The 72,089-nt window shown below is 35.6% G+C and overlaps 3 protein-coding genes and 1 long non-coding RNA gene across 4 annotated transcripts; 1 reads left to right on the top strand and 3 right to left on the bottom strand.

The window, feature by feature from the left end:
* Positions 1-1,223: 1,223 nt before the first annotated feature.
* On the bottom strand, positions 1,224-3,924 carry LOC116402628. Its single transcript, XR_004215077.1, has 6 exons — positions 3,629-3,924; positions 3,358-3,453; positions 2,387-2,451; positions 2,222-2,294; positions 1,932-2,036; positions 1,224-1,278 (listed from the first exon to the last, which is right to left on the bottom strand). It is a non-coding gene; the product is annotated as an uncharacterized LOC116402628 (long non-coding RNA).
* An 11,484-nt stretch (positions 3,925-15,408) lies between these two features.
* Positions 15,409-24,747, bottom strand: LOC101208029 (peroxisome biogenesis protein 2). The gene is made up of 8 exons (XM_031883270.1): positions 24,195-24,747; positions 23,761-23,874; positions 23,509-23,662; positions 23,181-23,317; positions 22,461-22,561; positions 18,162-18,279; positions 17,734-17,900; positions 15,409-15,836 (listed from the first exon to the last, which is right to left on the bottom strand). Exons 1-8 carry the CDS (start codon positions 24,351-24,353, stop codon positions 15,704-15,706), a joined length of 1,083 nt encoding a protein of 360 aa, XP_031739130.1. The 5' UTR covers positions 24,354-24,747; the 3' UTR covers positions 15,409-15,703.
* Positions 24,748-51,703: 26,956 nt separating this feature from the next.
* On the top strand, positions 51,704-55,158 carry LOC101210391 (bet1-like SNARE 1-2). Its single transcript, XM_004151349.3, has 6 exons — positions 51,704-51,833; positions 52,483-52,624; positions 53,522-53,578; positions 53,668-53,727; positions 54,279-54,364; positions 54,708-55,158. Exons 1-6 carry the CDS (start codon positions 51,820-51,822, stop codon positions 54,733-54,735), a joined length of 387 nt encoding a protein of 128 aa, XP_004151397.1. The 5' UTR covers positions 51,704-51,819; the 3' UTR covers positions 54,736-55,158.
* A 9,478-nt stretch (positions 55,159-64,636) lies between these two features.
* On the bottom strand, positions 64,637-67,208 carry LOC101206567. The gene is made up of 4 exons (XM_004151177.3): positions 66,696-67,208; positions 65,750-66,194; positions 65,540-65,655; positions 64,637-65,278 (listed from the first exon to the last, which is right to left on the bottom strand). Exons 1-4 carry the CDS (start codon positions 67,150-67,152, stop codon positions 64,863-64,865), a joined length of 1,434 nt encoding a protein of 477 aa, XP_004151225.1. The 5' UTR covers positions 67,153-67,208; the 3' UTR covers positions 64,637-64,862.
* Between the last annotated feature and the right edge of the window lie 4,881 nt (positions 67,209-72,089).

Here is a 72,089-nt window from a genome sequence, read left to right as displayed (position 1 = left end):
AAAGCGGAGAGGATCCCCACGAAAATTCTGAACCGGGGATCTCGGCGCGCATTTTACTTGACCTAAGCAGCTGGCCTTGCTCCCTCTTTTTTTCTCTCTACCTCTCTAGGCGGATCGGGTTTTGCTTAGGCAAGAAAAGCGCAGAGGATCCCCACGAAAATTCTGAACCGGGGGATCTCGGCGCGCATTTTACTTGACCTAAGCGGCTGGCCTTGCTCCCTCTTTTTTTTCTCTCTACCTCTCTAGGCGGGGATCGGGTTTTGCTTAGGCAAGAAAAGCGGAGAGGATCCCCACGAAAATTCTGAAACCGGGGGATCTCGGCGCGCATTTTACTTGACCTAAGCAGCTGGCCTTGCTCCCTCTTTTTTTCTCTCTACCTCTCTAGGCGGGATCGGGTTTTGCTTAGGCAAGAAAAGCGGAGAGGATCCCCACGAAAATTCTGAAACCGGGGGATCTCGGCGCGCGTTTTACTTGACCTAAGCGGCTGGCTTGGCTCCCTCTTTTTTCTCGCTCCCTCTCACAGGTGCCATGTTGGGTGAAAAAACTCTAAGGACCTACTAGGCAGGTGGGGTTTTGCAACCCTTAGCAGCTTGGTCGTATTGTTTTGTTTTTATCGGCTTATGTTGGGTGAAGAACTCTAAAGATCTTGCCGACTTTGCTTTCTACCTGACCTAACAATCATATTTTGCTTTCAAACAATCTTATACAAATGTTTATGGCCAAAAGAGGGATTTAAAATTAATATAAAAAAGGCATTAGAATATGGCAAAAAAGGGGATTAAAAGTGAGATAAAAAAGACAACCGCCACATATTATTATGTACATAATTCACAATATTCAGAAAATGAACCAAGTGTTCTACTCATTTCTAAGCTATCAATATATGCATTTTCAACATATGTAACATATTCAAATAACAAATACAATCACAAATCGAGCTCCGTTCTCATGGGTTAGGCATACATGCTTTTTTATCTAAAAATCGAAGTAGACATGGTACTTATTCTAAGCATAGAGCATTGCAAAAGTTTCTAAATTTTGATATTTTTAGCAAAATTGCAAAATGAAAATTTCCCAAAGGACATGGAATGTGCAAGGCTACAACCCCACCCCCCACTTAAAAATTTGCATTGTCCTCAAAGCATTTTAAGCAAGATTCTACGGATGGAAAAAAAAAAGAAAAAGGAGAACAGAAGACCTCCCCTTGTAACCTAGTTTCTTCATGGAAGCTTGCTTGCAAAGATCCCAAGTTTGGTTATATTTCATTTTCCTTTATTCCTACAAAAAGAAAACAAGAATTTCCATCGAATTTTATTAAAAAGGTTAAACTAAAAATTTTAGTAAAATGTGCAGAATTGTTTAAGCTCGGTTGCATTTTCTAAGCATCACTTGAATTATTAAAACGACCTAACAAATATTCAATACAAGTTCGTAATTCATAACCTACCAAAAAGTTCAAAAAGATTGTTGTAGGTGTTCCACCAAACCTTTTGTAAATTACATACATCAATAAACTTACTTCTTATGGGGGGGGGAAGAAACTATGTTTTAGGGACAGATGGCTCTAAAGCACACAAACACTCTCCATCTCACTCTCTATCTGCCCTGTATCTAATTTAATCCAGCATTCATTTGGGGTATTGTAGGTTCATATTAAAAAATAGTCATTCATGTCGTGATGCAAAGGCCCTTTTTATGTATCTAGAACTAAAATCACGAAAATCATCGTGGACATGCAGCACAACAAACTGAATATCCATGGGAAGCCTTTGCTAACAAAATGGTTGACAATAATTACTCAGACAAGAGAGGATGACTATAATTAATTAACAGAAGTACAAATCAATATAGGTGCACAACCACCAAGCCCCCAACAAAAGGAACAATAAACTTCAATAACAAAAGAAAGGTAGTATCAAGACTATCCTTACCTTGTTATCGAAGAAGATACCTTGGCTCTAGTAAGCCCGATGCTCTGCCTTACAACATTCAATTACCTCAGTACTGTAGTGTTTCTTCAAAGTTTGGGAATCTACCTAAAACATAAAAATATATATTACAACTTGAAAACCTCCATGTCAGAAACTTTACTTTAATTATCAAACCAGATGCTATGCAAGAATTAGTTAGCAGAAACACAACATAAATAGTAATGATATTCTTTGGGGAGGGGATAAAAGCATCTTTCATCTTAGAAATAAGCTTAGCAGTTAGCACTAACCTTTATATAAGAAGTTAACACCGGTTTGATTACTTCATAAACTTCAGCTACGAAATCTGGTAAAGAGAAAGACCTAATCCATAATGTTAAAGAGGAAAAGACCAAGTCAGATTCTTTTATTCAAACAGGTTAGTATCACATCTCCAAAGGAAAAAACTTACGGACCTCTACGACGAATTTCCTTGAATGATGTAGCAGCACCTTGTTCTTGAAACACAGTTTCATTTATGCTGTGAAAAATAAGATTGATAAATAAAACTTTCGGCTACAATTAGCCACATAAACATAAAGTTGTGACAGGAAAACAAAAGCTAACAGATAATTAACTATACAGTTTGTAGGCAAAATACCAAATAGCCCATAATCAAGATCACAACTGAAGCAAACAATAATGTGTAGTTTATCATTTCCAACCAAATAAGGTCAAATGGCCAAATAATATGTCCTTTCACATAAATATTTACTCCTGAATTTTTGGAAGGATAATGTTATCGCTTCTCCCACGTTTCACAAAAGTTCTTTTACATATTCCTATTGAAGAATCTCATTTGAGCATTTTATGGTCAATTTGACTTGAAAGAAACGGCAGAACTTTCAATAAGAAAGAAGCAAGATGCCCAGTTTTTTTTAGCTGCTGTTTTTCTCTTCTTTTTTTTTCTTTAACTTGCTGTAAATTGGAGATGTTTTCCATAACTACTGTGGCTTATAATATGTCCTTTCACATAAATATTTACTACTCCTGAATTTTTTGAAGGATAATGTTATCGCTTCTCTCCCACGTTTCACAAAAATTCTTTTACATATTATATTTTTTTTTACATATTCCTATTGAAAAATCTCATTTGAGCATTTTATGGTCAATTTGACTTGAAAGAAACGGCAGAACTTTCAATAAGAAAGAAGCAAGATGCCCAGTTTTTTTTAACTGCTGTTTTTCTCTTCTTTTTTTTTCTTTAACTTGCTGTAAATTGGAGATTTTTTCCATAACTACTGTGGCTTATGTAATTTACCTTCTCCCTAAATGCAACCATAAATCAAACAAACTAGATGAATAAATTTACACCACAGAAATCCATCCTATGAAGACTACAGCGGAGAAAGATGCGATAAGGATAAAGCATAGGAAGAGCAAATACCCCATGGGAAGTAAACTGATAAAAAATACTTTGTCTTGAGAGTAATATATCCCGAACCAATTTTCTGCCAGCCATTAAGATTTACCCACTGCAACTCTGCACACAAATATTTTCTTATAAACAATAATTAACACAATCTAATTGGTATCTTATGGATATAAAAGACAGCATGGATCCATATTGGAAGGATTTCAAATTAGTCTACGAACAAAGAATTTGGAAGGATTTGTGATCAACTAAGGAGCTCTCGACTTTCTCCGCTGGAATTTACCTTCCTTGGGTACTTATCGACCAGAGACTGGAAGTAGTTGTGCTCTTCGTCCATAGTAGTCATCCAACCAGCAAGGGAAAGACCACGACGTGCAGTGGAATAGGAAAAAGAGCGTTGAGCACAGCTTTCGTGTCACCAGCAATCGTTTTTCCTTTATTGGTAGACCGAAAAGGCTTTGTCAAGCAGGCAGGCACGATTGTCACTCGATCGACAGTTGAGAAATCCGGCGCTGTTAGGGATAGGAGAAGAAGATGGCCGTGAATCGGCGATTTTGAGGAAGACGAAGAAGATGAGAGAAGGGAGAGGACGAGAAAGCAGAGAGAGAGAGATAGCCGTTAGAGAAGAAGTAGGGGAAGAACTTTGAAACGTGAGTGAGAGAGAAGGGGAGATGAGGGATTAAAATATATTTGAATTATTTGTGATAAAACCCATTTAAAATCCAAAACAATTTCTTTATAACTAAAACAAATATTTTGTTTTTAAAATTTAGACTAAAAAATCAAATTTTACTGCAAAAATTGAGATAAAATTTTCAGTAACGATAAAGCAAAAATATATATTTTGTTTTTCAAATAATTATAATCCAAAATTTTCAAGAAATGTGAAATTTCATTTAATAAGATAAAAAAATTGTGAACATTAGTTTCCAACTTTGGCAATGGATGAAAGTATTAGAAATTGAAAATAATTGTTAGACATGCATGTTAGCCGTCACCACAAACCAATCCAATTTTTCATTCAAAAATGTTGAATTTATAATTAATGGTTCTCGAAACATTCATACAATTTTTTTTTTAATTTAACTTACTTAATTTGAGTTTTCTTACGATGTTCATGTCGATATTATACGAAAAATTGTCTTAAATGATAAAATTGCTGAAGATATTCACAAATATAACAAAGTTTTACCGTCGGTTAGTTAGTGATAGAACATGTACTAATGGTCTATCAATTATCCTCTATGGTTTTAGTTTAGTGGTTATTTATCAAGCTCTTAATAAACTAAATAGTGATTTAACAAATATAATGTAAAAGAATATTCCAAGAATAACCTTGGAGTATCACTTGAATTTTCAAAACGACCTAACACGACTAAACTATAAGCTCATAACTCATAACCTATCAAAAAAAGTACAGATAAAACAAAAAAAACTATTTAAATCTTGAAAAATGAAATATGAGAAAAAAAATGAAAAGAGAAGAAATAAATTTTAAAGTATATGTAAATTTTAGATATCAAGTAAAAAAGAAATATGTAAGTTGAATTTTAATCGGTAAGAATATGGATGTCTAGAAACAATTTTTAATTTTTTAAAAGTTGATTTATAATCATTTGATTTCTTTAAATTCAACGACATAAACATAAAATGATTTGATTTTGAATTTATCACACCTTACAAATATTTTTCAAATTTCAAATCAAGAGATACTAAGTTTGTTGACCTTACCCACTTGATTGCCATTTTGGGACTTGTTTAAGACTAAGTTTGTTTCACTTGCATACTTGGTTGTCATTTTAGGTCTCAAAGTGCATTTTTCATGCATTTTGAACTTTTTTTTTTTTAATGGGCTTTATCAAAAATAATTCAAATGGAACTGGCAGATGGCTGAGGGCCTTCGTGAAACGTGGGAGAGAAGCGATAAGAATATGGATGTCTTAATGGTCATAGAAATTTATTATGCTTGGTTTTTGTTTGAAAAATTTTCTATTATTTACTTTATTGAACACACACGAGCACCCGTACATCTGGATTTGTAAAAATATGTATCATTATAAGGTTTCCATCCATCTTTCTTAACACAGTCTTTTTTCCATTTTTTCCCTTCTAATATTTTTATTTGATATATAATGTGCATAAAGAGAAAGTAGTTAATGTGTTTTACATTGTTGTGTTGTGCAAAGTTGGTGCAGTTGGTTCAAATATTTAAGATTTGGTGAAGCACTTGGAATAGTCTAAGTCAAACTTTTAATCGTAGGATAATTTACTTTATAAGAATCACACATTTACCTTTTTTTTTTTTTTTTAAATAGGAAAGGAGCCTCTTCATGAAGCTGAAAATGAGTAGACAAGACAAAAGATAATACAAAGAAGCCCTAGGATCAGCTAGTGCACTCGGACATCTCATCTAGGTTGACACCCACTTAGCGTTCTCACCATATCGAGACTTAAACCAAAAGACTAAACCAACGACAAGGTTTAGAATAGATCATACAAACTGCCAATAACTATACAACATAGATTTAAGACCACTAGAAATCCAAAAGAAATAAAATAAGAGTACAGTAGTGGACTAAGAATTAAAAATGAAAGTCGGCCAGTTATGACTTATATCTTGTATGGAGAAATCTTTGAAGTCTTTTGAAAGAGAGCATCAAGTAGAAGCATTGATTCTAGCCATTTCGACTCGAGTTGTCCAAGAGGAAGCTTTATTTTGAAATGTTAGTTGATTATGTTCAAACCAAATTTATGGTAAAATGGCCTTTACTGCATTTAACCAAATCAATCTTGGTTTCTTCTTGAGAATGGGACATGAAATAAGCTGGACCGCGTTCTCCTAAATCTATAGTCGAAAACCCAATTCAAATGAAGATAGCCAAGTAAGCCAAACCAACACTTCTTTGCATGTAAGCAGGAGAAGAAAATATGATGTAAATCTTCTAAAGCATGCAAACACAAGGGACAAACATGAGGAGATAAACTGAGAAAGGGAGGTTTCATTTGCAAAACTTCTGCACAGTTCATAGTCCATTTCGCATTCTCCAAAGCGTGATATTCACTCTTTTAGGGATTTCTGTCTTCCAAATTGTCGAGTACTTTGTTTTCAAGACTGTGTTAGAACCTGTTTTCTGTAAATGTTTGGCTGATTAATAAATTAGTAGAACACACTATTTGGTGTTCTATCATTTTGGTATCGGAGAAATCGAATCTGTGAAGTTCTATATCATGGCTCAAAAGCGAATTGAGGAAAAGTTGGAAATGGTAGATCAAGAAATATCCGGCATTCGAGCAGAATTACATGATCTGCCAACAATCAAGGAAAACATGTCATCTTTGGCGAAGAGTATTGAGAGGTTAGGAGTACAGGCTGAGAAGCAACAACAGCAACCAGAAACACTGTTGAAATATATTGAAGGAATGATCAAAGGGAAGACAACGATGGAAGAAGTACTAGAAGGATCATCAAGTGAGTTGACAGCATGGTTGATGTCAGTGATTGGACGATGATGGGAGGAAAATCTGAGGAAAAACATACCAAGTTGGAGGGTGAAGATTCTGCGGGCGACCGAAGCAAATTTAAAAAAATTGAAATGCCAGTTTTTGTGGGAAATGATCACGATTCTTGGTTGTTTAGGGCTGAGAGATACTTTCAGATACACAAACTGAGTGAGTCAGAGAAAATGATTGTGTCCATTCTTAGTTTTGATGGAGCAGCTTTGAATTGGTATAGATCTCATGAAGATCGTGAACCGTTTGTTAATTGGGACGATTTAAAGAAGAGACTTATTGTTTGATTTCGATCGAGTCGTGAGGGATCAATTCTGGGAAGATTTTTAAAGATCAAGCAAGATATTACAGTGGAAGAATATTGGAATTTATTTGATAAATCAGTAGCACCATTGCCTTTTCTACAAAAGGCTGTCTTAGAAGAAACATTTATGAATGGTTTGAAACCATGGATTAAGGCAGACATGGAATGTTGGGAACCTATGGGGCTTGCTCAAATGATGAAGTTGGCCCAAAAGATTGAGAACCGAGAAGTGATAATGGGAGAATCAAGTTTCAAACGTGCAGCGGATGGAAAATTCCAGGTTTCTGCTTCCTTTAAACCTCAAATTCCTGTGATTTCTAATGATAATAAGTCAGGAGGGATTGTTCGAATGCGGATGATTACAATTCGAGGAGTGGCTGGTGAACCTAATCGACGAGAAGGACCACTAAAACGACTTTCTGATGCTGAATTTCAGGCTAGACGTGAGAAAGGTCTCTGTTTTCGCTGTGAGGAATGATTTTTTGTGGGCCATAAGTGTAACGTGAAAGATCATAAGGAACTTAGAGTTTTAGTTGTTGGGGCAAATGGGGAAGAACTAGAGTAGTTGAAGAAGAGGATTCAAAAGTGGAAACTGAAATACAGGAGACTGAAGTTGTTAAACCAGAAGAACCCGTGATCGAATTGTCAATAAATTCGGTGGTGGGATTAACAAACCCTGGAACTATGAAAATTAAAGGTATGATTAGAGAAAGGTCAGTAGTAGTATCGATAGATTGCGGCGCGACCAATAATTTTATATATGAAAAGTTAGTAACTCAATTGTTGTTGCAGTTGCAGGAAACTTCTGATTATGGGGTTATTTTGGGGTCTGAATCTGCTGTAAAAGGGAAGGGAATTTGTAAACAAGTGGAACTGCTATTGGGTGAATGGAAGGTTGTGGATAATTTTCTGCCATTGGAATTGGGGGGGAGTGGATGTCATTCTTGGTATGCAATGGCTACATACATTAGGAGTAACCGAAGTAGATTGGTGAAAACTTACTTTGACATTCATACAAAATGGGAAGAAGGTTGTATTGAGGGGAGATCCGAGTCATACGAAGGCTAGGGTGAGTTTGAAGCACATGATGAAGACATGGACAGAACTTGATCAGGGATTTCTGATTGAGTGTAGATCTTTGGAAGGTGGAATGGCATTTGTAGCGATGTATGGGGTTGATGAAGTGCCTACCACTCATGAGTCTATTCCAGCCGTGTTAGCTAAGAATGAAGATGTTTTTGGTTGGCCTGGAGAGTTGCCACCACAATGTACCATTGAACATCATATACATCTTAAGAAGGGGACTAATCCAGTCAATGTTCGGCCTTATAGATATGCATACCAGCAAAAGGAAGATGGAAAGATTGGTTGATGAAATGATGGCATTTGGCATAAAAACCTAGTACTAGTCCATATTCGAGCCCGGTCTTGTTGGTGAAAAAAAAATGGTAGTTGACGGTTTTGTGTAGATTACCGTGCGTTGAATAGTGTGACCGTTCCATACAAGTTTCCTATTCCAGTAGTAGAGGAATTGTTTGATGAACTTAATGGGGCTAATATATTTTCGAAGATTGATCTCAAGGCGGGGCTAATCCACGTTTCACAAAGTGTCATTAAATTTTTTATACCATTGCTTAGGAGCCTGCTTAAGACCATAAAGAGATTTTTTGAGTTTGCATACTTTGTTTTCTTGGCCAGGAAATTTGAATCATTTTGGTTGAGTCATATAGATTTCTTCTCCTAAATTACCATTTAGAAAGGTAGCTTTTACATCCATTTGGTGTATAAGAAGGTTGTGAATGACAGCTAGTGCAATTAAGGCTCTAATTGTGATTATTTTGGTCACTGGGGAATATTTGTCCAAATAATCAATACCTTGTTTTTGAATATACCCTATTACTACTAGTCTTGCCTTGTACCTTTCTATTTACCCATCTGGTCTTCTATTTCTTTTGAAGATCCACTTGCACTTAATTGGTTTACTACCTTTAGGAATGTCTACTAATTCTCATGTTTGATTCATGGTCAGTGAATCCAATTCACTTTTAATGGCCTCTTTCCACATACTAGATTCTATCGAGCTTAAGGCCTCTTGATAAGTTTTAGGATCTTCATCAATTAAAAACAAGCTAGTGAAATTGCAATCAATTTCATCGTGCCTTTCTACTATAAAGGTGCTTAGGAAATCGGGTCCAAAACTTTTCTCAGTTCTCTGTCTTTTGCTTCTTCTAGGTTCTAAATCATATCTTATGCTAGAAGTATCTACCTCAGGTATATTACTAACATCCTTGGGACTATTGAGATCATGCATATTTTCCGATTGATAAGAAACAGACAGAGATTTTAAAGGTAGTACATGCTCAAAGAATTCTGCATCTCTAGGTTCATTTATGCTTTTATCATTCAAACACATAAACATATATGCAGCATTATTTTGAGCATAACCGATAAATATACAATTAAAGGTCTTAGACCCTACCGTGGATTTCTTCAGTGCAGGAAATGGTACCTTAGCCAAGCAACCCCACACTTTCATGTAACTGAAATTTGGACCGTATCCTTTCCAGAGTTCGTAGGGGGCTTTTGTCCAGTTTTCTGTGGGGAACCCTGTTAAGAACAAAACAAGCAGACAACACGGCTTCCCCCCCACATATTGTCAGATAGACCAGAGCTTAATAACATAACATTCATCATTTCCTTAAGAGTTCTATGTTTACATTCTACTATACCATTTTGTTGTGGTGAGTAAGGCGCGGTAAATTCATAAATAATTCCATTTGATTCACAATATTCTTTTAGAGTTCTATCAGAATACTCACCACCTCTATCTGATCTTAATCTTTTTATTCTTTTGCCTAGTTGATTTTCAGACTCTACCTTAAATTTCATAAACATGCTACTAGTTTCATCTTTTGTTTTTATCAAGTAAATCTTAGTATATCTAGAGAAGTCATAAACAAAAGATACATGATAATTTTTGCCTCCTCTACTATGGATGTTTCTAAAATTAGCTAGATCTGAGTGAATTAACTCTAATAATTCAGTACTTCTTGTCAAAACAGGTTTGTAAGGCTTCTTAACGCACTTACTTTCTACGCATACAGGACATTTACCATTTTCATGCGATTCACATGCATTAATTAGTTTTAAATCCTTAAGCTTCCTAATTGATGCAAAGTTTGCATGTCCTTGTCTACCATGTCATAGATCAATAGATTCAGTTATATAGGCAGAACTAGAAACATTTGCATTCATAAAGGTAGTATTGAGTACAAAAAGTCCATTAGACAGATACCCCTTACCGACAAACTCTCCATTTTTTGTGAGGACTACTTTGTCACCATCCAGTATAATTTTAAGGCCCGTCCAATTCAACAGACTCCTAGACACCAAGTTCCTACGTAGGGAAGGGACATATAAAACATTACTTAAGGATAAAGTTTTTCCAGAGGTTAATTTTAAAATAACCTTCCCTTTCCCGATTACTCCTGCGGTGGCTGAGTTTCCCATGAACACGTGTTCTCCATCAGCAACGTCTTCGTAGTCATGGAAAAGATCTCTGTTGGTATAGAAGTGTCTTGATGCTCCAGTATCCAGAATCCATTTGGTTTTGTTTTCAATTAGGTTTACTTCCATTACTGCAGCTATGACTTCATCATCTGGTTTAGCAAGGTTGACTTGAGGTGCTAGTCTTTGGTTATTTGGTTTTCCCTTTCTTTGATTGCACTATAGGATTTGTGTCCCTCTTTTTCGCAGACATAGCAGATGAGTCTCCTTTTCTTGATTTTTCTTCCAAGGGCCTTGAACTACATCTTTTCTGGGGTTCTCTCATCCTGCCTTTTATCCTGTTTTATCATGTCTTTGTTTACAAAAGAAAACTCAACTAGATTAGCATTAACAGAATTTAAATTTTTGGAAGCTAACTTATCTTTTAATCGGTTGGCCTCTTCTGTACGCATGTGGCTTATCAAATCTTGTTGTTTCAGATCTTTCATCTTGTGCTTCAAGTGATTTCGGTAGTCGCTCCAGGAGGGAGGAAATTTTTTCAGTAAAACATTAGCTTGAAGTATCTCACACATCTTCATATATACCTTCAGATAGGACATTAGCCACAAGGTTTTCATACTCATGTATCTGTTCCACAACTGGCTTATCATCTGTCATTTGAAACTGCAGCCATTTTTCCATAACGTACTTCTTCCTCCCAGCATCGTCTCCACCATAGTGAGACTCCAGAGTGCACAAGATGTCCTTGACATATTTTTGGATTACAAACAAGTCAAACATGGGATCCGTCATATGGTTCAACAAGTGTCCACGAACAGTCTTGTTGTCTTTCTTATACTTCTCGGGATCAATTGCAGATTATTTCTTTGTCTGGTCAGCAGTGACGGTAAGGGATCTCGTGGATAATTCTGGATCAGAAGGTGCTGGAGGATTAATTGGTGGTGTTAGAGGATCGATTGGCGGTTCAACGGTGAGAACATAATCGACTTCAAGTTGTTCGAAGAAGATCAATAATTACTGGGACCAGCGACGGTAGTTTGCTCCGTCGAGTGGCTCCATATTAGACAGGTCGGGTAGAACTTTATTTTTGATCAACATCGTAAATTTTGCTTTCAAATTGTAGTAAAAATTCGATGATGACGATCAAGATTAGTTGTTGCGTTGTGATGAATCACTGCCTTGAAAGCAAAAATCGACCAGACCGTGGTGCTAATCTCACTGCCGGTTGCTCCCCAAGGTTAACACAACTCCCTATTCCTGACGTGTACTCGTCGAAAATAGGAATAGAAACGATGAAATATTGCTAAGAAGTATGGGTAGAGAAGTAGAGATGGGATGTTTTCGATGATGATAATGAAATGGAGGAGGCCTCTATTAACTGAAATCTAAAAGCTTGTGAAAGGAAGGTATGGGCGTGGCACTTCGTGCGGAAGACCGACTATTCGGTGGCCCGAATGAAAAAATCTATAAAATTTTGTTAGGATCAAAATAAATTTTCTAATATCTAGTAGGCTAGGATCAAATTTGATATTTTATTCACTTTTTGGCATTATTATTCAGAAAATGATATTAATAGTAATAATGATTCTAATATATTTTAAATCAAGTTTTTTAAAAAACTATTTAAAAACATATATATAATAATTAAAAAATAAATTTCACATTTTACATTTTTTTAAAAGAAAATAATTAAGAAAAGTATAGAAAAGAAATATAAATATTTAGATAAGTTTTATTTAAATGTAAAAAGAAAAAGAAAAAGAAAAAGAAAACATATAAACAAAATGGAGAGGCCCATTCTTGAAGACTCGCCCATTTCTAAAAAGTTTCAAAACTACAATATTTGTGTAATAAGTTTTCAAAACAACCTTATTTTTGTACTTAATCCAATTAATTTCATAATTAAAATACAATAATTACTAGAGCAAACAAATAAAAAAAATATATATGAATTTTTTCAAAAATAGAAAAAAAATAACTATTTAAACTCTATTGAAAAAATTACAAAAACGATAAAATTAGATTCGTCTTATTTATCCTCTTCAAGCTTAATCACCAAATTCTTCCATAAACTCAACCTCCATCGTTTAACTTAAACTATAAAAGAAACATACCCGAAAAATCATATTCCTTGTTCTTATTTGTGTTAAACAAATAAATATATTAACAAAAAAAAATCAAAACTATTTATAAAATATAGAAGAAAAAAAACCTTAAATAAGTTTTACAAAATTTGGTAGATTTTGTTATATTTCGTAAATAGTTTCCATTTTTTGCTATATTTGAAAATGTTGCATACATATACACATATTTAATCTTTTTGGTGTATTGGTAGAATGTCTCATATGTATATACATGCATCATACATACATATAAATGTGTGTGTCTAACATGTGTTTATCGATCCATTGGATGTGTTAATGTATTATATATCGAAAAAAATGATATATTTGTATCTTAGTTTTCAGAAATTAATGAATCAATAGTATCCTCCTATCCGTATATATGCTTCATAGTTCATAGCTTGCATGCAATAAAACCATTGCTAAATAGTAATTAATTAGATCGTTATACCTGCAAACTGGAAATAATGTGACGAGACACAATCAATGGACCTTTTTGTAGATCAACTCAATCGTGGGAAGTTTTGATTTCTTTAGCCTAAATAACCATTATTGAGAGGTAAACTCAACTCAACCCTAAAACATTTGGGTTGGGTTTGTTTGGTACACTCAAATCATTCTTTTAAGTTTTTATTTTTATTCTAAACAGAAGTAAAATGTTAATAGGTAAAAAAATGATTCAATTTTTTTTTATATATTGAATTAATATTAACAACTCAATTTCAGTTTATAGAAGGAAAATTGCAAAATACTCTAACAAACTATTTTTAGGAATGGTTGGAAATAAATTATCCAAAAATATAACGGAAAGAAATAAAATTAAAATAATTATATGTATATCATGAATATGAAAAATATACATTTCTGAGTTGTTTTAGATGAATCCATGAACCAACTCAATCTATAAAATTTTCATCTATTTGAATCTAACTTAACTCAAATGAGTTAATAGTCCAATCCAAAGTGCACATTGTTGAATTGGGATTGGTCTATTTTTTCGAGTCAACTAAATACCTAATCAACAATGCACCGATCATATATCTACATCTCTTCATCTGTTATTGGTGAACTAATTAGCAAAGCCGAAATAAGTGTGGGTGATGTTGATGTTAATGTTTTGATTTTCTTTATCTTCATTTTAATCTTACTCTCGTGACATTCTTCTTTAAAATTTGTGTACCTTCCCAAGATATCGTCGAACTAAACTTTGTGTGAGCCCAAAGTGTATTTAAATCAAGACTAAACTTAAGGTTCAATATTGAATAATAAAACGACATACATTAAATCAACTCTAGCAAGGCCATGTAACCATTGTAGGATATTTTTAAGATAAAGCTATGTACCTTTTCAAGATATTCTTTTTTCATAGATATGCACCGTACATCTTTACTAATGGATCCATCAATTAGATATATAACATCTCCACTAATCAAATTGTATAATCACCATCAAAAGCTTAAACAGTCGCCATCAAAAGCTTAAACAAGCATGAAAAGTGTATCAAACTCATTCACTAATTATGGTTTTCTTATATTTGCAATTCTCTAAAAAAGTGATTTAAATTTCAAAATAGCTAAAAATGTAACTTGAATATTTGAATACACCCAATAAAATACACCTCCACCGTATTTGTAATGACTGTCAAAAAAACTGCTAAGGACATTTTAGAGAGAAACTATATTTTGATTCACGTGTATGGAAGAGTATTTACCATTATGCTAATAAAACTTTGAGAGCGGCTATAGACCACCCTTTTCCTTACTAATTTAACTTTTTCTAAATGATGTAGAAAGTACATCATTTTAGAAAAAATGAAATGATTATTTAACTTTTTCTAAATGATGTTGAAAGTACATCATTTTAGAAAAAATGAAATGTTAAATAATCATTTCAAATAAGTTTCGATGAAATTGCATACCTTAACTGATTCATTTGTTGGGTCTAATAAAGCCTACCTTTGTATATATGTAACCAAATCACACAATCTAATTGGGATATTGCATAAAACTTCCTACTTTTACCATTATAGATATCGTTATTATCACAAAATTATATTCACCATTATAAATATAGTTATTTTCACAAAATTATGAATATATCACATTTACTAATACCTCTATTTTTTCCTGTGATCGTCGTTCATTACTTGAGATTTTAAGGTAATGGTTATAGTGACAATAAATGCAATAGATACATAATTCTAAATTATAAATACAATCAAAAGCAATCCATTGCATTTGATTTATCATTGAAATCTCATTTCGATTATATTAATTTTCATTATGGTTTGATAAACACTGCCAACATATTTTGTTTTCTTAACATACCTAAAATAGAGACCTAAAAAGTCAAAAACGTAATTTAACACAAAAGAGAAAAAAAATAGGGGTCTCTTCCACGAGAAAGTGATGGTCTAATCCCTGAACAAAAGTTTAAACAAGCGTGGAAAGTGTAATTCTAGCATTATTACAGCCCCTATGAAAGTGCAATCACTGTCCCCATTATTTCAAACATCATCAATTCAATGTTATCAAATTCTTGATGATTAGATTCTGTTTCAGGATACATATAATATAAATTAAAGGCCACAGTAAATTTCAAAAGTAAAAAAAAAAAAAATGTAGGGTAAAGAAAGAAGCATATTATTTCCTCTTTGTAACTTCTTCATGGTAATTTAATCACAAAGTAATCAGTGAGTACCTAAACTACAGATTTACTAAAGTAAAAAAAAGAATGAGCTTACTAGGTGTGCTTTTCCAGGGAATTTTGATTCTTCTCCGTAAGCATGTGATGGATGATGCTTCAAGCAATAAATAAAATTAAAATTAAATGCAACTTTGAAGCAATTTTTCTTTTTCTTATTAATATCACTATACTTGGAATTGTATTTCCTCCCTCTGTGCCTGGGGAACAATCATCTTTTAAGATTTCTAGTAGTAGTACTGCTTTCAACATGCCGCTGCATCGCCACCACAGGCTCACTGCATCTCGAGCATCTAAATGATTGAGTTGCCATGCATCGTGTCCGGAGGCAATAGTAACAGTATCTGGAAAAGAGAAAATACATAAAATATACGTTACTAATACTTTTCACCAAAGAGGGGTTTATACAAAATTATATAGACATGAAATACAGCTAGCTATCTTTGTGACTTGTGAGTACTAGTACTTCTATGAGTGTTAATGGACATTAGACAGTTACATCAGAATTTTCTTTTATAACCAAAAATGACTTTTATTGAAAAAGAATGAAAAAATACACGGGTACAAAAACACAAGCCCAAAAGAAGAGAAATCTCATTACAAGGGACTCCATCTAAACAAAATCAAGTCCATCGGATAACTACAGAAAGCCTTGATATCAAAAAGCCTAATGAGAGACATGAAGATGGCCATGCGCCCATAAGTCTCCACTTGCCCTCCAACCCCCTAAACACCCTACTATTCCTTTCACCCTTTAAAACCCATAAAATAGCACAAACACTAGCAATCCAAAGAAAACGGCCTCACTCCCCCAAAGGGCGGACTGAGGAAGGGCCCCCCCCTTGATCTTATCACTAACAACTTTATGACAAACACTACTCATGCCAAACGTAGGAAAGAAAGCATTCCAAACAAAGCTCGCCAACTCACAATGCCACATAATATAGTCTAAGTCTTCCTCTGCCTACTGACAAAAGATATACCAAAAAGGCCCAACCAACAACAGCATCTACCTCGTAATCGTAACCCTGTCCAGCGTACTAATACGACTATGGAGAACCGAGAACCTACCAAGTAAAGAACCTAATCTTTCTAGGGATCTTAATCCTCCACAACGAAGAGAATACTGACTCACCCAAGGGGAAAGGTTAATCAGTCACTGACAAAGACTTACAAGAGAACCCGTCCAAAGGACTAGGATACAAAACTCTCACATCTCTACTCCCAATACAAAAAGGGAGATTCTTAAGAATAGAAAGAAGAGTCATCACATCCATCGTCTCTCTATCGGTAAGGGATCGTCTCTTAGTTCGTCTCCCTCCCATCCCCCACCGCACAGCGAACCCAAGGAACAAAATCAAGGAGCTCTTTCAAAACATCTTTCCAAAGGTTCTGGTAAGTGCCTTTAACCCCTTTATCCAACCACTCAAAGGGATGGGGACCATATTTACTCACAATAATCCTAAGCCAAAGAGAATTGGGCTTCGCAGAGAAGCACTACAGCCATTAAACGCCACATGGCTAATCCCTAAACCAATCAGAATCTTAATTCTATAGTTCTTATGAACTTCAACTTCTGAACTTAAGAAGTTTGGATTTCAAAAAACGTAGGTAATTCAAAAACATTGGAGAAAGATATGATTGTGAATTAGACATGTTTGTCATACTTCTATTTTAAACATATAGTTGTATGCTCATACAGTCATGCTTGATTTTGGATTTTTCTGTTATGAAACTTTGTGTTAGTCACTAAATTATTTAAATTGTGTTTTGTGGTTAGAATAGAAGTAACCAAATGACCATATTCTTATTTTTACAACATTTATTTTATTACCCTAGTCAAGAAAAAGGAAAACTTAAGTATTTTTACAACATTTATGTTTGTCATACTTCTATTTTAAACATACAGTTGTATGCTCATACAGTCATGCTTGATTTTGGATTTTTCTGTTATGAAACTTTGTGTTAGTCACTAAATTATTTAAATTGTGTTTTGTGGTTAGAATAGAAGTAACCAAATGACCATATTCTTATTTTTACAACATTTATTTTATTACCCTAGTCAAGAAAAAGGAAAACTTAAGTATTTGGTTGAAAACTGTCATATGCATGTCCTAACTTTCATTCCAGTACCCTATGTCTTCAGAACAAAGACATCTACTTTTGTCATTTTGTTTCTCTTTATATGACGTATAGAATTTTTTTGGTTTAGAAATAGAATGGTTCATAAAAACTCCTGACCTGTGTTGGCAAGGCAGAGCCAGAAATGCAATTGTAGGACTTGCCAAACAAATTGGACAAGCACTGTCATCCTCAGCTGAGTTTGTTGATTTCTCCTTAGAAAATGGACGAAGAAAGTTTCTTACAGAGGAAGAATTTAGAAGAGGAAGGAGCAACAGCAACATTTCCTGTCATCAGCACAAACAATTAGAGTCTAGAGGATAAACGCTATCACTATGGATATTAACTTTATAATTAGCTAGGCAACGGCAAAGAAAATTGAAGCCCTTCACCCCAACTTCCTACATGCATGCATATACTAGACAATATCGAACCATTGAAAGCCCAATGAAAATTCTATATGGACTACTCGAAACTTGTAGTGCGTTTAAATTTTATCGAGATTTTCAATGCTTCTGCAACCAACCATAATGGAGACAAAAACTTACCGAGAATTCATTCCAGACTAACTGGCGATTCATATACTCAAAGCTTACAGCTCTGTTCATGTGAGGACTCCCATAAACAAGCCTGGCTCTGAGAACCCTTTCCACAAGATTTCTATACCTGCACCACACTAAAAGATAAGATGTTGCAGGATGTGTTGGCCAAGAAGATAAATTACTCGTGATCATTGACAAACAATCATTTTACATTTGAGTCCCGCCCAGTGTTTTTAAAGGCTCAAGGCGCACTAAGGCGCATTGGTCCTCTGGAGCCTAGGCGCAAGGCGCAAAAAAAAGCGCGAGCTTTTTTTCATAAGGCGCAAAAAAAAGCGCGAGCTTTTTTTCATAAGGCGCACTATATATAAAAAGAGAAGAAAATATATATATACACACATATAGCAGAGCAACAATGTATAAAATATAGGTACCCAATATAAGTAGCCTAAACAACAAAACACAACAAAAAACTACCCAGTATTCAACAAGTCAATAATCAAAATAAAAGTTCATCCCTAAAGATCAAACTCATCATCACTAAATTGATCCTCGTCTTCATTCATCCTTCGTTAGACTTATAGCCATCAGTATCTTCTTCTTCCAAATCGAAGTCATCTAAATTTACTTGTTTGCGTTGCGTGGTAGACGAGGATGAACATGAAACAATAGTCTTTGTCTAGAGGTACTAGCTCTAGAATAGAATGATGGTTCTTTTGCTCCGACAGCTCTAGAAACATCACCCCACGTTAAAGAATCATCATTAAATACCAACTCATCATCCTCCTCAGAATCGTCATCCAATCTTCCAATCAACCATTCTTACCATCAATATCTTTCAAGGAGATGGGTCGACAATATCTCGTAGGTTGTATCGACGTTTTAGTGCTGTGTTGTATTTGATGAACACTAGATCATTCAAACGACTTTGAGCAAGCCTATTTCGTTTCTTGCTATGAAGCTGAAAAATTAGAAAGTTTCATTGTCAGTGAATCAACAAATTTTGATTATCATTCTCAATGTACTTAAGGAGAGAAAGGTAACTGTTCAAACACACTCCAATTACGCTCGCATCCAGAAGCACTACAAGACCTAAAATTCTCACAGCAAACTTTTGCAAGTTTGGAGTTGATTGTCCAAAATTATCCCACCATTCCACTATAGGCACAAACAAAAAATATATATATTAATAGAAAGCTTGTTGCTAGTATCGTTGAGTAATCGTTTAGTTGAAATTTACCTGGAGATATTTTGTCCTTTGTCTGATTGCTAAAGGTTGTCCGAATAATGCTTCAGCCTCTTATACTTGCTTAGTTCTGCAAGTATTTTGTCTTGTACTTCCAATGAAGCAACCATTTTTCGTTATGCATGAGTAGAGTCCATTAACTATTTCATCATCCTCCTGGATTAGGATTCGATAATAGAATGACGGGTTTAAATAATACCCCGCTGCATGCAGAGGACGATGCAACTGAAGCTCCCATCTTTTATCAATTATGGTGAAAATGTCCTTGTATTTTTCTTCATTATTATTAAAGGATTTAGCAATAGCTTCCTTAGCTCTATCCATGGCCTCATAAATATATCCATAGGTGGCTTCTTCTCGCCATCAACCAATCTAAGAACTCGGACTAGTGGGCCAGATACTTTAAGAGCGAAAACAATTGTAGTCCAAAAACTAGCCAACAAAATAGTCTGAACTACTCGTTTCCCTTGTTGCTCCTTACTCCATTTGCTGTCCTTCCATTCATCTGAAGTAAACATCTTCCTCAGATTATTCTTTTGACGATGTATACTCGATAACTGTGGTTTGCGAATATTCGAGATCTTGTATATATCCTCCAACATCAAATCTAAGCAATGAGCGGCACACGGAGACCATATTAACTGTGGTCGTTTTGCTTCTAACAATCTCCCTATTAACAAATAAAATAAGTACACATTTAAAGTAGAACTCAACTAAATCTAATAAATTAAAGTTATAACTTGTAAGTAGTCTACATTCTTACCTGCCATCACATTTGCTGAGGCACTATCGTAACTACTTGTACAACATTCGCTTCTCCAATTTGGTCTACAAAATTATCAAGTAACTCAAACATCTTCTTTCCATCTTTCACATAAATGAAGCATCGATGGACTCAATAAACATGGTGCCTTTAGGACTATTAACTAAAAAGTTAATTAATGTCCTATTTCTTCTATCGGTCCATCCATCAGCCATAACAGTGCATCCAACCTTGGCCCACTCTACCTTATGGTTACTCATCAACTCATGTTTTGCTTCTAATTCCTTCTTCAAACATGGAACTCTTAACTCATGATAAGATGGTGGTTTCAATCCAGGACCGAATTGCCCAATTGACTCAATCATAGGGGCAAAACTTTCATATGTGCAAGCATTCAGAGGCACTCCTGCATCATAAAACCATCGAGCAATTCTTTTGGATGGTGTGCTCTCTCATTTCCTTCTTGTATGTCGATTCAATGAAGTTTGTTTTCCTTTGTCCTTTTATTTTGAACCACAGTTTTGGGTTAGGAGTAAAAAATGCATCCATTGGACCCTTTTGCCTTGGCTTCTTCAAGCTCGGGCCCCTTGGTGTTGCTTTGTTGTTTACACTAACACTCCATTCATCTTTATCCTCAATATCGTAATCTTCTACATCAATGTCCACAATCAGATTTCTTTGTTCTTTAATATCTTTTTTCTTGACATGTACTCTTTAATTTCTTCCTTCACGTGATCCGGACATTTTGTACAGGCGGTGACATTTCTATAACCACCAACGAGGTGTTGTTTCATTCTATATTACCCTCTTTTGTTACTTTCGAACAAAATCCACAGACAAACGTATTTATATTTGGTCATTTTGCAATTGACCATATTTCCATGCCGGATCTTTTCTCGAACTTTTCATCAGCCATCTATGATCTAAGTTATAAAAAAAAAAAACAGAAACTATTTAAAACAGCAGCTGTTATTAAAAAAAAAAAACAGAAGCTATCTATGGATGGGATGAAGTTGTTATAAATGGAGGATTGGAGGGGAGTGTGTTGTGAGATGGATGGATGAAGGTTGAGTTTGATGGGTTATCGAAGGAAGTTGAAGTCGAGAAGTATAGAAGAAGAAGATGTAGACTTTAGAGAGTTTTTTCTAACTCAATGGGTATACCATGCTATGAAAACAGAAAACAATGGAGTTTGATGTTCTTGTCAAAGAGTTACAGAAGAAGGAGAAAGCAATGCAGATGTTAACTGAACGATTGAGATACTCACCCGTGATAAAGCTGAGATGGAGGAGGAAAACTGAAGCACTAGCACTGTAGCACAGAATATTATTGTCTTCTCTTTTCCTCTGTTTTTGCACCAAAAAACAGAGTAATGGCAGCCGCAGCACCCGTTTTGTGTGAAGAAGGGTGGGAACGGAAGGGTGGAAAAGGAAGCAAATTTTTTTGAAGTAGAAGCAGAACGGAAGACGAAGAACTGAAGAAGTAGATGAAGAGTCGTGTTGAAGAAACTTCACGCGCGAAAGGAGAAGGGTTTTTCTCACGTTTACGTAATAGGTTTAAAAAACCTAGATAATAATAGTTTTTTATAATTAAAGCCCAGCCATAACTTATAAAAAAAAGCCACGCCTAATTCGACTTGCGCCTAGGCGCGCCTCAAGGGAGGCGCGCGCCTAATATGGGCCTTTTATAATTCGCTGCGCCTCCTCACAAATAAGCCCCAAGTGGGCGCCTTGAGCCTAGGCGCGCGCCTTAGGGCGCTTTTTAAAACACTGGTCCCGCCAACACAAATACTTAAACCATTTAAACCAATATAACTGAGTGACTAGCATATGAGAGAACCAACATCAACAAAAGTTTCAGCTATACGATTGCAGAAATACTTAAATTGACTCAGCCACTGTTGTAGGTAGAGTGAAAAGTAAAGCAGCCAAATGGAACCGCAACATGCTAATTCAGACTTGAACAAAATAACTCAATCCTCCCATTTCTATACCAGAGACAATAAAAAGAAGCCCAACATGTCCTTTGACTGATAAATAAATGAAGCATTCACTCTCTAGTTCCTACTCACAGAAACGAGTACATTATTGATGAAAAAATAATCTCCTTTTCTCATTCCAAAATCCAAACCATAACATAATAAATGAAGTCACTCAGTCCTGATAAGTATTTTTTTTTTCTGCGCAGAATCCTTTCAAAATGTCTTGTTGGCAATAATTCCACCCAAATAATTACTTCAAGATGCTGGAGTGAAAGTGTCTACTGAAAAATTCAACTTATCGAATGCAGAAAAACCTACCTTCCTGTGTAAAGAAATATGAGCAAGTTGCCAAAGGCAGCAGCTTTGTAAATTCCTTCTATGCGCTGTATCAAAAGCCATGCTCGCCTAGCCAATGACCTCTGAACAAAATACAGAGTTATGTTTGGCAAACATCCACAGCAAAACTAGAAGGTTGTCAACGTAACAAACTCAGCATTGTGAAATTCCAGATCATTTGAAGTCAATTGTTGAGAAATGTAGAATATTTTGGTTTGAGTACAGAATTTAGACTTGATCTTGTTTTTTCAGCCAATTATTTTTTAAATCTGGTTTAGTGAATCACAAGAGGTTCAACAGATGCTTCTATTATTTTGGCCCTCTAAAGTTCTTCTAAAATATTCTCATCCTAGTCACCCAGATTTTTAAAAGACTTGAAGCTGGGCATAAGACAGACTTAAAGCTACATGGTTGTTTGCTCTCCCTTGGTGTTTCCTCCCCAACCATTTTGAAGTTTTAAGTTTGCAATTTTCAGCTGATTTTGGGCTTCTTGTTGAAAGATCTTTGTTCTCAGTTTTCTATTGTTTGCTTAGGGTTTTGATTGTTTTGATCAGTTTTGTTTGTGATCGTTCTTTTGGCTCTTTGTATAATTTTCTTGTACTTTGAGTATTAGTCTCATTTATTAGTACCTTCAATAAAGCGGCTCGTCTCCGTTTCAAAAGAAAAACATGGTAGAGGTGGTGAGTTTCTGAAGACCAGTACCTGCTCTGAATCTCCCCATCTACGGAAAGCAGAAAAAGATTGTAATCGAGTCCAAATGTATTGACCACCCACAGAGGCCACGCAGTACCAAATCTTTTGAGCAACTGTGAGGCCAGGTCCTTCCAACCCAGTTCTGACTGTATTGCAGATCAAGTAGTTTACAAATAACATCAGTTCCATGGTTGCTTGAATTTTAATTCTTAGAACTTTAAACTAAATCCACAATTATTTAACTTATACTAAATATAATTCCATTCCTACATCATCCTGACCATCATAACAATCAGTTAAAAAAAACAGTAAGCAGGAGCTGTTTAGACCACCTTACCTTTTCCTGGAATCTCCATTGAACGTTCATCTCGATACCGCAAATTCATGAGAGCAATTCCCGGTGTTGGCTTGTCTACCCAAATTGAAAACCGCCAAATAAGGAACTCAAGAAAAGCATCAAGCTCGGCTTCATATTGAAACAACATTCCTGGCTAATCCATCAAAGTAGAAGAGAATACTGAATGACTTCTAAATAACTTTACTGTCCAAGTATTTACATTTCAAACTCAGAGTAACGAACAACAGATACCTTCATCAAAGCAAAAACCTTAACCAGCTGTTCTTTCAACATGGCCGACATTTCAATATCTAACCGTGCTGCGTCCACTTGATTAACTTTCGATATCGAAATAGGAATTGGCGACTACGGAAAATACAGGGGAAAAAAAGAAAAACATAGACAGTATCAGAAATTAGTATAGATATAGCAACCAATTAAGAAATACAAAACAAATAGAGCATGTACAAGAAAAACAGTACGCTATAAGCTTTGTTTTACAGGAATGGAATATCTCCCAACCATATCTCAGAAAGAATCATCGATAAAGCTATTAATAACAAAAAAAAAAAAGAAAAAAAGGTTCAAGTATATACAAATAAATGAATGGATACAAGACATACACGATAGAGGCAAAGCAGATAAAATTAGGTTTAGAGCGAGAGAAAGAGAGAAGATGAAGGTACCAGGTGAGAGTGGGAGAGAGACTTCCAGCGAGGAAGTAGTCGCTGAGAAGCGCGAGTCCATGCATCTTCAGGAGGTGGTGGAAGATTAGAGTTGCTGGTGGAAGGAGGAGAAGCAGAGGAGGAGGTGGAGGAAGCTGCTGCTAGGGCTTCTAAGACCATGACAAATTGATAGGTTGCAGAAAGAAGGGAAGAAGAAGAGGATGAGGATGAGGATGAGGATGAGGATGAGGAAGCTCCGATGTGGCGGTAATGGCGGAAGAGGAACTGTAGAAGAAGAAGAAGAAGTGTGATTGACGAAGAGGGAGGCCAAACGCGGAGCAACCGCTACCTCATCAATCAGCTCCGTTTTGGGTCTGTGTGCCCTTTTCTTTTTGGGCAAACGAAATTGGATCTTCTGCCCCCAACAAGGTCCAAGTATTTTTTTTGGTTTTTCTCCCTAATTTAACCATCAACCATGATAGAAAGTGGCCAACTCTCTCTGCGGTCAATTGTTCTATGGGCATTCTAAATTCTTATGAATTCTACATCTACAATTTAGTAATTGTTTCTGTAGTATTTTTTTATTTTTTCAAAAATAACAATAGAAATCTTCCGACATTCTAAAATGCCTAAAGGTATCTGAAAATTTTCGGCTTCTATATTTCTGGCATTCTCATTTTATACGTTTCTTCTTTTTATTTTTTATTCTACATATATACATTCATCATCCTTTGCAGTATATAATTAAAATAATTAGTCAACTACCAGAATTCTTATTATTCTTAAGAAGATGGTCAAATTTAAATTTAACTATATACCCTAAATTATGATATATTATTTTCCTGAGAAAATTAACATATAAATAAAAATGATTTAATTTGTATTAGTTTTAAAAAAACTCAAATTCATAACATATGTACCTAAGTCCAAATCACATCAAATTCATTTATAAATTAATAAATAATAGTAACTTTATTCAAATTTTTGGAATATTATGTAAATATAAAACTTTTTCGAGTAAAAATAGTGCAAAACAAAAACAATATAGTAACTAAAATATTCCTCAAATGTCTAAAAGATTATTTTTACAAAATAAATATGTTAATATAAAGAAGCTCCACATCTAAAATTCCAATTATGCCATTCCTAATTTGGTTTTTTTAAAAGGATTTAGACAAAAGGCATCAATTCAATAAGAAATTTCACAAACCTCTTCATTTAAAAATCATTTTCTTAAATAGGAAAGATAATATTTTATCGACAATTCTAACTTTTCAATAATTATTAATTAGATATTACGATTATTAATTAGATATTCTATTTATAATATTATTTAAAATACTTTCTTATTGAAAATGATTTGAATTTAATATGAATTTCATAACTTTCTTAATTTAATGTGATTAATTATTATGATAATAAATTTTAAGTATCTTTACAATTAACTATAAATCAAAATATATTATAATATGATTAATTTTATTCTAATTTGTAATAACATATTTATATCTTCTTTCCAAGATTATAATTTTACTTATTATTCTTCCTCTCCCGTAGCCATTATTGTCAATCACTTGAAGTTTTTTCCGTTTCGTAATATATATTTCGGTGATGTTCCTCCTACTTTGTTTAATTTTGTTTAATTTTTTATTGTTTAGTTCATCTTTCTGTCGTGTTCGACATATAATTTTTATTATTAAATGTCATGTGGCTCGTATATACTATGATATACCACTGAATAATAAATATATATTATGTGATTTGCAACATATATACTACTACATATATTCAATAATACATACACGTGTTCTTTTTCATATTATGTGATTTTTTTAGTGCGTATAATATATACCAATATATACACAGATTATATATTCATTTCTTATCTTTTTTATATTTCTTACATATATGTTACAGTAAAGACCCGACTTTTCTAACTAAGCCAAAGTCGTTAAATTAACACAAAAACTTGAGTTTACACAAAGTACCAAATTCAATTAAATTAAAAAACTTAAAAATACAAAATTATGTTTGGGCCCTCTTTAAAATAACCAAAACTTTCAAGGAAAAACTTATAATTTTTCAGTTTTTGGATACAGTTAAACCTCAAATTTTCTAATCAGTCTCAAGTACGAAAACAAAACAAAAAGATAAATCATCAAGCGAAAGCGAATTTAAAATGTCCCCTATGGCGATCACGCTTCCTTCCTTCCCCTCGTCGGTTTGCCGCCTTTGTTACTTTTGCCTGAAAAATTAAACATAAAGGGGTGAGTATAAGAATACTCAATAAGGGACCCACTACTCGTCCCGTTAGGGGAAAATTGCACAGTCACAGTCTTGTGATTCCGAATGATTTACATAATCGGTCTAACGCTCCGTAGGACGCATAATCAGTCTAGTGTTCTGCAGAAACACATATTAGTCTAGTAATCCTAAAGGATACACATCAGTCTTGTGATCCCGAAGGATGCACATAAAGGTGGTGATCCCGTAGGACACCGGCAAGGTAACTGTCCAATAGGAAACTAATCATTTTCCCCTCAATTCAGTCTAAACATCTTAACAGTCAATCTCAATTCAGTTAAAAGTTAAATGTCCTCATCGCTTAAACTCTTAACTAAATCCCCAATAGTCAATTTACTCTAACTTAGCCCAAAGCCAGTCAAAAGCATAGCAGTGCATCAGTCAACAACTAGACAATCATAACATTCACTTCAGTCTACAAGAACACTACCCCGACCTTTCCTCGATTCACATAAACACAACCATAACCACATATCATATATTCAGACTAACAACAACCCACCAGTTCCACCCTACATTTATACCAGAAACGTCTATATATATACATATCCAGTCAGTCACAACAGGCACTCAATATCAAATCCACAACAATCCATACACACACATATATATATATAAATTTCTCCTAGTCAAAACAGCAAACATTAAACATTGGGTCCACATCCAAACATTCATCATAACCGTCATTCTTACTCAGTTCACATATAACGTTATGGTTCATACAATCAACTAACGTGCACGAATCAATCCTAAGCACAACAATACAAAATTCTATTACTTTCACGATACATATCTCACTTACTTTCCTCAAAGTAGATAAAGCTTACCAAATGTGGGCGAACCGAATTCAAAATTCACAAATTGGTTGTGAATTCAAGTGACCCAATGCTACCTTCAACACCTTCAAAAATGATTTATCAATTAGCCAAATATCTCAACCGTAACGTCTGAACAACTTTGAAACAACCACAATCGAACTTCAATTTCCATCAACAACTTCAACCATTCACAGTAAAAACTAAAAAATAAAACAGTAGGGGTCGAACCTAAAGGCAGAAATCGTGCCAAACAGATCGAGGCAAAGCTGTTTACACTTCGCGGTTGGGAGGTGGGGAGTCACGTGGCGGTAGTACTTTCCAACCGTTACAATATGTTGAAGTTTTTAAATCACACAAAAGAAAACTCTCTAAAAGAGTGAGTATACAATTTGAAGCTCACAAATTTAATCCTCACAATACGATAAGAAGCTCTCAAGAATAAGATGAAAAGAATAAAAATTGGAAGCTTTAGAGAGAATAACAATGTTGGCTTTTCGCTTGAGGATTGTAAAGATTTAATGATCTTGTCTTTTAAAATTTGGGAAAAGTGAAGTATTTAAAAAGAGAGGAAAGATAAATTCAAAATCATTTTGGGTCATTAGATATAAGTAAAAGAAAAATGAATTGTTGAGATTTAAACTTAATTAGCCGTTAGACACAATACAAATAATAATATAATAATATGTCTTTTCAAAATATTTTGTTTAAAAAGAAACCAATAAAGCAACTTCACCATTTTTAAAAAAAACTAGCCGTTAGACACAAGGAAAAATAATAATATTAAAGTCATTTTATTTTTAAATTCATTTTCTTTATAAAAGCCAATAAAACATAACCAAAAGCCACATTTGTTACTCCTTCATTGCTCCAACGGGCTTTCTCTAATTGGTTCAAATTGAATGTTTGGTTGTCACGTCACCATCTCGGGTATTTTTCAGTTAAACTTCTTTTAGCAATATTTTCTTTATTTGAACTTCGATTTGGGTGATTCAAGAGGCGTTAGAATCATTTTTCCAAGCTCTGTGATATGGTCTATTCAAATTAATAAAATTGTCAATAAAAAAAACATATTTGTTATCATCAAAACATAAATTAATTGAATAATTAAAATAAATTAATTTGAGATTAAGGGCCAAAAAGCCAACAACAAGCTCGTAGCATATCCTCTAAAACTTAGTTCAAACGTTTAGTTTGACCATCAATCTATGGATGAAAGGTTGTACTGAAATCTAACCTCGTACCCATGGCAGTCTGAAGTCCCTTCCAAAACTTGGAAGTAAATCGTGCATCCCTGTCAGAAACAATCGATACAGGCACTCCATGTAGTCTCACAATTTCAGTTAAATACAACTGTGCCCACTTACTAGTAGTATAAGTGGATTTCCCTGGTACGAAATGTGCTGATTCGTAAGCCTATCTACAACAACCCAAATCATCGTGTAACCCTTCAGGGTTCTAGGCAGCCCTGTAATAAAATTCATCAACACATTCTCCCACTTCCACTCTGGTACACTTAAAGGTTGTAACAAACCTGCTGGTTTCTGTCTAGGTACCTTGATCTGCTGACACACTAGACACTTACTAACAAACTCTGCCACTTCCCTCTTCATACCTCGCCACCAATAAAATCGTTTTAGATCCTGATACATTTTCATACTACCAGGATGCATGGAAAATGGGGAATTATGGGCTTCCTCTAGTAAGTTAATCTTAACTGCACTGTTTACTGATACACAGAAACGTCTCTCAAACAACAATCCACCATCAGAGGTTATGGAGAACTCATCAATCTTCCCTGTTCCAACGAGGCGACGTCTCTCCACCAAATAAGGATCATTACTCTGAGCATCAATAATCTTCTGCCTCAGAGTTGGTTGCACCGTTAACTGAGCTAACTGTGAGGTGACCGTCCCCACGGATACTGCAATCTCAGCTCTCTCCAAGTCTCGATGTAATGGTACCTGTCTAGTAATGAGTGCTGCCGAATGTGATACTTTTCTACTAAGAGCATCAGCTACCACATTCGCCTTACAAGGATGGTACAATATCTCGCAGTCATAATCTTTTACCAACTCGAGCCACCTTCACTGTCTCATATTTAACTCCTTCTGAGTGAAGAAGTACTTCAGGATTTTATGGTCAGTAAAGATTTATATCTTTTCACCATACAAGTAACACCATACAAGTAATGTCTCCATATCTTCAGTGCAAAAACCACTGCTGCCAACTCCAAATCATGTGTAGGGTAGTTCTGCTCGTGACTTTTCAACTGACGAGAGGCATAAGCAACCACCTTACCCCTGCTGCATCAAAACACAACACAGTCCTTTCTTAGAAGCATCACTGTAAATCACAAAACTTCCAGATCCATCTGGTACTGTAAGGACCGGTGTAGTAACTAACCTTTGCTTAAGGTTCTGAAAACTATCCTCACAAGCTGGGCTCCAAACAAAAGGAGTTCCCTTCCTGGTCAACTGAGTCAAGGGAGTAGCCAAACGAGAAAACCCCTCCACAAACCTCCAGTAATATCCTGCTAAACCCAGAAAACTACGAACCTCGCTAACTGTAGAGGGTCGAGACCAACTGGTAACCGCTTCAATCTTTGCAGGATCTACAGAAACTCCCTCATTGGAAACCACATGACCAAGAAAAGCCACCTGCTTCAACCAAAATTTGCACTTAGAGAATTTAGCATAAAGTTTATTGACTCGAAGAGTCTCTAATACTTTATGTAAATGTTCCTCATGTTCGGCCTCGGTCTTGGAATAAACCAAAATATCATTGTTGAATAAGAAATTTTGAGACCAATCACAAATTGCCACATCATTTATTAAGTTAATGATGAAAAATACAAATAATTAAATTTGGAACTAATTAAAATTGACATTTCCCCAAATTAAAGAATTAATAAAAATAAATTGGTCATTCTAATAATGCCACATGTTTTCATATTAATCATTGGATTAAGTTAATCATTTTAGTTCAATTAAATATTATTTACTTGGACTAAGTTCAATTAAGCCCAAAAATAAGCTTAATTGGACCCAAAGACTAAATATAACCTAAGTCCATATGGTTGAGCCCATGGATCTGGTCCATGGACTAACTAGGTTCAAACCCATAAAGCCCAACAGTGAACTCTATAAATAGAGGAATTCTCCTCATTTGTAGAGGTTGGAAAATTTTAACTCTAGAAGATCCAGAGAGAATTCTTCCAAGAGCTAGAAGACTCCCTAACTCCTGAAGTCGACCATCCTAGAAGATTGAAGCTTCTTTAAAGATACAAGCTTTCTTCCAAGGCTCCAACTTCAAGAACATCACGTGCTCCGCTTCCTCCAAATCAAGCTGAAGCATACAGTTGAGAGAGAATCAGAGGATCAAATTCTAGAGATTGAACCGCATCGCATCAAATCAACAAAAATACAACATCAACCAAGTTCAAGTCCACGAATTAAATTTCTCCGGAAATCTCGTGCGAACAAATTGGCACGCCCAGTGGGACCATCTCTACCTCTCATCTCTCTCTCATCATCTAGATCTACAAGCAAATCAATGGCATCAAAGAAAGCTGCATCCAAATCTTCAGCTGCAAGCGACACCTACACGGGACCTATCACCCGTAGTCGTTCCAAGGGGATCATCCAAGGGCAAGACCAAGGTTCCGCCATCGCGCAGAGCATCCTGAAGCAATTGATGGAATCTCCTAAAGCTGGAATTGTCATCAAGGAAAATCCTCTATATAATGATTATGATTCTGCCTCTAGCAGGTCACTGAAAGAAGCACACCCAGATGTGATGTCCGTCATGATGGCTGATGTAGCAGTCGAGACTGCCATGGCGGAGATGGAGAGAAAAATTAATCTCCTGATGAAGGTTGTTGATGAACGAGACCACGAAATTGCAGCTTTAAAGGAGCAGATGCAGACTCGTGAAACTGCTGAATCGAGTCAAACTCCTGTCGTTAAAGTTGATGACAAAGGGAAGAACGTGGTACAAGAAAATCAGCCACAACAACAATCAACTTCTGTGGCTTTCTCTCGGTTCAACAATTACAAGATATGATCACAAACTCCATCAGAGCACAATATGGAGGCCCATCTCAGACTTCTTTCATGTACTCTAAACCATACACCAAAAGAATCGACAACTTGAGAATGCCGCTTGGATATCAGCCTCCAAAATTCCAGCAGTTTGACGGAAAGGGCAATCCAAAACAGCACGTTGCTCACTTCGTCGAAACATGTGAGAATGCAGGATCAAGAGGAGATCAACTAGTCAGACAATTTGTTCGAAGCTTGAAAGGAAATGCTTTTGAATGGTATACTGATCTGGAGCCAGAAAGCATTGAGAGTTGGGAACAACTAGAAAAGGAGTTTCTCAATCGCTTCTACAGCACCAGGCGTACTGTAAGCATGATGGAGCTTACAAATACGAAACAAAGAAAGGGAGAACCAGTCATCGACTACATCAATAGATGGAGAGCTCTAAGTCTTGACTGTAAAGATCGGCTCACCGAACTGTCGGCTGTAGAAATGTGCACCCAAGGCATGCACTGGGGACTCCTCTACATTTTGCAGGGAATAAAGCCCCGCACATTTGAAGAACTGGCAACTCGAGCTCATGATATGGAGTTGAGCATCGCCAGTAGAGGAACTAAAGATTTTCTTGTTCCTGAAGTAAAGAAAGATAAGAAAGAGATGAAAGGTGCTGAAAAGATAGTGAAAAGCACCCGAAAGAATCTATGGTCGTAAACACAACCCCGCTGAAATTCTCCAAAGGAAAGGAAGCGAGGGTTGAAAAGAAGGATGATGGAAGCGAAAGGCGACGTCTGACTTTAAAAGAAAGGCAGGAAAAAGTTTACCCATTTCCTGATTCAGATATCGCTGACATGCTAGAGCAACTACTAGAGAAGCAGCTGATCCAGCTGCCAGAATGTAAACGACCTGAGCAAGCAGGAAAGGTAGATGATCCCAATTACTGCAAGTATCATCGGGTCATCAGTCATCCAGTAGAGAAATGCTTCGTGCTGAAGGAGCTAATTCTAAGGTTGGCTCGTGAGAAAAGGATTGAGCTAGATTTGGAGGAAGTAGCTCAAACAAACCACGCTGAAGTGACGATAATGTCTGAGGCTTCTTCGTCGAGATTGATTTTTGAGCAAAGGAAAAGCTTGGTCCAGTTCGGGACCTTTGAGCCTATAGTTGTCCAATTCTTTCAGGAAATCTCATACGAGGATCCTCAAGGAGAGAAAAGACCAATCGAAGAAGACGATGAAGGGTGGATAGTGGTGACCCACCGAAAGAAAAGACAGTCGATCCCGACCCAAAGAGAGTCTCGCTCTTACCAAAACTATAGAAGAGGAAATAAGACTCAAAAGAATAAGAAAAAGAAGAAGACTCATAAGCTTAAGCTCGTACATAATGAAGACATGAATTTCTCTCGACCTCAACGCTTAGTGACCTTGGCAGACTTCCTTCCAAAAAGCTTCCTTTGTGATCATCAGGATGAAGACCCAGAAGTCGTTGCGTGTCATGCTATCAACACAACGGAGGAAGAAATAATCCCTCCAAGATCACTAGAAGGAGAGGGAGTATCAAAAGACCTTTCAAGGTTTAATGTAGAGGATCTATTATCACTTCCTCAAGAGACCAAAACCATCCTTATTGATGCATTGCTAAATTCAAGAGCATCAAGTTCGAGTACTCCGACTATGACATATGAGAGTGGTTCTTATTGTATGTCTATAGACTTCTCAGATGAGGATTTGTTGTTGGGATCTAAACTTCATAATAGACCTTTGTATGTTTCTGGATACGTTCGAGAACAGAGAGTCGATCGAATCCTCATTGATAATGGCTCAGCTGTCAACATAATGCCAAAGTCGACTATGTGGCAATTAGGCATCTTGATGGACGAGCTCTCAAATAGCAAGCTAGTAATTCAAGGTTTTAACCAAGGTAGCCAAAGAGCAATAGGCATGATACGGTTAGAACTCATAATTGGCGACCTAAAGGCCAGTGCATTGTTTCATGTCATAGACTCAAGGACTACTTACAAGTTGTTACTAGGGCGTCCTTGGATTCATGGAAACGGAGTAGTAACTTCAACACTGCATCAGTGCTTCAAATTTTATCAGGACGGTGTAAAGAAGGTTGAAGCCGACTCTAATCCATTCTCAGAAGCTGAGTCTCACTTCGCAGATGCAAAGTTTTATTCAAAGAATAATAATATTTTAGAAGTTTTGCCTGCAGAAACCCCTCTTACAAAAGGAGAAGATAATTCACAACTGAAATCACTCGCAACCACAGAACCACATGAAAGTGCGAGAACCTTTAACTCTGGAAAGGGTGAAGCATACACTAGCAGCACAAAGGGTATGATCTTGAAGGATGAAAATGCTGCAAACACACCAGTTTTGCGTTATGTCCCTCTGTCAAGGCGCAAGAAAGGCGAATCACCATTCATGGAGTCTCCAAAAGGTTTGAAAGTTGGTGACATCGAAATCATAAAAGAAAGCTTCACTACACCACTAACTAAGATAGCGAAGCAGAGGTAAAGGTAGATCTGGTGGAAGCAAACTTGCCCCAAAGGCGAACGAAAGACGGATTCGACCCCAAGGCTTACAAATTGATGGCGAAAGCAGGTTATGACTTCACAGCTCACACCGAGTTTAAAAGCTTGGAAATTCATGACCGACCTGAGCTCTCCTCAACTCAAAAGAAGCTTCTACGGGAAGGACATTCTATACCCGTGTCGAGAAAAGGACTCGGATACAAGTCGCCAGAACCGATCCGTATAACTAAAAAGGGGAAGGAAAAAGTGGTTGACATCAATCATATAACTATAGAGGAGGATGACAATACTGACGTAAAAGAAGGTGATAATCAGAGAATCTCAGTATTTGATCGAATTAGACCATCTGTTGCACGTCCCGTAGTATTTGAAAGGCTAAGCATGACAGAGGCAGAAAGAGAAAGGCTCCAGTCAGTACCAAACCTTGAGAGACATTCGGTCTTTCGAAGGCTAACTACGACTCCCATAAAGGAAGAAAGCACATGCCATGCCTTGACAACTACAAGACCATCAGCCTTTGAAAGGCTAGGTGTGTCTAAAAAGAAAAATGTACAAGCACCCCGTGCTCCGATTTTTAATCATCTCGGGGATAAAGGATCACACGACAACATTGATTCCAACATAGATACAAAGAAGAAGGAACCAATGTCTCGTGTGAAAGTTTGGCGTCGAATTAAGCATACAGATGTCGAGAATTATCGTAGTAAGAAGTTTCCTTGCGAGACAAAGGAAAATGGAGAAATTCATAGCAACGTTCCTTCTCGCATGAAAAGAAAAACTTTTGTTACTCTCAATACAAGTCAAGGTTCGTTAAAGGTAAAAAGACATGATGTTATACTAACGAATCCTGAAAAAGAAGGGTCGGAACAAGGGGAAGGTGAAACTTCATGTCATCACATCACCATTATTGAGGAATCAGAGACTGGAACTCATGAAGAAGACGCAGAAAATGCCCCACAAAGTTTAGAGGATGGTGGTCAATCTACTGTAGACGAGCTAAAAGAGGTGAACCTTGGTACAATAGAGGAACCACGTCCGACTTTCATTAGTGCGTCCCTCTCTAACGAAGAGGTGGATAAATATATGAGTTTGCTCACCGAATACAGGGACATCTTTGCGTGGTCGTACAAGGAGATGCCAGGACTTGACCCAAAAGTAGCAGTCCATCATCTTGCAATTAAACCTGGATATCGACCGATTAAACAAGCACAACGACGTTTTCGACCGGAGCTTATCCCTCAAATCGAGGTGGAAGTCAACAAGTTGATCGAAGCAGGATTCATTCGCGAGGTCAAATATCCAACGTGGATAGCAAACATTGTCCCTGTTAGAAAAAAAAATGGACAACTTCGCGTTTGTGTAGACTTTCGCGATCTGAATAATGCATGCCCTAAAGATGATTTTCCCTTGCCCATCACCGAAATCATGGTTGATGCAACTACTGGACACGAGGCGTTGTCGTTTATGGATGGGTCGTCTGGATATAATCAAATACGGATGGCCCTCTCAGATGAAGAAATGACAGCTTTCAGAACTCCAAAGGGAATATACTGTTACAAGGTGATGCCCTTTGGATTGAAAAATGCCGGCGCTACTTATCAACGTGCCATGCAGAAAGTGTTTGATGATATGTTGCACAGGTATGTTGAATGTTATGTTGATGATCTTGTAGTCAAAACAAAGAGACGACAAGACCATTTGAAGGATCTAAAAGTCGTGTTTGATCGCTTGCGAAAATATCAGCTAAGGATGAACCCTCTCAAGTGTGCGTTTGGTGTAACTTCAGGAAAATTTCTTGGCTTCATTGTAAGGCATCGAGGGATCGAAATAGACCAGTCCAAGATTGATGCCATTCAGAAGATGTCAAGACCTAAAAGTTTGCATGACCTAAGAAGTCTCCAAGGACGTTGGCTTACATCCGAAGGTTCATCTCTAACTTGGCCGGTCGGTGTCAACCTTTTCAAAAGTTGATGAGAAAAGGAGAAAATTTTGTGTGGGATGAAGCTTGTCAGAACGCTTTTGATAGCATAAAGAAATACTTGCTTACTCCCCAGTGCTGGGAGCTCCAGTACCTGACAAACCACTAATATTGTACATTGCTGCACAAGAAAGGTCCTTAGGAGCATTACTGGCACAAGAAGAGGTAAAGGGAAAGGAGCGTTCTCTCTACTATCTAAGCAGAACATTAATTGGGGCTGAAGTTAACTATTCTCCTATCGAAAAGATGTGTCTTGCACTTTTCTTTGCCATTGATAAGTTGAGGCATTATATGCAGGCCTTCACGGTTCATCTAGTGGCAAAAGCAGACCCTATAAAGTATGTTCTATCCAGGCCAATCATCGCTGGACGCTTAGCCAAATGGGCGGTTCTACTCCAACAATATGACATTGTCTATATTCCCCAAAAGGCGATAAAAGGACAAGCGCTAGCAGACTTTTTAGCAGACCACCCAATTCCTTCGGATTGGAAGTTATGTGATGACCTACCAGACGATGAGGTTTTCTTCACAGAAGTTATGGAACCTTGGACTATGTACTTCGATGGTGCAGCTCGAAGAAGTGGTGCGGGGGCAGGCATTGTCCTCATTTCTCCTGAGAAGCATATGTTGCCTTATAGCTTTGCACTTTCCGAATTGTGTTCAAACAATGTGGCTGAATATCAGGCTTTGATAATTGGCCTTCAAATAGCATTAGAAATCGGAGTGTCATTCATAGAGGTCTATGGTGATTCAAAATTGATAATCAATCAACTCTCGCTTCAATATGACGTGAAACATGAAGACTTGAAGCCATATTTTGCTTATGCTCGACAATTGATGGAAAAGTTTGATAATGTGATGTTAGAACATGTCCCTAGAGTAGAAAATAAGAGAGCGGATGCATTGGCAAATTTAGCCACGGCCTTGACCATGCCAGATGATGTAACTCTGAACATACCACTTTGTCAACGATGGATTATACCCCAGTTAGGCCTGAATGTCAGGAAGTGAACATGGCAACATCCTATTTGATTGATGAAGAAGATTGGCGTCAACCCATCATAGAGTATCTTGAACATGGAAAGCTTCCAAAGGATTCTCGTCATAAAATTGAGATACGAAGAAGGGCAGCACACTTCATTTATTACAAGGGAACTTTATATCGCCGTTCTCTTGAAGGGCTCTTCCTTCGATGTCTCGGAAAGGAAGATTCGGTAAAAGCTCTAAAGGAAGTACATGCAGGTGTTTGTGGAGCACATCAATCGGGACCAAAGCTTCAATTCCAGCTAAGAAGAATGGGCTACTACTGGCCTAAGATGATCCAAGATTCAATAGACTATGTGAAGAAGTGTGAGCCTTGTCAATACCATGCAAACTTCATACACCAACCTCCAGAACCTCTTCATCCAACTGTGGCTTCTTGGCCTTTTGAGGCTTGGGGACTCGATCTGGTTGGCCCCATTACACCAAAATCATCAGCAGGACATTCTTATATCCTAGCAGCAACAGACTATTTTTCAAGGTGGGCTGAGGCCATTTCCTTGAGAGAAGCCAAGAAGGAGAACGTGGCAGACTTTATTCGAACACACATCATCTATCGATACGGTATTCCACATCGAATCGTGACGGATAATGGAAAGCAATTCTCCAATAGTATGATGGACAAGTTATGTGAAAAATTCAAATTCAAGCAATATAAGTCATCCATGTACAACGCAGCTGCGAATGGACTAGCAGAAGCATTCAACAAAACATTGTGTAATCTTTTAAAGAAAATTGTCTCCAAGTCAAAGAGGGATTGGCAAGAAAAGATCGGCGAGGCATTATGGGCTTATCGACGACTCATCGCACCCCTACAGGGGTTACACCATATTCGCTTGTTTACGGTGTGGAGGCTGTCCTTCCTCTCGAAAGGGAAATTCCGTCACTAAGAATGGCAGTACAAGAGGGATTGACTACCGAAGATAATGTGAAGTTACGTCTTCAAGAATTAGAAGCACTTGACGAAAAGCGATTAGAGGCTCAGCAAGCATTGGAATGTTATCAAGCGAGAATGTCCAAAGCTTTTGATAAACACGTTAAACCTCGCTCCTTTCAAGTCGGTGATCTAGTACTTGCCGTAAGGAGACCGATCATCACAACAAGGCATACAGGAAATAAGTTCACACCTAAATGGGATGGACCTTACATTGTTAAAGAAGTTTATACAAATGGCGCATACAAGATCGTTGATCAAGACGGACTACGAATTGGCCCAATCAATGGTAAATTTCTTAAAAAATTTTATGCTTAATTTTGTTAGGTAAAAAAAAAAAAAAAAGTTGAACTACGTTATGACTTGATCCCTATATTATAAAGGGTACGTAGGCAGCTTAAGGAAAACCTTAAGCCCAGTCCAGCAAAAAAAAAAAAGTTGAACTACGTTATGACTTGATCCCTATATTATAAAGGGTACGTAGGCAGCTTAAGGAAAACCTTAAGCCCAGTCCAGCAAAAAAAAAATTGAACTACGTTATGACTTGATCCCTATATTATAAAGGGTACGTAGGCAGCTTAAGGAAAACCTTAAGCCCAGTCCAGCAAAAAAAAAAAGTTGAACTACGTTATGACTTGATCCCTATATTATAAAGGGTAGTAGGCAGCTTAAAGGAAACTTTAAGTTCAGTCCAATAAAAAAAAAGGAAGAAAGACAAATTACATTTAATAAAAAAAATGATGAGGAGTGGAACAATGAAAGAATAAAAAAAAAATTATTATAAACTTCTAGCAAAAAAAAAAAATTAAAAAGGCATAAGTAGATAAATAAGAGAAGGCAGAGAATCATGGAGTCCATTTAAAGTTCTTCAGCTCCTCTAGTGTGCTTTCTAAAGATTCACGAAGTGTTGATAGCATTTTAGCATCAATATCTCCAACGATCGGGCACATTCGAGTTTGTCAATTTCCTCACAAGTCTTCGAAATCTCATGTTGCTTTTGCTTCAGCTCCAGGTCGTTCTTAAAATTATTCCAGAAAGTTTAGCAGACTCAGCCCGCACCATCTTTAGTTTTGCCTCTAGTTTAGCCTCCTTGGCGGACAGTCGTGTAAGACGACGTTTAGCAGTGTTGGTCTCTGCCAATATACGATTCTCATCAACTCGCAGAGTCTTCACAAAACCTTTTGCCTCCGTTAGCTGAACATCCTTAGTTGATTGGAGTAGAAATGAGGAATGTATTTGATTATGGTTCTCGACACCTTGGAAGTAACCATTCACAAGCTCCCTCAAAACAATAAGGTTGTCGCTGCCGCTAGTCGCAATCGCATCAAAGATCTTATGCATTTCTGGTTCAAGACTACTCAGTCGTTCAAAAGGGGTACGAATGATCTTCTGTCGTAGGTTTTCCCATAAGGTTATGCAGCTGTCGTCGGAGGTCAGAAATTAAGCTGTCAGCACAAAAATGAGAAATCTCATAAACTGTAATAGGCTCTCTGCCTTCCACTTTTTGAGGAGGTCCCTTGATCACAGGAGGACAAGCAGACACAATATTTGCGCCTATAGGTTCCTTAGAGTTCCCATTATAAGAAAGTACAACGTTACAGTCTTCTAGATTCGCATCGACTCTAGGGTATCTTCGATGTGTAGGTCGTGATCACCTAAAGAAACTGCAAAATAATATTAACAACAAGAAATAAGGGAGTAAAGGAGAGAAAATACAATAAATAAATAAATAAAAAGGGAGACGAAAAGAAACCATGGGGGAAGGGACATCGAAGAATTGTGCAGCATCAGGGACCCGAATAGGAGACTCTTCATCATCGATCGACTGTTTGTTGGGCTTCTTGGGTCTCTTCCAATGGCGATCATCATTGCTGCTTTGACTGTCCTCAATACGTTTAGAAGGATGCTTGGTAGCTATCGATAAGCGGTTGTCCTTACCCACATTGTCAATACCACCTTTAATAAGATGTTTAAATCGTGTAGAAAGAGACAAATTATCCACAAGCGTTTTGTCCCTCCCTCAATTTTCTCCACAAGTCGTTCATCAGTTTCATCGGAGCATATCTTCTGATTTCCACTACCAAAATTATGTTCAATTTTTTTGTGGTTTTGGATTTGATGTGAGGGGGAGTAGGACGATCTATCAAATGTTGTACTCCTTCTTGGAGGTAATCACCGTGTTTTGCAAGCCACCAGACCTTATAATGAGAGGTAACATGTGTGTCTGGGTTAGGGGCAGACACAGGAAGATATACTTGGGAAAGTGTATTCTCACGAATACAAATCATCCAACAATATCGTACGTTAAAAAAATTGGCTTCGGGAATTTCTTTACCTAAGTCATATGGCACGTCTTGATAAAATCCAAATTGTCGGCTAAAGCGACAAGGACTATAAGGCTCAATAACTGTGGAGGATCCACATTGCGAGGATAGAAAACAAGAGTGAAATGCTTATGAAAAATGAAGCATTCCAACTAATTAACTCTCCATCATCCGTTAAGAGTTCGTCCTTATTCTTTGTTGGAAGACACGCATGCCATGACACATACTTTCCCTTGTGGATATGTGTTCGAGCTCAAGATTAGTATAATATTTGGCCCCACCTTCACCAGAAAATTCAACCATGCGAGGACCCCTAAGACTCCTAGGGGCTTTATAATGAGTGTTGAAGTAAAGAGCAAGCCACCCATGGACATAGTGAAGAGGAAAACAGGCATTTGAATAACCAAGTGATGAAGTAGAATCATGAACTTGGCGTAGGCCACTATAAATATTAGCTAAAACAGGGACGTCAAGGCTAAATGTGTAGCCTTCCGCCATGAGGCTAGCAACCTTAAAAACCTCCGGACGAAGGGAAAGTTGCTTATCAGGGAACACAAACACACATAGCCAACAAGAGAGAAATGCCGCTAGATAGGTTTTGTCCCTATGATCATCAGTGACGCTTAAGTCAAGGAACACTTTGAGTTCAGCTTCAGACCAGTCAGGACGTCTGATGGGAATTCCATCTGGATTATGAGTTGAGCGAGGGCGAGAAGTCTTTTTAGGCTTTCGAGGAGGCGGTTTCGAATACTTTACCTCAGATCGTGTAACCCAAAAAGAGATCCATTCACTTACAGTGATTTGAGAGTGATCCATGCGTTGAGAAACAATGCGGTAATAGGCTGCAAATAAATGCCACAACTTCTTGGACATACATCAGGTGATCCTATTAAGTCTTGGTGGCAAGGAATGCTTTCTTCATAAAATCTACCTTTAATCGGGAGTCCTCCTAGTATCCATAAGTCCCATAAGGAGATGGACATCTCACCACCTGAGGTGTGAAGAGTGTTTGTTGAAGGACACCATGCCTCGCAGAAAGCCCGATCAATGTCACTGTTGCGATCATATGTATATAGGGAAGCCATCACAACATTAAATAGGGTGGCTCGCTTGAGTACTGCCGTATTTCTAGCAACAGCGAGCTCTAACCACTCCCAATAATGAGAAAGATAGTAAAATTCTCCATGTACCTTGAGCACATTTCCCCAACGAATTTTTGGGTATAATTCGACGAACCAACATTGATTCTGGATTCTCATTTGGAGGCTTGTTGTGAATCGAAGACTCTAGAAACCAAGATTTTAAAGATGAATTTGGATTTACAAACCGTTCCTTAGACCATTTAGGAAAAAAAGATAAAATTGTCCTTGGGTATTTGGGAATCCATAATATTCTCAAATGTCCCTTCTCTCACAGGAAGAATGATCCCATCCTCTAAAGATTGTTCTACGTCCTTCAGGATAATTAAACACCTTTTGGTCGAGTCAGAATACTCAGTGAAGTGCACCATGATGAAAAGTAAGAGTTCCTGCAAAATAATAAAGAAGAAGAAGAAAAAAAAAAAAAAAAAAAAAAAAAAAAAAAAAAAAAAAGAAAGAAAAAAAAAAAAAGAAAGAAAGAAGAAAAAAGATGGGGGGAAGAAAAGCAAATGAAGATTGAAGCCCGACGATGACAGAGTCGATCTCTCCTACTAGGGCGATAGATCTGACGGCAAAAGCCCGATCGTCCCTAGAAGAAGCTCAACAAAGTCATTTCTGCAAACGAAGATTGAAGCCCGACGATGACAGAGTCGATCTCTCCTACTAGGGCGATAGATCTGACGGCAAAAGCCTGATCGTCCCTAGAAGAAGCTCAACAAAGTCATTTCTGCAAACGAAGATTGAAGCCCGACGATGACAGAGTCGATCTCTCCTACTAGGGGATAGATCTGACGGCAAAAGCCCGATCGTCCCTAGAAGAAGCTCAACAAAGTCATTTCTGCAAACGAAGATTGAAGCCCGACGATGACAGAGTCGATCTCTCCTACTAGGGCGATAGATCTGACGGCAAAAGCCCGATCGTCCCTAGAAGAAGCTCAACAAAGTCATTTCTGCAAACGAAGATGAAGCCCGACGATGATGACAGAGTCGATCTCTCCTACTAGGGCGATAGATCTGACGGCAAAAGCCCGATCGTCCCTAGAAGAAGCTCAACAAAGTCATTTCTGCAAACGAAGATTGAAGCCCGACGATGACAGAGTTGATCTCTCCTACTAGGGCGATAGATCTGACGGCAAAAGCCCGATCGTTCCTAGAAGAAGCTCAACAAAGTCATTTCTGCAAACGAAGATTGAAGCCCGACGATGACAAACTCTGATCTCTCCTACTAGGGCAGTAGATCTGACGGCAGAAGCCTGATCGTCCCTAGAAGAAGCTCGACAAAGTCATTCCTGCAAAAAAAAAACAAAAAAACAAAACAACAAAAAACAAAAAACAAAACAAAACAAAAAAACACAAAAAAACACACACAAAAAAAGAGAGAAAAAGAGAAAGGGAGAAGAAAAGTTTTCTCTACCTTTCTGCTGATTGGATGAGGAATAAGTGTTGGATGAAAAATAAGTGAGTAAGGTATGAGTCTATTTATAAGGCCAACAAATCCAATTCCTAAAAGGATTAGGAATGATATTTAATCATTTTTTTTTTAAACAAATCCAGATAATCCAATTATCTTATTTTATTTTAAATTATTTTATTTTTTGGGATAAATCTCAAGTTTAACTTTTATTGAGATATTTAAAATATTTAAAAATTTCAACATTTAAAAAAATATATAAATAAATATTCTCAATTTTAAAAGTTAAAATTTGGGTTCAAAATTCAAGTTAAATTAACTTGAATATATGACCTCCTTTTTATCATGAATTTAAATCGGAACCATAAATCCAATTTTACCTCAAGATTGAGGACCCAATTTTTTTTTATCTCAAATTAAAATTGGTCATTCCAAATTCTTATGCATCCCTAGGATAAATTAAAGTATGATAGAAACCTTATCCTTATTTCAAAATTAAAATTTTGGTTATATTCCAAATTTTACTTTTAAAAAAAAATCATCATATTAAAATTTTTTATCCTCAAATAAAATTAAATTGTGGATAAAACTTTGAATTTTTTAAGGTTTGGCCATATTCCAACTATTATTTTAAATTTAAATCAAACTCATGTATTAAATTCATTGTTTGATTAATTTGGTATGTTAAATTGAGCAAAAAAAAAAAAAAAAAACTCGTACTTTGACTTCAAATTTATCTTTTTCGAGATTCATTCACTCATATACATGCATAAATCTCGGAAAATGGGGCATTTGTTGAATAAGAAATTTTGAGACCAATCACAAATTGCCACATCATTTATTAAGTTAATGATGAAAAATACAAATAATTAAATTTGGAACTAATTAAAATTGACATTTGCCCCAAATTAAAGAATTAATAAAAATAAATTGGTCATTCTAATAATGCCACATGTTTTAATCATTTTAGTTCAATTAAATATTATTTACTTGGACTAAGTTCAATTAAGCCCAAAAATAAGCTTAATTGGACCCAAAGACTAAATATAACCTAAGTCCATATGGTTGAGCCCATGGATCTGGTCCATGGACCAATCAGGTTCAAACTCATAAAGTCCAACAGTGAACTCTATAAGTAAAGGAATTCTCCTCATTTGTAGAGGTTAGAAAATTTTGACTCTAGAAGATCCAAAGAGAATTCTTCCAAGAGCTAGAAGACTCCCTAACTCCTAAAGTCGACCATCCTAGAAGATTGAAGCTTCTTTAAAGATACAAGCTTTCTTCCAAGGCTCCAACTTCAAGAACATCACGTGCTCCGCTTCCTCCAAATCAAGCTGAAGCATCCAGTCGAGAGAGAATCAGAGGATCAAATTCTAGAGATTGAACCGCATCGCATCAAATCAACAAAAATACAACATCAACCCAAATTCAAGTCCACGAATTAAATTTCTTCGGAAATCTCGTGCGAACAATCATCATTGAAAACTATCAGAAAAGTGTCTAAGAAATCCTTAAACACCTTGTTCATCAAATCCATAAATATTGTAGGTGTATTAGTCAAACCAAAAGACATTACTATGAATTCATAATGTCCATATCTCGAACGAAAAGCAGTCTTAGGAATATCACTGTCTCTAATCCTCAACTGGTGATAACCTGAGCGTAAGTCAATCTTAGAGAACACTGTGGCTCCATGTAACTGATTGAACAAATAATCGATTATGGGCAAAGGATATTTTTTCTTGACCGTTACTTTATTCAGCTCTCTATAGTCAATGCAAAGACGCATCGACCCATCCTTCTTCCTAGCCATCCTATAAGGAGCTTTCGAAATGGGAGTAGTGTCTGGCTCCAACTCAATGGCAAAATCGACCTCTCTGTGAGGCGGAAGTCCTGGAAGCTATTCTGGAAACATATCTGGGTATTCTCTTACCACAGGTTCTGAAGTTAAAGAAATCTCATCTTCCCTAGTATCCACCACACTTGCCAAAATACTCCAGGTACCCTGGTTGAGCAGTTTACTAGCTTTCATAGCTGAAATTACTTTAGGCAGTACTACTGTTCCTACCCCTTTGAATTTAAAGATAGACTCGGTAGGAGGACTGAACACCACCTCCTTACGAGAACAATCAATGCTAGCATGATTAGCAGCTAGCCAATACATGTCTAAGATTACATCAAAGTCACGCATATCTAATACTAACAAAGTTACATCCAGCACATGACCAACTATCTCAATTTTACATGCTTTAATCTTTTCCTTAGACAACATAATTTCCCCAGACGGAGTAGACACTGACAAAACATAATCTAAGGACTCCACCTCTAAGCATGCATGTGTCACAAACAACGAGGAAATAAAGGAATGAGAAGATCCTGAGTCGAATAAAGTTAAGGCAAAGTGCCCTAACACTGGTAACGTACCTGTCGCCACTGTGTCAACCTTCTCTGCCTCTGACCTACTAGTGGCAAAAACTGCACCCCGCTGTGGAGCTCTCACTCCCTGACTGCTCTGTCCAGCCTCAGTAGACCTGACAACGATTAGTCATGTGTCCCTCTTTCTTGCACTTATAGCAAACTCTTGTTCCCATCAAACAACGACCCAAGTGGCGCTTCCCACACGTATTGCATAGTGGCTTCTCTCTAGTAGTGTCCCCTACCCCACCAGGACTCTGCTGGAAACTGCGAAAAGGATCACCCGACCTCAAGTTCCTCTGAGGAACCCCAACAAATCTCTGCTCTGCTTTCCTCTTCTGACCAGAAACCGTTCCCTTATCAGAACTTTTTGCATGAACCTCGTCCTTCCCAATACTCATATCCACTGCTAGCCCGCAGTGCTTCAGCCTGAGTGGTGGGCTTTAGTGCTCGCACAAAACCTCTAATCTCATCCCTCAATCCTTTGACAAACCTCTCAGCTCTAGCCTGCTCATTACCAACAAGCTCAGGGGCAAAGTGCGACAGCATGTCGAACTCCTGGTGATACTCCTCAACTGTCATGTGTCCTTGCTTCAATTCCAAGAATTCCTGGCTTTTGGCATCTCTAAGGTTAGCTGAGAAAAACTTGGTATAGAAGCAGTCTTTAAACTGATCCCAAGTGATCTGTCTCACATCTCCACCTAACATACGCATCGCGGTCCTCCACCAGATGATGCCTCTGTCCCTTAGAAGAAAAGCAGTACATTGAACCCTATGCTCCTCGAGACACCTCATGTAGTTAAATATGGTTTCCACAGAGGACAACCACAATTCACCTTTGATAGGATCCTCAAGTGACCCATCAAACGTCTGAGGGTTATATTTCCTAAAGTCTCTCAAGTGTTTCGCTTCGGTAGAAAGCTGGTTTGGTAGTATATGTGGCTGCTGTGCAGCCAATCCTTGTGCAGGAAGGGCTACTGGAGCAGGTGGAGCTGCTGGTACAGGGGGAACCACAGGTGCAGGCGGAACAACTGATGCAGGTGGAACTACTGGTGTAGGCGGAACTACTGGTGCCTGTTGGTTCTGAGCTATAGAAGTCATAAGCTTCGTGAACCTCTGCTCCATGTGAGCAGACAGTGCAGCCAACTCGTGTGTGAGTCACTGGTGCAACAGGAATTTGCTGTTCAGCTTGACCCTCAGCAGGTTGATTATGACCTACCCTTCTACCCCGGCCTCTACGACCTCCTCTACGAACACCTCTCTTTGGCAACATAATTTCTATTATCCACCAACAACTCTCTTTTAATAGTCTTAATCATAAGGTACATCACACAGTTTAGTTTAACTTAGGCAAAGTCATGCAAATAAACCATAAATATAAGCATAAACCATACTTGACGAGAGGCGAAGGGTCGTGTTAGCCATAGGGACACAACACACAAACTTACATCGTAAGTCAGTCTACAGAACCTAAAACTTAGTTTCTGATACCAACTGTAAAGACTCGACTTTTCTAACTAAGCCAAAGTCGTTAAATTAACACAAAGACTTGAGTTTACACAAAGTACCAAATTCAATTAAATTAAAAAACTTAAAAATACAAAATTTATGTTTGGGCCCTGTTTAAAATAACCAAAACTTTCAAGGAAAAACTTATAATTATTCAGTTTTTGGATACAGTTAAACCTCAAATTTTCTAATAAGTCTCAAGTACGAAAACAAAACAAAAAGAGAAATCATCAAGCGAAAGCGAATTTAAAATGTCCCCTATGGCGATCACGCTTCCTTCCTTCCCCTCGTCGGTTTATACCAGAAACGTCTATAACCTTTATTCATTAAACATCCATATTGATAGAACTAAGTCATGCACAGCGGAAAAAGAATCGAATTTCTACCCTAATTGTCACAATTAACATGTAACCATAAACTAATCAAATTAGGGTTTTAAGAAGTATTACCTTTGAAGCTTACAAAAGGTTTGATGTCTTCTTACCAATTCTACCCGAGACCACCACTAGTACTCAACTGCTATCCTCTAGACAAAGAACCGGGTTGTGGGACCCAATTTTGATGTAGAAAGTAATGGAGATAAAATGAGATTGGAAGCTTTCTTTTTTCTTTTTGTTGAGATTATGAAAAATGATAAAAGAGGCAAAAGTTCTTCAACATTTGAAAACATCTCTATTTATAGCCTAATTACATGCAAAAATGCATGCAATTCAATTGCCAAATCTCAACACCTAATATTCCACTAACAATTAGTGGAACTTAGTGGGCTAGGTGTCTATATCTCATATAGCCACATATCCCACTAAGAGTTAGTGGGATTATCCAACAAAATGTTGGATTTTCCCACTAACTTAGTCCAAGGGTAAAATGGTCATTAGATTTTTCTAGTCCAAAGTCAAACTTTGACTTTTCTAAGTCAAAAGTCAATATTTTGACTTTTTACCATTTTGTCCGTCTTGACTAATTCCAACCTCCCGAGCATGAATCCGCATTCATTTTTCCAAAATTCAAATCACATTTGAATATAAGGCCGGTCAAAGTTTGACTTTTCAAAGTCAAAAGTCAACATTTTGACTTTTTACTATTTTTGACCAATTCCGAGCTTCTTAGTATGAATCCGCATTCATACTTATAGTATGTAAGACATAAAGCTCTATTTCTAATTAGAAGACCGACGATTATATCACTGTATATGTCGGTTTTCCTTTCTTCTCCCTATTCGAACAATTCGACTTATTTCATCACACTGTTCTAAGTTTAATCCATATGAGCTAGCAGAGGAACCTAATGGACCTATAGATCATGGGCTCCAACGATTCAAGATTAACTAGCTAAACTCTTTTAAACCGAGTTAATCAACATTCGTTAACTAACGGGTCATTCCACTAAAGTCCCGTAGTTGCACTCCCCTCACTATAGATATATTTGTGTCCATTTGATAAAACCATAATCAGTAAGTTAATCCTTCACAGGTTGCTCGTAACCTTGGCTGGGTCAAAATACCGTTTTACCCCCAAGATTACATCTTGTTCCTTAAGTCCCACTAATCCACTATTGAACAATTGGTTTAAGGTTCAACCTATAAACTTAATCCCTCTCGGGCCAATGAGAGGGTGGGGCCCCTTGTTCAAGACTTGGATTCAGTGCTTAAGAGAGCAACCTATCTACTAACCCTAAAGCGGGTAGGAGTGAATTCCATCTTGTACCCTATGTTCCCAGCTATCCACCCGATCTTACCCCTGAAATGGGAGGCTTATTGGGCCAACGCTGATGAGCTGCCCTCACCTATGCAGATCTAAGGATAATCTCGTATGAACAGGAGTTCATAGTTAGCTCAGGATTAAGACTAAGTTACCTAGGTCATCAATAATTGAGATAGTCAGTTTTAAACAGTAAACGGTGTTATAACGTAAAAATGACTAATTCATGGTTCAGTCTTATGTAAACATTTTACATAGGATGCCCCCACTTTCATGTCTCTACATGAACGATTAGGATCACATCGTTTGTACTACAAAGTGGGCCGCATCCATAGTCTCTCAAAATAAGGCGCCCAACCTTTATTTCATATACTATAGACTATTTAGGCTATATACTCGAACTTGATCCACGTTTATGTTTACACATAAAGTTCAAGTTTATTGAAAAAAATAGCCTTGGAACTTTGATTTATTGGATTTAAGATTATAATATTTAATTTCTCAATAACAACTTTATGGAATAGAATATGATTTACAAACTACGAGTTTTAGGACAAAAAATTCCAACACATATGTGTATATATATACATATCCAGTCAGTCACAACAGGCACTCAATATCAAATCCACAACAATCCATACACACACACACACACACACACACATATATATATATATATATATAAATTTCTCCCAGTCAAACACAGCAAACATTAAACATTGGGTCCACATCCAAACATTCATCATAACCGTCATTCTTACTCAGTTCACATATAACGTTATGGTTCATACAGTCAACACATCTTGAATTTATTATTGAGTCCAATAGAAAGTCCCTTACCTAAAAGTTAGGGAAGCTCCTTAATCAACTAACGTGAACGAATTAATCCTAAGCACAACAATACAAAATTCGATTACTTTCAAGATACATATCTCACTTACTTTCCTCAAAGTAGATTTTTGCTTACCAAATGTGGGCAAACCAAATTCAAAATTCACAAATTGGTTGTGAATTCGAGTGACCCAATGCTACCTTCAACACCTTCAAAAATGATTTATCAATTAGCCAAATATCCCAACCGTAACGTCTGAACAACTTTGAAACAACCACAATCGAACTTCAATTTCCATCAACAACTTTAACCATTCACAATAAAAACTAAAAAAAACAGTAGGGGTCGAACCTAAAGGCAGAAATCGTGCCAAACAGATCGAGGCAAAGAACTTAAATTTTAGTATTTAATCATTCCTCGATGACATTTTGCAAATCTTCTTCTTTTTTCTTGCAAGAGCTAAAATGAAGCTCGAATGTATGAAGAACTCACCGATGTATATCTTACTAAGATGTATATAAGTTTTGAATTCTATGGTAGAATTTCATGATTTCATCTTTTCTATAGTATCAACAATGCTCCCCTTTTCAACTTGAAACTTTCGGCTATTACACAGGTGTAGAATCGAACTCTTGAATTGAATGTGTCTTAATTTTGCACTTACGAATTTCAAATAAACGGCATCTTCTGGACATTAAAATAGATTTTAAATTTTGGAGGCACGAGGTGGAGCTTTCCATTAATGGTAACTTTTATGTAACATATGTTATTTCAATTACAGTATATTTGAAGTTTAAGTAAATAATTGTATTTTTCATATTGGATAAGAACACTTGAGAGATTGTTTCATTTATTTATTTTTCTAATTTTTATGGTTCGCTGTTTTAACAATTTAAAATTATTTTTAATATTTTTTTAAAATAAAACTCATAATGTGATATTTCTTCTTGACAACACTAAGAGACCGTTTCGTGAAGTATAGTCATTTACTTGTTTGGCCCATGAATTAAGGGAGGAAAAGTAATACTCTTAATCCTCATTCCTTCGCTTTATTCGTTTATTACCTCACATTTTCCACTTAATCCTTTCATTTTCCAATATAATCATTTTATTTCTTCATCTTCTTCTCACCTTCCTCATTTGTTTCTTATTCTCTTTCTTCATTTATTTATTTTTCTCTCCAAATTAGTCATCTTATTTAATCTCTTTTCCAAACAAATTATTCCACCTCCCTTCTTCTTCATTTTCTTTGTGCCAAACGAATTAGTCATCTTCTCTAGTATGTTGTTTATTGTTCTCATGAAGAAAAAATATTAATAAATGAAAGAAAAAATATTAAAAATGGAAGAAAAATAAAAACAAGAGATACAATTCTGTATTGTATAGGATTGATGATACAAACTTAAAATATAATTTTTTTTTGTATTTTATTTACGGTACAATTTGAAGAAACATATTTTACATAAATGAAAAAAATAATACAATTTGTTTGTATTGTGCATTGTGTGTACGGTTCAAAGTTTTATATATATATAAAATCAATTTCAAAATTAATACATATTTGTTGTGTGTTGGAGTTGCATTTTAATACAAGTTTTCGTGTTTTGAAAAACAGTAAATTTAGACAAACGAAAAAAAAAACATATATATATATATATATATATAGTACAGTTTTTGTTTGTATTTGGTTTACATAAAACATTTCATAAGTATTTCTTACACATTGAAAAAAAAAATGTAATTCAATTTCTTTCTGATATGGGGTTGCGGTAAAAAAACAAATATTTGTCCTAAATTAAAAGAAAAAACACATTTTTTTAATATATTGGATTTATGGATCAAATTGAACTACAAATTGAAGGCAAATAAGAAGTTAAATAATACAATTTAAGTGTGAATTGAATTTACGGTATAAATTTCATAAACATATTTTACACAATAAAAAAAATAATACACTTTTATTTTGTGTACTTGACTTAATGTTAAAAAAGAAAGAAAAAACTATTGTACAAATAGAAAAAAAAAACTTTACTTTTGAAAGTATATTAGGTGTACGTTGTAATAAAAAAAATATTTATGCAAAATCAACAAAAAAAATCAATACATTTTTTTTTGTGAACGCTTGTATTACGGTACAACCTAACTAAAAGAAGAATTTGAATACAATTTTTGATTGGAGAGGTTTTATGGTACGGACAATTTACAATGCAAAAAGTATTAACACATTTTTTATTTTGTATTTGATTCGTGAGAAGAAAAACAATAATTTCATTTGTATCAGAAAAATAATTATATATTTTTTCTTATATTAGGCTTACCGTACAAATAAAAAAAACACAAAAAAAAAAAAAATACAATTTTGTTGATCATAATCCTTCCCCCAAATAATCAGTGTTGTATGTGAGGATTATCAATTAATCCCCTTCTTTTGTTCCTTTCCTTCCCCGAACCCGGCCCCAATTTATTATAACTAAACCTAAAATATTTAGTATGTAAAAGGCCGAAGCCCATTACTATTCGCCGTAGCTGGGATGCCCGTACCCGTTTTTAATATAGAAACCTACAATAGCCATCATCTTTTTATTTATTTGTGTTATGTATATTTTATTTTTCCAACTAAGCTGAAATTCTGGCCGAAGAAGAACGCTTTTCGTTGAACTGAGCCCCCGTGATGAGTTACAGAAGGTTCGTATCCAAATTCTTCGTCGATGTACACACTTTACTTTGTTTTACTTAACTATACCACCACTCTGCCTTCCATTACTGTCTCAATTTTCTGATTTCTGCCTTCTTTTGTTGTTATTTTCATTCATCAGCTCCCTCAAGTTGCTTGCTTCTATGAATTGGTTCTGATCTTGTGTTATAATTCCATTATGATTTAAGTCTGAGTTCTTAATCAACAATTTGGCTTAAAATGGTATGAAATAAACAGTAGATCGCTGTATCAATTCGTACGGTAGGATATGGCTTTTCGATCTGGTTGCATATCCCTGACACACACAAGTGTGTGAATCCTATGACGACTTGAAAAAATCTACAACTTTATATTAGCTTTCCATTTCCTTCTTTGGTTTTGAGTTTTTATTCGAGTTTTGAATAGTAATTTGACTGAAAGCATAATGAAGGTCAAATATCTTCTCAATTCTGGAATCCTGGATGTTAGGTTTCTTTCTCCTTGCTAACATTGAGTTAAATTGTAGCCATTTTCTTCTTCTACTACTTAAAATTTGTTAGACATAAACATTGGTATTGTTCTTGGATATCACTGTCTCTCCTTGTATAAGAATTTGTATATTGTTTCGTTTGAAATAGCTGGTATTGTTTTTGTTCGTAGGGAGCACCGTTCTTCTAGATCTGCTCTCTTTGATGACCTTGAGGAGGGCGGCCTGAGGACTAGCTCTTCAGTTGAAATTAAAGAGCATGACAATGACAAAGCCCTCCATACTTTGGAAGATAGAGTTTCTATTCTGAAAAGGGTAAATTTTACGCAGAGAGACGCTTCTTAATTATTAATTTATTCATCTCCTATCTTTTATATAAAAGGTTGTTATGATTGAACACATTATATCCTATCCTTTTGAAGCAATTAGGATAGGTTGAATGTCATAAGTTGAAGTGACTCTTGACATAATGATACTGTCTTAGCCATTTTACTAAGTAAACTGTTTTTAAAACAATTATTTTGACATTGAAATCCTGCTGCATGAGCATCTTAAATTATTATTCAGATGATTTTGCAATCCAGTAATTCATCCTCTTGCTTCAGATAATTTAATCATAGAAAATGAATGGGAAAAAGGATGCAATGCTTTTTTCTTTCAGAATTTCTTCTATATTTGTGCATTTAGCAGCTGAATTTGAGTGTGATGATGAGCTTTCCTTCAAGTATGATCATAGGTGTTGCCTGAAAGTGTCGTACCATTTGATGCAAATGACTTGTATGCTCAAAGAGCTCTGGAATAGGCGAACTAATTGAGTGGTTTCATTAGTTTAGACTAGTGGTATAAAGAACTCTCGGATATAATAAGTGGTTATAGGTCTAAAGACTCCAAATTCCCTTTTAATGACTAATGACTGATGGTTAATTTTCTGTTTTGTCACTACCTAAAATGGTGAATTGGTGTAAAAGGATTGCTGTTGCAGTGCAACATGAGATAGTACTTAAAGTAACTCTTTGTTTCATATAGATACAGTGCAAATGATCACTTGATATCTCCGTCCTCGCTTAATATAAACACCAAAGATGAGGGTTTTCTTACTACTTCCATAATGGTGCTTATAGTTTCCATTTCCAGCTAGAAAGAATTCTGTTCCCCCTCCTCGATTTGTCTTCTTAATTGAGCAACTTTTGATGTATATATTGTTTAAAATAGTTGACAGGTGACATTCACGAAGAAGTGGAGAGTCATAATCATTTGCTTGACCGGATGGTATGTTGTTTCTTCAAGGTTATTTATGTCTGTCTTGTGAGTTGAAATGATTGGATCGTGTTTCTTTATGTGGATTTTATTCTAATCAGGGAAATGGCATGGATGCTTCAAGGGGTATAATGTCAAGAACCATGGATCGATTCAAGATGGTAATTGATCTAGCTCTTTTCAGTTTATTTTATTTAGGGGAAAATGTGGTTTTATCTTATATATATACATGCCTTTAATAGGAAGGAAGAAGATGATGAGATAGAGATTTTTTTCTTTTGTAATTCTTGATGTTTGATTAGAGATTTTTTTTTTCGGATTTGGGTTTCTTCTTTGTAATTTCATTCCATCAATAACCCTTTCTTGTTTGATAACCATTTGACTTTTGATTTTTAGTTTCTAAAAAAATGAGACCGTACACTTCTTCCTTCTCTAAATTGTTGGCTTTGTTATCTACTATTTTCCAACGTTTTAAAAACCAAAGTAGTTTTTAAAAACTTGTTTTTGTTTTTTTGGAATTGGCTAAGAATTCAACTTTACTTAAGAAAAATGCAAATCATCGTAAGAAATTTAGAGGAAATAGACTTAATTAAAAAAAAAACGAAATAGTTAATGATGGATGTCTAAAAGATGAGAAATCAAGCCCAGAAAAATTGGCAGTACATTCTCTATTTGCATGCATTCTCCTAATACAAACATTCATGTTCTACAGGTTTTCGAGCAAAAAACGAAGTGGAGAACTTGTAGACTTGCATTGTATTTTGTATTGTCCTTTTTACTTCTTTTCTATCTCATCAGGTAAGAATTTAGCTCAGCTGAGGGTATCATTTTTTCAAACATTGCTCTCTTTTGCAATCCATGCTGTTTGGTCAAACTACCAAATTTTTGCCTTCATTAAATTAGACCCTTTCATTGAGTTCTTTTAAATTTATCGAAATTTTCATCTACGTTGTTATATTAACAGCTTGCCGTGATGTTTTAGCAAGTATTTATTCCACTAATTCTTTGTTGGAATGTTCAGTTTTCTTTTATATAGAAGGGAATGCAGTTTTAATATCCTTCTCTTTTCTTGCATTTGAGCCTTTAAATTCAAACCTATCCATTTTTGTATTTCATTTTCATTGGCATATTCCATTTGCAGGTTCCTCAGATACTTCATGCAAAGTTGAAGTAAGATTTCTATGTTGAATCAACTCGAAGTATTGCACAACTGTGACGACCTTGCATAGTCCTTGTTTCCACAAGAACACTGAAATACAGACCGTACTTTCCTGCAATACAAGATTTGTCAAAATGCATAGTTTCTGCTTCGAAGGAGTGGAACAGATGGTCATTTTTTTTAATCACTATTCTTAATTAATTTTTTTATGGGTTAAAAGGCCATATCCGTCAGTTTAGGTATATATATATCTTGATTTAAATCATGAGTATATTATGCTCATGCTTAATAAGGTTTTATTTTCAGGCTAGTACAGGACACACTATCTCATTGACTCCCATTTTGAATCAGTATATTTGGGCAGGTTTGAAACTGGATTTTGTTCTATTGACCTAAACTAAATTAGAATCATTTAGTTGCAATTATCGGACTAGTTTTCTTGATCTTGGAAGTATACGAATTTGGCGATTCCATGTCCATTTGCGTAGTTTGTAAACAAATGTTAAATTCCACCTTTTCAGTTTTCATGCCCACCAAAACCCTAATTTCTACCTTGCTTTCACCCTTTAGTCAAATTCGTTTCAATTACAAATTTGGACCTTTATCATCTTACTAACATATTTGTCCACAATTATTGTAAATATCTCTAGTTTAGATGTATCGATGGATATTTAGAAAAAAAAATTGTGCATATCATTTTTTAAATCAAAATTTAGAACAAAGTTATTTATTAAACAAACTATGACTCAATAATTAGATGCTAAATATGATTGATAATAGAGGAGTAAATTTAGAAATAATGTTTTTTTTAAAAAAATAATGACAAAAATATGGTATTATTGAAAGAAATTTAAAATATGGGGTGTAACCTAAAGAAGTCGTGTACTGTATATATGACTTCTTTAAAAAATTTAAATTATTTTTATTTCTTGCCTATTTTGATCCTGGGATACTCGAAAACCTTAATTATTGGTGTAACAAAACTATTTTAATTAATTAAAATTAATCATTAACGCATAATCCACTAAAATTTTAAACGACCGTTCAGTAAACAAATTACCACAAACAAAATTTATCAAACAATTTAAATAACATTGTTTTTTTAAAAAATGAAAATGTTAAAAACATATTTTTAAAATAAAAATAAAAGTGAAATCTGTAAATGAAAGGATAATCTACAATTTAATATTGGTGGTAGAAATATATCTTTTCAGAAAATATATAATAAAATAAGTTATTGTAACTAAAATTTTAAACAAATATTTTTATGAAAAAATTTGAAGATTGAAATTGAAAACTAAATGTTAACGGAAATAAATTGAAATTGGTGTGATGTCACTTTAATAAGAAAACATATGTCTTAGGATTGAATAATTTTTAAATTTTAAATTGTCGAGTATATATATAGAAAGAAAGAAAAGAGAAAAAGGAAAATTGTAAAAAATAGAACTTCTGACCAAATATTATTTATACTGTATAGAAAATTAAGTGAGATTAATTTTGTCTTTTAGTGGTTTTGTTCTATGAAGTGTAAATAGTTTATGAAAAAATTTAAATAAATAAATAAATAGATGAAGAAGTTTGTTAACAAGAAAACAATTCAATTAAAATTGAAAAAATTATGTTAATTTAAAAAGAAAAAGAGTAAAGAAGATGTGATGTGGATGAACAAGTCATTGACGTTGTCCACAACTTCCATCTAATGGACGGACAACTCATTGGTCCATGATTTCTCAACGATATCACTATCCTATTTTTGTCAATATTTTTCTTTCTATCCTATTTTTTAAAAATTCACTTCTCCACGACTCACTACCCTATTTTTGGTGATACTTTTCCTCCTACCTATATTTGATATTTTTTAAAATAACATTATTAAAATAATCAATAATAGATAATAGTGAGTATTGAAAAATGATTGTGAGTTAGAATATATTTTTGTTAACAAAGTATAGGCCATTCAAATAGATTTAACGGAAAAAATAAATGAGACCCTATAATGTGTTTGGTGTTCCACAAGATTAGCAATTTATAAAAAATTCTCTTCAATTATAAACCCTAAATACCATTCTCAAATTACATTTTGATTATTGATCCAATCCAACCATCTAATTATCCTCTTTATATATCTCTACCACACAAGTTATTAAATAAATAAAAAAATATATCTTCGATCTTGTCAATGTCAAACTCAAGTACTAACAAAGTTTGGTTAAATTTAATTCTTTTCTATTACCTATTTTTGGAAAAAGAGATTTTTCAAATATCTAATTGTTATATTTAAATTTCTATTACCTATTTTTGGAAAAAGAGATTTTTCAAATATCTAATTGTTATATTTAAATTCATTAGTGTTTGTGATGGGCATGATATAACTATTTGTATTTTGTAAATATTTTTAATATTTTGTCGTTTACAATAATTTTTTTTATCTAACTGTGGACTGAGTTTGATGTTTATATGCAAGATCATATATTTCAAAATTATATAAAAAAAAAGTTTAACAACGTGGATGACTAATAAATAAATAAGTAATATATATATATAATGTTTTCTCGTACTAACAAATGTAGGGATGACAATTTAACTTTGAGATACTTTTAACTTTTAAGTTATGATCATCATGACAAAATGTGATTATCTAACTTACTTTACCAATAATCGTATAATTTTCATTTAACTTATTGATATAATTTTTTAAAATTCCATTTGAGCTACATACACCTAAACAATTCTCATACGTCGATTCAAAAGTGAATACACTAATAGAAGTTACGTCCTAAAAAAAATTAATACATTTTCCTACTTCTAAATGGATCAAAAGTCATTTAATTGGTCAAAAAAAACAAGTTAACTATTAGGTTTCAATTTGTTTTTTTTTTAAAAAACGTTAGGTATTCAATTAAGTAGTTTATTAATTGTGTTTATGTCAAGATGAACCTCTTATATAGTCAACTAAGTCCTTATTTAATTGTTTCATATGAAAAGAGGAATTATGTGGTGAAAAGACAGCATTGAGTTTAGAATTAAATTCAGATATATGGTCTTGATTTAAGGACAATGAGAGATTATCTCCAATTACATGAAAATTTCTCACAAGCAATTATTTCATCACTAAAGATCTTTTCTTTTTTCCTATAAATCTTAATACTCCATGGACTTTTCATTAATCTATTTGACCAACTTTAAATTATGCATACCACTTTTATCCGCACTGACATCCATGTAGATGTCAAAAAACATCATTCTAAAAATGGGAGGTATTTAAATCTTAGATAAATGGCTATCAAAACATGAATTCATATACTTTTAACATACTTAAGCGTGTAAATTTAACATGAATGTGGTAAAAAAAAAATGAGTTTGATGGTAAAATTCTATCCCGAAAGACATGTGATTGATAACTATTGGTTTTGATAAAAATAAAAATAAATCTCATTGGATAATTATTTAGGTGTTATTTAATAACAATTTTCATAACTAGACTAGTTTCAAAATATATTTTTTTAGCTTTAAAAAATTAACTTATTTTTTAAAAATATGGGCAGAGAATAAACAAAGCAAAGCAAATTGACTCATGGAATTAAAATTTTTAAGCTTAATTTTTAAAATCTAAAATCCAAAAGCCCAAAAGTAGTTACGTTCTTGACATTTTTTTTTCTTTTTCTTCAAAACTTGGGTTCATTTTCTCACACTTTAAAATAGACTTCAACCAATCTCATCATATTCACTGCTGATTCAAATAATGTTAAAAAATTACTAGACCAAGTAAATATGAAGATTTACTAGGTGATGGCTTTTCAATTTCTTCTGGCCAACAATGGCAGCAGAAGGGAAAAAGGAGGCATTCTTGGATGGACTAGTTGTATAATCCTAATTGTTTTTAAAAATTATTTCTAAGCAGTTTTGTTTCTTAGTTTAATTTCTTTCCATATTGTTTCAATTTTGCCCATCCGTGTTTTAACATGTGTCCCTGTTTGCCATGTTTCTAATTTGTTTTGTTGATTTCACTTTCTGGTTGTTACTGTGCCTAGCAATCTGAACACATTTTCGACCATTTTTTGAATTGAATCCCTCATAAATATGTTGACATATTTATTTAATTTGGCATTTGACTAACTATATTCACAGTTTCCACTTGCTTGCAATTAAAATGACTTCTGAATTTGGTTTGCTGTGAAGTCTTTTTTCTTTATTTGCAAGCAAATGTCGGTTCTGTTTCTTTCTCTTTATTTCTAAGCAAATCTCATCCATCCATCCATTAAATTGCACTGTCTGTGTTCATTTCTTTTTTTTTTGGTTATCCATTTGTCTACTCATAACTTATCTTTGTCTTAATGTGGTAAGTTTTGACTATGTCCTCCCCTTTTTTGTACACTTCTGTAATTTGCAGAGTTTTTTTTTTTTTTTTGTACGCACTCTCTATCCCTCTTATATATAACAATTCCTTTGTTGTATTTTATTGTGTTGTTTTCCTTGCTTCCTTCTCTGTTATTTCTTTATTTGATATGTAACTTAACTTTGTTTTCTTCTTTTGAAGTTCCATTTGGCCTTTTTTTTCTTTTGCCATATTTATGTTAAGAAGAATATGTTATGTTTAAAGAATATTTGTGGCCATTACTTTCTTCTTTTTGTGAAGGATATACCTTCTTATACACAAATTTAGGCACTGTCATATCATACTTTTCATGATTTCCTTAATCTCATCTCATGTTCACTGTCCATATTCATTTTAAGGGATGTTGATGTTGTGTGACTCTTTGATATACATTTTATGTGTCGATGTTTTATGCTTATTTGGTTGCATTTTTATAGCTATATATATTTTGTTGCACATCCTATTGTTGCTTGTTTTTGTATTCATGTTTGTAATATTAGATCCAGTTCGTTACATCGAGCAGATTCAATTCCTCTGAGGCACAACGTTTTTTAAAATAACACGGGCTAAATTTCTCATTCATTTTAATGAATCTTGTTTTTTCATTTCGACCTTGACATTCCTCCAAACAATACGGTATGTAAGCGATACACTTCATCCTTATACTATTTGTACTCGTACTTCTGTTATGTCGGAACACTAATTTCCTTACTTTATTTGCAGGATATCCGACTTCCTACTTCGTTCGTCAGAGGTACGAGGCATTGGCGCTTTCTATTGTACTACTTTATTTTCAAATATTGTCGTTTAATATTTTTGCATTATACTTTATTGTACTTCGAACTTTAGTGACCATATTGAGTAATAATGAATTCTGTTTTTTTTTCATGATTTCAAATTTAACTGCATTTTTTACTTCACAGTTTGTTTCGGTTTTCGAAAATTGTCTTCGATTTTAAAAAATATCGTAAAGAAAGTGTATACCCACACAAACAGATCAATAATATGAAAACTGGAAATGACAATGGATTTATTCAAAGTAAAAAAACTATTTTTGCACTAACTACTTAAAAAAATTAGCATAAAATAAAACCATTTTCCGTTGACAAAGCATAATTTGAACATAAATGCCATTTGATAGCATTTTACTAGTTTTTTTTTTTTTTGTACCAAACTAAGACATGTTATTTTGCCATAAATTTCATTTTTAAAAAAAGGTACAGTTTGTTCTTAAAAAAAATAATTTACATCCAGATTTCAAAAAGAAAAACATTTCAAAAAGAAAATAAACAAAGTAAATAACCTTATTTATATGCGAATGAAAAAACCAAAAAAATGTTTCATTAATTAATTTTCATAGGCATTTCTAAGCAATTGAGAGGATTTTTTTAAAATGTGGAAGAAACTAATTTTTTTAAAACAAAGAAACACAAAATATGAAGAAACAAATTCAAAAATAAAAGGAAAAATAATAAAAAAATTTAACAGTATATGGAAGTCACACTTTGTTTGTGTAAAATTCAATAGATAATATAGTTGACCATTCATTTTGCCTCAATATGGATTTACACTTTTCACAAACACTATAAAAAAAATAGACCACATCGTACTTGAATTTTTTAATAAATAGCCAACTGTTTTCTTTCGATATTAGCCACGCTTTTTAAACTGAACAACATTTTGGTTTAGGGTTTGTACATACCCATACTAGTAACATATTGGTGATGCATAAGTTGCTTTTACATAATTATAGTTTAGAAGTACATAAATATTTTATTTTAATGTATGCATTTAAGGTGTACTAGCATTACAGTTACAAAAATAGATCATGAGGTTCATAGTTGTTACCCTGAAATGGATAACCAAAACATTCGCACTATACTGTCTGTCTTCACATCCACACATAATCTATTAGATGCACTAATGAATGACAATAAGCGGGTGACCCATACACCATACCAAATTAGGCATCAAATTAGACAACTGTCATACTTCCGTATGATCCACTCCTCTGACCTCGTTTGTCGTGAAAATACCAGAATGGACAGACGAATTTTTTCCATTCTATGTCACTTACTGAGGACGATTGCTGGTCTGACGTCGATCGAAATCGTCGATGTCAAGGAGATGGTCGCAATGTTTCTGCATATATTGGCACACGATGTCAAGAATAGAGTCATCCAGCGGGATTTCGTGCGATCAGGAGAGACTGTTTCCCGTCACTTTAACCTCGTATTGTTGGCTGTGTTGCGATTGCACGACGAGTTGTTGAAGAAACCGCAGCCAGTGACTAACACATGCACTGATTCACGATGGAGGTGCTTCGAGGTTCGCATATTACTATATTTTGTTACTTATCAATCACCACGTCCAACTACTTAACTGGGCGGTATTTCATTCTGCAGAACTGCCTTGAGGCATTGGAAGACACGTACATCAAGGTGAACGTGCCGCAAACCGATAGGCCTAGGTATAGAACACGTAAGGGAGAAGTTGCCACAAACGTCCTCGGTGTGTGTGATACGAATGGCGACTTCGTATTCGTATTGGCTGGTTGGGAAGAGTCCGCAGCAGATTTGCGCATTCTTCGAGATGCTATTGCACGATCAAATGGGTTGCATGTTCCTCAGGGTAATCAAATGTTTTATGCCTCAAACATATACTACCTACAACGTCAGTCAAATTAGTTAGATCTGACACATTCGTGACAAGTTATTACTATCTATGCGACACGGGATATCCCAATGCAGAGGGATTTCTAGCTCCCTATAGAGGACAAAGGCACCACTTGCAAGAGTGGCGAGGAGCGGGAAATGCTCCTGCCACCACGAAAGAGTACTTCAACATGAAACATTCTACCGCTAGGAATGTTATTGAACGAGCGTTCTGTTTGTTGAAGGGTCGATGGGCATTCCTTCGCGACAAGTCGTATTATCCCATGCAAATTCAATGTCGAACAATTCTAGCGTGTTGCCTACTACATAATCTCATCAACCGGGAGATGACGAATGTCGATTTCATTGACAACGTTGACGAGGGAGACTCCACCTACACGATGATTGAAGGTGATGACATTCAATTAGTTGAGAACTCAAACGAATGGACGAAGTGGAGGGATGATTTGGTCGCCGAGATTCAATCAATGGCAGTTGCGTAACGAATAGACTATGCGTGTCGATTTAGTATTCTTGTATTTGTGTTTAGTTAGTATTTGATGTGTCTTTCTGTACACTTGAATGTATGCATGCAGTATAAAAAACGAATTAGACAATTTTGCCTTCTTGTGTATTTTAATAATTTTTTCTTCCTGTGTATTGAAGATACTAATTTGTATGCATGGTGGTATGATTGTCAGTATGACAAGTTCATCACGTGCTCCTAAGCATGTATGGATGAAGGAGGAGGAGGCAACCCTCGTGGAGTCTATGGTCGAGTTGGTATCTGCTGGTGGATGGATGTCAGACAATGGCACATTCAGACCCGGGTAGCTGGCACAACTTCTACGAATGATAGTCGCGAAGTTGCTAGGATGCAATGTACATGCGACCACAGTCATCGACTGCCGCATAAAGACGATGAAGCGCTCATACCAGGCAATCGCAGAAATGCGCGACCCGTCATGCAGTGGGTGACGATGCGAAGTGCATCGTTGTTGAGGAGTTGTTTGACAACTAGGTCAGGGTATGTGAAAAGTATAATTGTACACTGATATAATTTTTACTTCAATATGAAACAAGTCTAATATTTGATTTTTCTTTCCCATGCAGAGTTATCCTACAGCCAAGGGCCTGCTAAATAAGCCTTTCTCATATTACGACGAGTTGGCGTATGTATTCGGGAAAGATCATGCAACGAGAGTCCATGCAGAGACCTTTGCCGATGTCGTATCGAACGTTCCTCCTGAGTTTCAGGAATTTTCTCACGTGGATCTCAATGATATGGAAATTCCTTCCATGTCCAACCATAGGTTTAACATGTCACAAGACGACATTGCACGACCAGGTCGAGGAACCAATAATAGGACGACTTCGAGCGGCTCGAAGCGAAGGCGAGGAGGGCAGACTCCGGAAACAGCTGATGTCATTAAGGATGCCATGACTTTTCAAACTGACCAGTTGAGGCTCATTACAGAGTGACCGCGGTTGGCCCTAGAGGATGAAAGCAGGGTCCGTAGAGAGGTCGTTCGCGCATTGCGTGCCATACCTCAGCTCAGTAGCTTAGTAGGTTGGACATGGTGCAATGTAATCGAATATTAATGAACAATTTAACGGACATGAAGGGTTTCCTCGAACTGTCAGATGAGGAGAAGCTTGACTACTACATGGTGCTCATACGAGACGCTAGCTGATTGTTTGTTTTACTTCCACATATTATTGTTATGTTTTCTTTTTATGTCTGTACCTGTTAACTGTTTTTTATTGATGTTTTCGAATGATATTGCAAGTCATGTGTTTTTGTTTTTCAATATTTCAAGTAGTAAAATTAATGTGCCGTAATTTAATTTTGATTAATTAATATACATACATATGTATATACGTCTATATGTACATACGTTCAGAATAGCCTGGAGAGAGAAGAAAGAGAGGTGTCTTCTGCTTGCATTGATCACATATATACGTATATTTGCACTTGTTATTCCACATTTACGTGTTGCGTCACAATTGATAATCAAACGTAACAAGAAATTGAGAACATGTTCAATATGGACGAAACCAATCGATCCATTAAGTCAATTACTTTAGGCGACGTCAGATGCTTTGGAAAAAAAAATAATTCACTTTGACCATTGGATTTTAAATATGAATTTGCTAAAAAAAATTAATTAAATAATAAATATATCACATCACTACCAATACAACACTTCCCCCAAACACATTTTATCATAACACTATCATAATCCTACCCACATAACACTTCCCCCTAACATCTTATCATAAAACTATCGTAATACTACCTAAATAACCCTTCCCCCAAACACATCTTATCATAATACTATCATAACACTACTCACATAACACTTCCCCCAAACACTTCCCCCAAAACACTACTCACGTAACCCTTCCCCCAAACAACTTTTATCATAAAACTAGTTTTATCATAACTCAACCCTTCCCCCAAACGCACCCTAAATGTTTCCATTTTATTCGTCTAAGTGAATAAAGATATTTAAGAGAAAAATGTAGAGCCCGTTGTTAGATTGATCTTTCTATTAGAAAGTTAATCCAAACACACATCATTTTATAATTTTGTGCCTGACTTTATGGTTCGCATCCTGATATCTTGTGAATCAAACATAAACTTTTTGCTGGACAGAGCTCTCTTAGGTTTCCACAACATGATCCAGTTTTCCTATCAGCCCCGGTTGGGTTGGGTGCAATGGTGTATTTGTAACATTTATTCTCTTAAAGACTGAAGATTGCTCATAGGCTGTCTTCCTATTTACCAACTGCACCGGATACGAAAACACTTTGCTAAAGTCAATAGAGATCTAATCTACTATGCTACAACAATGCCGGATTGGAGAAACAAGGGATTTCAGAATGGCCAATATATAAAACTGCCATCAACAAAAACCACTAGGAATATGTTTGAACAGAGCATCTGTCCCTAAATTGACTTCAAAAGAAAAACATAAATGGTAAGGAAAAAAAATATGACACTTCATAACTAGGGAACAACTACAAGATAAACAAACGCAGGTATGACCTTAACTATTGACAAGTAGAGTAAAATGCCTAATCTCTGCCAGACTCTCCCAACTATTGTTTAGATATCTGTATATAGACCATTTGTGTGTATCCATTAAATACAGAAGTCTCAAGTCGAGTTAAACCAAGCCGCTGGAACAAACCATACCTGCCATCTTCGACAATAGGGCTGGAAACACGAGCAGGATCATATCTAGTTTGATGTGTTAAGGAAGGGCCAGCAACAGGAGGGACCTCCCAATAAACATCAAGAATTGACTCCAGGTATCTGCTATTTTGGAAGTGCTCTGCATGGGAAATAGCCCTATTACTATGGTTAAAATCGTCACGCATGTAGCCTTGGACACCCCACCAAGATTCATATGGTCCACAAAGTTCTTCGATATCCACTGCCTTCTCCCAGAACAACTTCCTTTTTCCTCTGATTCTAGCTTCATCACTGTCCTTGAAGCAACTGTGCCCACCTCCTAAATCAGAAGCACAAACGCATTAAAAATAAACTTCAATCATTTTTGTTGCAGACACAAACTCACGGATACTAGGAGCATCTCATGGAACACTTCTAATTTCTCATTAGACTTCAGCTTTTCTGAATTACGGAAACCTTATTTGATTACCCAATAGATGATGTGAAGAAGAAACTGTGTTGTCTTTTTACCTAGACATATTCTTAAACAGTATAAAAAAAAAAGCAAAGTGGAATGAGATACAAATGGGAGTACAGGCACCTCTAATATAGAACTGATCGCACATCTGCCTTAAAGAATAGTGATCTCCTGTACCAGTATCATAGTTATCCTCAAAAACAAGATGTTGAAAGCCAGCGTTCAGAGCCTGCTTTATTCTGTATTCAGATTGCAACACATATTTTCAGCATACGAACTTGTGTAGTTAGACGGGCAACAAAAATATTTGATCACAAATAAAATTTTGTATACCTCTTGAGTTCGTTCTGATGGTCATCAAAAAATACAAGGACTCGACTAAGATCGTTAATTCCATGTTCTTTCATCACATTTTTCCAAGCAACACTTCCAAAATCTACAAAGTCCTTTCCAGCAAAGTATGTACAGTTAGCATCAACGTAAGCAGGCCCTTTCTTCAAGTATTTTTCAGGGTGTCGAGGTGACAGTGAAATAATTCGTGTGTATGGCATTGCTTGCCGTAGCACCCAAGTTGAGTGTCCCTTGAATGCGCCACTCTCGATTAGCAGATCCGGCTTTAGCCAACGAGCAATAAACCAAAGGCCAAAGCTATGATCAAAGCCCATCCCATACATGTTATTTTTTATGGGACGGGTCTCATAAATTGGTACAAACTCTTCCAAGGCTTTAAGTAAATCTTTTGCTGTCCATTCCACTGTCTTTCCATGTTTCGATCTGCCTTTTGACAAGGATGGGATTATAAGGATTCAAACAAGCAACAAGTTAAGGAATTTCATAGCAATTAACCAAACTAAAACCTAGAACTGAAAAGTCAGTGAGAATAGAACTTACATATAAGGAAACAAAATCTTAATCCAGAAAACTCATCATTATTAAATATTGTCCCGAATGTTTGACTCACCGTCCCCACTCTTGTGACATAACTAGAAACCAACAGGTTTAATTAATAATAACCAAGTTATTACTCAAAGAACGTATCATCACTGAGGCCAGAACAGTTAATCCAAAACTGAGTAAGGAGAAACTAATTACAACAAATCGAGAACATGAAACTGCTCACAGCGGTACACAGATTCAATTCGACAAACGACGATACAAATTACTTACTACAGGTCCGAATCTATTTCGCATTATGTGGATGACATCCATAAGCATTGAACATGGATCTAAAACAATAATGGATCGGACAAAATCCAAAGGGATAAACAAGAAAACTTACACCAGGGCACACCAAGAGAGCCAAAATCCGAATCTAGCCCGTCCATACCGAAGAACCCAGAACGGGAAACAGGATCGTAAGAGGAAACACAGACAAATCTGCGGGAGTGAAAGAATATCAAAGAGAAAATCAAGAGAAGGATTAAGGCAACGATAGCAAGGCAAGCCCAAATGGGTCCGATTCGAACAAAGTAATTGGAAATTCGGTGAGTGAAGAAGGAGAAATGGTGCTTCTTAGTCTTGGAAACGTCGTCGTCGTCATCATCAATATCACCAGTGTGATGAGGAACTCTACGAGAAGAAAGGGCACGTTCGAGCATTCGACTGGAAGTAGGGCTTTGAGGGGTTGTTGAGGATTGAACTCTCATAGTGTCGAAGCTCATTCCGGTGTTGGTATGGTCGAGTTCTAAGCGAAGGGTATTCTTCGGGCTTGGAATCTTGAATTGCCATGGCTTCATCTCTTTCCTTTTTTATCGACTCAACTCAACATCCAACAAACTCACTCACTCTCTTTTCCTTCTTCCTTAAAAACAATTCCATTTTTAGTGCCATTTTCAATATTCTCTGTTTCCAAAATTTAGAAAATTTACCAAATTAAGTTTTGCACATTATGTAATATTTAAAATGTGGCACACAATTCTTTTTGTTTTACAAATACGATACTTTTCGAAAGGAGTGTAAATAGGTTAAGTTGAAGGAAATTGTCTCTCATACCCCACCTCGAATCACGTGTCCCGAGGGCGTGACGTGATGTCAGTCGAAGCCTTTCGCCTCCAAAACAACTTTAGCTGACACATTACATGAACACTTGCAAACTTTTAAAATAGCGGAAGTCTTTTATTTAAAAACAAACATTTAAATTATATATTGAAATCTGTAATGCAACCCATAAGAAACCTTTTAAAACATATCATACAAAATGAGCAAAACATGAAGATATAAGTATTTGAACAATCACAATACTATTATGAAACAAAACAATGTCCTTGTATAACAAAAGCTAAGTTGGCCTGGCAACTGTATGTTCCGCACGCGGAGATCCACAATCTATACCTGAAAAGAGGAAAGCCATTTTTTAAAGGGCAAGTCGAAAGACTTAGTAGTGGGCAATGATTTTATAAAACAAGTTTTCATAAATATTTCAATACAAAATCGAAGCTTAAAATACATTTATCAGTAAATAGTCAAAACATGAAACTTGAAACATTTGCATAGCTTTTCGAAAACAGTGTTCCATAGCCACATGCAATATTTACCCCTTCGTCTAAAGAGGAAACAATTGATAGGTAGCTAACCTTTCTCCTTTAAGGTATAAAATATGTCCTTCCTGATGGCCCATAAACTATAGGCTCGTCAACCTTACCATTAGTATGGAGTTAACCACATGTATATAGTAGGTCTCATGGAATATTCGAGTATGGATAAAATCATTTGAATCATGAAATATTTCCTTGGAAGTTTTGAAACATTTCCTTGAAATCATGAAATCATAACGTAGCTTGGAAATATAATTTCAGTAAACATTTATCAATAGCATAGCTTGTACAAGAACTTGAGATCATGTTTAGCAAATCAATTTATGAGCTATTTCTTGGAAAGTCTGAAAACTTGTTTAATAAATACTTTAGAAATCATGATGTTACTCACTGTCACTTGAATATGACCTTGGTCGTGAAATTCCTCCTAATCCTCATTGTCTTGAAAATACTCATATTTTATCCTTAATTAATTCCTTGAACATGAAATATCTAAAATTTCCCTTAAAATTTCCAAAAATAACACAACCCAAAACAACTCGAATAAGCCCAACGGTGCCCATTGACATGGTGAAAGAGGCTGGCCGCATGCGCATGGTTTGGGGCTTGCTGCATGCTAACCTCGCAATGGGGTTGTCGCACACGTGCTTGCCACCTACCCAGTGCCCCTTGCATGTACGGCGCGTCTATTGGTGCTCCCTGCACACCATGTGTCGCGCTAACCACTTAAGGCCCATGCATGCAGCCTGAGTGCATGCATTACCGCTCGGCTGTACCATGATCTTGTCATGTGCGTGCAACTTGACCCAAAATAACCTCTATGACCAAAACACTCGCATCTCACCCATACATGCATGACTTACAGACACTACCCAGAACACCGTTTTACTTCCAAAATCATAACCTAACTTTGAAAAATCATAACTTAAAATCCATAACTCTTTTGACAAAACTTCCTTCTACAGAGTTGCTCCAAATTGACTTAACTTTCTTATCTCAAATATGCAAAGAACAATTCCAAGTAATGATTCATGTAGCCCTCTATAACTGCACCTTACTCAAATTCATTTGAGAAATGACCTCTTCGCCTTCTCTTGATCAAACACAAACTTCCTTGAATCCAAAACACACAACATCCCCCTCTCACAAACTAGACTCAATTTTTTAACTTTCAAGACCAAAATGAGTGATTTTGCACAAGTAAGTTGTGAAAAATTCAATACTGAAGTTGGTCTATTTATAGAGTTCCTTGCATGCGATTAAATGACACTTAATCTTTGATTAGACTCACATCTTAAGCATGTACTTACACCTCAACAACTCCTCATGTCCTCCTTGGCTTTAAAATGGATGATGACATATATGGTTATGACACTTGGATTTACTTTTAATCGAAAGCCCTAATGATGCCACGTTGATGTCTTAAATGCATGGCTAACCTCTAGACCCTCTCACATTGCCTTGCTTTGGCCGCCTAGCTTCCTCCCTCACGTAGCCAAGCCTTCCTGGCCTAGCTAACCTCTTAATTGCTAAGCCAAACATAAAGTCAAGCTTTAACTTCAAACGCATAGCCTTCTTTGTGATTGTCTTGTCTCCCAACATCAAGTCTCAAACACCTAGCCTAACCTCTAATGCCTTCTTGCCTAGCCCTCCAAATGCCTAGGCATCACCTTTGGAGGTTAGTTCCTTACTTGGTCACCTACTTCATGTCCAAACGCCTATTCTTGGAGGTTCTCAAATCTCTTCTTGCCATCCAATGACACTTCTTTGGAGGTTTTCTTAGCCTTCCTTTGTTCGCCCATACAACCTCCAAATGCCTAATGAATTTCTTTTGACACTTATTCAAAATTTCCAACTTTTATCTTTTCCTCAAGTTAAACCTAAATTCCAAGTATTTTCACCTTCTTTTCCATAAATTTCATTTTCTCTTGTCCTTGACTAATCTTAGGAAAATCCAAAGGTTAAAGAAATTTTGGGTTTCACAATTCTTACCCCTTAAGAAATTTCGTCATCAAATTTTAAACACCAAGCAATAAACATAAAAGGATATTTTTATTCACATAAGATAGAACTTATTACGTACTTAAAAAGCATAATATACTTAACTTCTCATAAGTCCTTTTTGTTTTACACTGCTAGGTCCTTCTCCTCCTGGAGTTATCTTTGGTTGGTTTACAGATAAAGAGTCAGTACATTGGTCCCTTGGTTGACTTGTATTCATTAAATGACAATTTTTTGCAAAATGTCCTAATTGCATATATCGAAAGCAAATGTCTCCTCCATTGAGGCATTGTCCAAGGTGATACAGGTTACATTCTCCACAAAGAGGTTAAGTGTTGCTGCTTGCAACCGATCTCTGGTAACTGTTTATTCTTGAGTTTCAAGATTGGAATGAGCTTTCTTTCCTACATCCATTCTTAAAATTATTTCCTTTCGATATTCCAAGTTCGAAGCTCTTTTTGGTTTCTTACTTTCTTCCATCATAGCTTATTTTCAAATCAGTTTGGTGATCCATACCATCAAACTTTCTTGATGATAAACTTTGTTCCACTCTTAAAGTAGTTTCAGTCAATTGTGAGAAATCCTCCCACTTTGATGTTGCCATCACTGGAGTCTGAATTTCTTGTCTAAGTCCATTTTCAAATTATTGGCATCTATCACTTTCGAATTCCACAATTGGTCCAACATATCGAGAGAGTTCTGTAAACTTTCTCTCGTACTCAGGCACTGACATTGAATTTTATCTTAATCTTAAGAATTCATCCCTCTTTGTTTTACAATAGACCTTGGGATAATATTAATTTACTTCAAATATTTTTTGAAATCCTATCAAACTCATAACATATGTATCTCTTCTTCTAGCTTTAATTGAAACCCACCATCCTTCTGCTTTTTTTTGCAGTAGGAAAGTTGCTAACTTGACTTTATTCTCTTTGAGACATTTCATCACGTTAAAACACTTCTTTAACAGATTCAACTACACTTCTGCGTCAGCCGGATCTATGGATTCCTAAAAAATCGTAGCACCTAAAGATTTCAATCTTTCGATGATATGTTTCTTATCAGTCCTAATTTGCATGGTTCCCATTGATAAATCTTTGGAATATCTGCTGGTAGCTTTGTTCATTCATTCCATCGTGCCTCGTACTTGATCCACTTTCCAAAGTTTGATCTTCTTCTATGGGTGTTACTTTTACTTTTGCTTTTCCTTTTTTGATATGGGAAGACAATCTTATTTTTCTGCAATCATAAACATCCTTAACATTCCAGAACTTTCAAATCTTAGTCTAACTATTAAATAAACAAAACGTAATTATCTACAAACATACATTTTATTTATGAACTTCATAAGCTTTCCTTACATACATAAACACCATAATTTACATTTGATTTACAACAAACAAGAGAACACACACTTTTTACATTTATTACCTCTTCATTTCCTGTCAAACAAACTAATGAAGCTTATCTTATCTCTTAATTGATGCTGCTACTTGTCGTCTAATAGATGGAGCTGCAAAGATTACCCCCATCTCTACTTGTCTATTCAAACTAAATGCTAAACAATTATTCTTATGTTGTCCATTTTGACAACAGAAGTAACATTCAATTTCATCGATAACACATTTTTCTTTGTGAAACTTCTTACACTTATAACGCTGCTTCTTTCTCTCTAATTTGGAAGTAAATTCTCATTCTTCATAATAATATCATACTGATTCTTGTTTACTTTCTTCCTTCATTTCCCTCAATCTCATCTTTCGGTAATGTTTGGAGAAGTATTCCCTTCCAAACATACTTTGGAGCACATCCCAATTTTGTTTAGCTTCCTCAACCAAATCTTCCTTTCATGTAAACCACCATTCTTTTGCATCATCTATGAGCATAGATTCTACTAATGTTACTTCAATATTCTCATCACAACCTATTATTTCAAGCATCCTATGCATCTACTCTTTTGCCTTGGTAGGATATTTTGAACCACTATACTTTTCTACTCCATAAAGTTCTAGACGTCCTCTTACATTATTGTTTTCCATGGATCTGTGAGTAACATACATTTTCTTGTTTTAGTGCTTGAAATAACAATAGAGAACACTTACATGGATTTTTGGCAAGATTGTGTCTCGAATGTTACT

This window comes from Cucumis sativus, chromosome 3 (assembly GCF_000004075.3).
Source record: "Cucumis sativus cultivar 9930 chromosome 3, Cucumber_9930_V3, whole genome shotgun sequence".
NCBI lineage: Eukaryota > Viridiplantae > Streptophyta > Magnoliopsida > Cucurbitales > Cucurbitaceae > Cucumis > Cucumis sativus.
The sequence above is the reverse complement of the archived record's forward strand: the minus strand, read 5'-3'. Positions and strand labels throughout refer to the sequence as shown.

Excerpts from the sequence above, each read along its gene's own strand:
- LOC101210391 (XM_004151349.3), top strand. Across the intron at positions 52,625-53,521 it reads GAGTTTCTATTCTGAAAAGG|TTGACAGGTGACATTCACGA; the intron begins GTAAATTTTACG and ends TGTTTAAAATAG. Across the intron at positions 53,579-53,667 it reads ATCATTTGCTTGACCGGATG|GGAAATGGCATGGATGCTTC; the intron begins GTATGTTGTTTC and ends TATTCTAATCAG.
- LOC101206567 (XM_004151177.3), bottom strand. The coding sequence starts at position 67,152 with ATGAAGCCATGGCAATTCAAGATTCCAAGCCCGAAGAATACCCTTCGC. Across the intron at positions 65,656-65,749 it reads CATCAGAACGAACTCAAGAG|AATAAAGCAGGCTCTGAACG; the intron begins GTATACAAAATT and ends ATCTGAATACAG. Across the intron at positions 65,279-65,539 it reads CGATCAGTTCTATATTAGAG|GAGGTGGGCACAGTTGCTTC; the intron begins GTGCCTGTACTC and ends CTTCTGATTTAG.
- LOC101208029 (XM_031883270.1), bottom strand. The coding sequence starts at position 24,353 with ATGGTCTTAGAAGCCCTAGCAGCAGCTTCCTCCACCTCCTCCTCTGCT. Across the intron at positions 23,663-23,760 it reads AGGTTTTTGCTTTGATGAAG|CCAGGAATGTTGTTTCAATA; the intron begins GTATCTGTTGTT and ends TTGATGGATTAG. Across the intron at positions 18,280-22,460 it reads ATATTTCTTTACACAGGAAG|GTATAGAAATCTTGTGGAAA; the intron begins GTAGGTTTTTCT and ends AGTGTGGTGCAG.